The 52165-nt window shown below is 52.6% G+C and overlaps 3 protein-coding genes and 1 long non-coding RNA gene across 9 annotated transcripts; 1 reads left to right on the top strand and 3 right to left on the bottom strand.

Moving 5' to 3' along the window:
• Positions 1-7844: 7844 nt before the first annotated feature.
• TAGLN2 (transgelin 2) lies at positions 7845-15607 on the bottom strand. 2 transcript variants are annotated; one of them, XM_033195622.1, is made up of 5 exons: positions 15458-15607; positions 10052-10260; positions 9383-9557; positions 8996-9098; positions 7845-8663 (listed from the first exon to the last, which is right to left on the bottom strand). In XM_033195622.1, the coding sequence occupies exons 2-5, from the start codon at positions 10229-10231 to the stop codon at positions 8522-8524; spliced, it is 600 nt and encodes a 199-aa protein (XP_033051513.1). In that variant the 5' UTR covers positions 10232-10260; positions 15458-15607; the 3' UTR covers positions 7845-8521. The 2 variants fall into 2 exon arrangements, with proteins under 2 accessions (XP_033051513.1, XP_033051514.1); XM_033195623.1 differs by lacking the exon at positions 15458-15607 and adding an exon at positions 13175-13755.
• A 1451-nt stretch (positions 15608-17058) lies between these two features.
• IGSF9 (immunoglobulin superfamily member 9) lies at positions 17059-36135 on the bottom strand. Of its 5 annotated transcripts, none has more exons than XM_033195617.1 (22): positions 36000-36135; positions 33414-33645; positions 32980-33168; positions 27711-27863; positions 26778-26932; positions 26423-26540; positions 24713-24854; positions 24460-24605; positions 24223-24365; positions 22527-22667; positions 22088-22165; positions 21837-21953; positions 21478-21628; positions 21163-21286; positions 20720-20895; positions 20218-20468; positions 19927-20011; positions 19652-19828; positions 19345-19387; positions 18152-19012; positions 17763-17890; positions 17059-17528 (listed from the first exon to the last, which is right to left on the bottom strand). In XM_033195617.1, the coding sequence occupies exons 2-22, from the start codon at positions 33469-33471 to the stop codon at positions 17347-17349; spliced, it is 3618 nt and encodes a 1205-aa protein (XP_033051508.1). In that variant the 5' UTR covers positions 33472-33645; positions 36000-36135; the 3' UTR covers positions 17059-17346. The 5 variants fall into 5 exon arrangements, with proteins under 5 accessions (XP_033051508.1, XP_033051510.1, XP_033051509.1 ...); XM_033195619.1 differs by having other exon boundaries at positions 24223-24317; XM_033195618.1 differs by lacking the exon at positions 36000-36135 and adding an exon at positions 35550-35618.
• LOC117074312 lies at positions 19006-27761 on the top strand. Its single transcript, XR_004433546.1, has 3 exons — positions 19006-19564; positions 25214-25460; positions 27651-27761. It is a non-coding gene; the product is annotated as an uncharacterized LOC117074312 (long non-coding RNA).
• A 6146-nt stretch (positions 36136-42281) lies between the features above and the next one.
• On the bottom strand, positions 42282-45082 carry SLAMF9 (SLAM family member 9). The gene is made up of 4 exons (XM_033195292.1): positions 44874-45082; positions 44095-44436; positions 43055-43327; positions 42282-42656 (listed from the first exon to the last, which is right to left on the bottom strand). The coding sequence occupies exons 1-4, from the start codon at positions 44917-44919 to the stop codon at positions 42451-42453; spliced, it is 867 nt and encodes a 288-aa protein (XP_033051183.1). The 5' UTR covers positions 44920-45082; the 3' UTR covers positions 42282-42450.
• Positions 45083-52165: the final 7083 nt, after the last annotated feature.

The following is a 52165-nucleotide window of genomic DNA, read 5'->3' as shown; positions in this document are numbered from 1 at the left end:
AGCTTGCTGCTAGAGGCCCTAAGTCTAGAGAGCAGAAGGAGGAAGGAGGAGAAAAGGGGACACAGGCCAGGCCACAGTATTACTGGTGCCCCTACTCCCAGGGAGGGGGAATTAGGCCATGAATGAGGAGCAGAAATGCCAGAGTAATGACAGACAGAGCCCCAGGCTCTGACCAACCCCCTTCCCCACATTCCCACAGTGCGGATATCTCCCAGACCAAAGAGAAAGACATTAGCAAATCTGCAGCCTCCCTGCCTTCTTGAAAACCACATCTCCACCCTCTTGCCCGCCCCAGGTCCTTGGGCCAGCCTTGTCCTGGTATCCTAGACACGCCTCTGCACGCCTGGCACAAGCTTCCCCTCCTACGTGACCAGCACAGGCCCTGGACTGGGTGGCGGATGCTGAGATAAGGCCAAGGAGGGGAAAACCGCCAAAGCCAGGAAGTTACACAGCCTGGTTCCCCTGGCAACCTAGCCACAGTCACCAAACAGTGCAGGGTGGGGGGTAGGGCCAACTCTTGTTCAGGGCCTCAAGGCCAGGACCAACTTTCTTGCTGGAGAAAATTCTCACCCGAATCTCCTAGGTCACTGCTGCCTAAGGATTATGGGGGAAGCCTGTTTAAATGCAAATTCAAGATACCACCTCCACTACCTCTGCCACAGATTCTCAGTCCATAGGTCTCATAGGTCTAAGTGGAATCTGCATTTCTTTTTTTTTTTCTTTTTCCATTCATTTAACACATTTATTTGTGGAAAGCCTACTCTACCAGGCAGCATGTGGAGGCCCAGCAGGGTATTAAGATAGTCACAGTCTTGCCCATGCAGAGACCACATCCCTCAGTGACCACTGGGCCTGTGTCTCTATGAGCAGACCACGTCACGGAATCTGCATTTCTAACCAACATGCCAGGAGAGTCCAATGCTGGCAGTCTGAGGACGTCACTTAGAGAACAGAACAAGTTTTAAGAAGTTGAGATTCCTTGCAGCAGGGTTAGGAGAAAATACAGGATAGGAGCTGGGGTATCCCACCACCCTGTGTCCACTATAGTCTACAGCCAAACTCATCTCCAGGGGTACACTTGACTTTGGGTATTTTCAACAAGTGAGTGACCAGGAGTCCAGAGACCCAGATTCTAGTGCATACAGAACCAATTCAATACAATGAACTTGGACGGAGCTCCTTCTGGGCCTGACACTATCTGTTCTGAGGCCTGTGAGCCACACAAAGATACATAAGACATGCTTTCTACTCCCGAGAACACTGGGACCCTGGGCAAATCACTTACAGTCTCCAGGCTTAGTTCTTCTGTTCTCTCTAAAGAGTGTAAAACTGCTAAAGCCCTACCAAGAGGAGACAAGCCTCTCGGAATTAACAGATATGCTAATACCTTGAAAGTGCAACTCTCGGTATTGTCCTGACCATTGTGGTAGCTTTTATTGCTGGAGATAAAAGTTGGCTGTCTGAGGAGGGTCCAGAAAGATCAGGGAGACTTGGGGACAGAAACCTCAAGTTGTAGGATCCAGGGGCTGGATCTCAGGTACTCTCCATTAGTTCTCATCTAAAGCTGCCAGATCCTCGCTTGCCTCAGAGGAGTGGCGGCTGCAGAACTGAACTTCCTGCACCTCTTCCCAAACCTGACCTCTTCCTTCCTCCACCGTGGCCCTGGGCCTCCACTCACAGAGAAACAGCAGCTCAAGCCTGTTGTAGGCTGAACAGGCTTGTATTTCTGCTAGCTAGGTTCAACAAGTTACTTTTATTCTCTTAGCTTCAGTTTCCTCACCTATAAAATGGGAGAGAGGCCAGGGGCGGTGGCCCGTGCCTGTAATACCAGCACTTTGGGACGCTGAGGCAGGTGGATCACCTGAGGTCAGGAGTTCGAGACCAGCCTGGCCAACATGGTGAAACCCCTTCTCTACTAAAAATACAAAAATTAGCCAGGCATGGTGGCAGGCACCTGTACTCCCAGCTACTTGGGAGGCTGAGGCAGGGAGAATTGCTTGAACCCGGGAGGCAGAGGTTGCAGTGAGCCGAGATCGCACCACTGAACTCCAGCCTGGGCGACGGAGCAAGACTCCGTCTCAAGGAAAAGGGAAAAAGAAAAAGTTCAGGTCCTGCCAACAGTGATGTGAAACAGTTGACAGTTGATAGTCCCAGTGTCTGAGGAGGTGTTTATATGACCCCTTCAGACCTACCCCCAGTTCCAGTGATGTTGATCTGTCCTTACCTGATCCCTGGTTCTCACCCTGACTCAGGCCTTTTTGCCCTTCCCCACCCCAGGCAGGAAAGAAATAGCCCCTCATCCCACACTGAAACTTGACTTGTGACCACAAAGCCAGGGACTGCTCCTTTTTCCAGAGCACTCCCAGCAACTGGCTCTCCCACTCCCCTGGGTTGATCAGGGGAGATGAGCCCTGAGGTATGCGGCCTCAGCACCCCATGACATCACTACCAGTCACCATCCAGGAATTCATCCAGAGCATTGAGGGGTAGGCAGTAGTCCTCCCACAAAGCCCTATTTGCATTTCTCCAAAGGCACATGTCACAGGTTTTCTGAATTACTGTGGCTTCTGGCCAGTGCGGTGGCTCACACCTGTAATCCCAGCACTTTGAGAGGCCGAGGTGGGTGGATCACTTGAGGTCAGGAGTCTGAGACCAGCCTGGCCAACACGGTGAAACCCCGTCTCTACTAAAAATACAAAAATTAGCTGGGCGTGGTGGCTCACGCCTGTAATCCCAGCCACTGGGGAGGCTGAAGCAGAAGAATTGCTTGAGCCCGGGAGATGGAGGTTGCAGTGAGCCGAGATCACACCACTGTACTCCAGCCTGGCCAACAGAGCAAGACTCTGTCTCAAAAAATAAATAAATAAATATTATGGCTTCTATCTGTGTTGTATCTCCCCTACAGAACTATGCACTCTTTGAGCAAAGAGATCACATATTAATAATCCACATCCTCCATAAAGTCTGACATAAAGCAGGACCTCAATAATTGTTAAATGAATGAATATATGAATGAAAAAAATGAGTGTGTATATGACCATTCCCAGGCAGAACTGCCCATTTTCCTCTGCAAGAAGATGCGATTTGTCCTATTATTGAAGACATTCCTCCTGACCCTTAAGATATTCCAAAGGCTAGTAACCTTCAGAGTCAAGAGAATCATTTTTCCTTGTCTAATCTAAATTTCTCTAGATGCACCTTTGGTGCGTTTTCTTCTAATCTACCTCCCTGGCCACTGGGACTAAAACCCATTTCTTTGCAAGAAGACAGTTATTAATTCACCCTTTTAGCCTTTTCTTCAACAAATTTAATCCCAGGCCCTTTATTGTTCCCTCCCTGGGGTCCTATCATCCAGCTCTTTGCTCGTTCCACTGCTCCTTGGGCCTTCTGCCAAACTCTCAAAGGCCTCCTTCAGCTGTTGAGGCAGGAATGGGACATACTGTTCTCCACAGAGCCATGTACAAACACACAGATGCCTACACACGCAGGACAAACACCTCTCTGCACCCATGATCCCCAATTCTTGGTAAACACATACTCACAGGCAGCCTCCACACAGTCACAGATTCATCTCCTCCCACCTGCACCGCACCCCACCCCCCGGTTCCCAGCCCTAGCCCTGCCAATTCCCACACACCTGAATGCACACTCACAGGCATATGAGTAGGCTGCAGAGAGCTACGCTTGTTACCCACAGGTGAGCCAAACTGGGTGGAGCATCTGAAACCTTCTTCCTTCTCCCCCTGTTCCTCCTCTTCTCTGCCTCCCTTTCCCAACTCTCCTTTCCATTGGCCATCATGGGCCAAGCCGGCTTTTCCTCCACCTCCACAGTGATTTTCCACTTCCAGTCTGAAGGCAAGGAGCAAATGAACCGAAGCTGGCTCCTGCCTCTTCTCCTGTCCTCCTCCCATTCGTTCTTTTCCCCCCAAATCCTCAAATCACCTTCCATTCGTCCAGAGCATGCAATCCACTCTCCAACCTCCTCTCCTCTGTCCGTAGGAAATGCAGCTTCTTGGGTGTTTATTTTTTGGAAATGAATAATCCGGAAGCATTGGAAGTGGACAGATGAGCTGGGCTGTATCTCAGATCTGATGACAGGCTGGGTTGCTAGGCCCTTGGGCTGGCTGGGCACTGTGTTGCCAAGCCAGGGGGCTGAGGAGCATGAGGGTGGTGTCATGCTCACTCATTCATTCAACAAATATTTATCCAGCACCTACAACATGCCAACCACTATTCTACATGAGCAAAACCAACAAAAGCCTGCCTTTGTGTAGTGTACATTCTATAGGTGGGGACAGAAAATAAGTAAAATATATTGGGTGTCAGGTGGTGATAAAAGAAAGCAGGAATGGAGCATGGAGTCCAGGCTGAGAGTGAAGTGTGCAGTTTTAAATGAGGTGATCGGGGAAGATTATGTCTGAACAAAAACCTGACGGAGATAAAGGAGCAAGTGAGGGTGGGACCTGGAAGGAGATTGTTCCAGGCGGCAGGAGCAGCCCTGCAAGTGCAGAGTGTTAGGAGACACCTCTATAGAGAGTTGAACAATGAGAACACATGGACACAGGGAGGGGAACAACACACACCAGGGCCTGTGGTCAGGGAAGGGCTGCGGTGAGGGGAGGGAGAGCATCAGGACAAATAGTTAATGTATGCGGGGCTTAAAACCTAGGTAATGGGTTGATAGGTGCAGCAAACCACCATGGCACACATATACCTAAGTAACAAACCTGCATGTTCAGCACATGTATCCCAGAACTTAAAAAAAAAAAGACAGAAAGAAAGAAAGAGTTGAACAATGAGAACACATGGACACAGGGAGGGAAAGATCATATACCGGGGCCTGTTGAGGGGGTTGGAGACTGGGGGAGGGATAGCGTTAGGAGAAATACCTAATGTAAATGACGAGTTGGTGGGTGCAGCAAACCAACATGGCACATGTATACATATGTAACAAACCTGCACGTTATGCACAGGTACCCTAGAATTTAAAGTATAATAATAATAATAATAATAAAAGAAAGAAAAATGTAAGAAAAATAAAAAAGAGAGAGAGACACCACTGTAGAGAGCCACACAGAATACGTTGTTAGGAGATGGCAAGAAAAGGCAGAATCATACACAAGCTGGTGCCTAGTCTGGGCTCAGGGGCCCAAAGTGGGGTCAGAGATGAGAGAAGCCAAGTTAGGGATGAAATTGTAACCTCAGGTGAGACAAAATGCTAAAAAGCAGACAGACAAACAAGCTGGAAAATGTTGAGATGCCAGTGGAGGCCAGCTCCACAAGGAAGCAACTGACTCTGCAGTTAGATGGATTAAGGGGACACTAAGATTCCTCACAAGGCTTGGGTGGTGGTGGGTACAGCCAGAAGAAAAGTGAGCCCAATGACTGAGCACCTCTCAAATACAGCTGGTGTCACCCTTGAAAATAAGCTGTTCCAGGTAGTGGGGATAGGGCTACTCAAAGCATCTTTGCCTGTGATCAACAGGACAGTGGTGAAGGGCGTGAAACTGCTGGGCATCAGCTCCCTCTCAGCCCAGGGTCCATACACAAATGTTCTACCTTTTATCCCCCACACTTCCATTTCCTGGCACTATGTGCTAGCTTTCCCCATGCAAGTTGCTTTCCAGCGCTCATTTAAGCCTCACGGCAACTTCATGAGGGAGGAATTATCATCTTCAGCTTACAGATGAGGAGCACCGCCCTGCCACCCACCACCACCTCTGTCCCCTAGTCCCTTGACAGCTTCGCTTCTTGCTGAGCCTAGACGTGCACAGGCTCAGCCAGATTCAGAGCCGGGTTGATTGGATGCAAATCCCTGCTTCTCCCTTAATTGCTTTGTGTTCCTTGGCCCTTCTGAGACCAGTATCCTCATCTAAGGACAAAATGGGGAACACATTACAGTAATATCCACCTCCTGGGCATTTGTGAGAATCTTCTGGGAGAAGGCAGTAGTTCTCAGTGCTGGCACTGTGACAAACAAAAGGCATTTCTCAGAGTTGCGAGGCGTGTGGCCAATAATTTATAGCTATAAATAGTTAAACCAGGGAAGGTGGCAAATGGCTTGTTGTTTTAGTATAAATAGCGAATTCAATGTTTTCTCTGCAATGACATCACTCTCCCTCACTAACATTCCACAAAGCCTTCCTGAATGGGAGATAAAGGATCTAATCTCCTGGGAATTTTGCCCATAGGCTGCAGCCTATCTTATCTGTGCCATAGCCTGTGGGAATGCAGCAAGCAAGCAAATAGTCTCTCCCGAGGTATGAGAAAGGCTGGCAAGGCCTCTCTAGGTGGCAAGGGTAAGCGTGGTGTGGGGATAAGGCTGATAGCTATGGCTATGAAGCATTGGCATGGGGCCTGTCCCCTAGTGGGTGCTTCTTGGGAGAGGGAGCCTCAGAGAAGCAGGGTAACAAAAGGGGAGAGAACAAAAGCTCTGGTTACAAACCTGTTTCCCTCAGGTACAGGGCTGTGGCTTTCTCCTCCTAGGGAGACAGAGATACCCTCAAGTAGAAAAGGGGAGAGGGGCAAGGAAGGCCAGGCCCCTGGGTGAGGCTGATGGGGCTGGAACCTAATGTCAGACTGGCCCAGGGTCCCTCAAATTCCCCCTGGGGAGACACAGGATCTGATTGGGAAGCCTTGGGGTAAAGGTAACACCTAGTGGTTAGAAACTATGGGTGGGGCTCCCAGCACTTTGGGAGGCTGTGGTGTTGGCAAGAAAAGGCAGAGCCATGAGGTCAGGCAGATGGCTTGAGGTCAGGGGTTCAAGACCAGCCTGGCCAACATGGTGAAACCCCATCTCTATGAAAAATACAAAAAATAGCCAGGCACGGTGGCTCACACCTGTAATCCCAGCAGTTTGGGAGGCCGAGGCAGGCGGATCACCTGAGGTCGCGAGTTCAAGACCAGCCTGACCAACATGGAGAAACCCCGTCTCTACTAAAAACACAAAAAAATTAGCCAGGCGTGGTGGCACATGCCTATAACCCCAGTTACTCAGGAGGCTGAGGCAGGAGAATCACTTGAACCCAGGAGTCGGAGGTTGCAGTGAGCTGAGATTGCGCCATTGCACTCCAGCCTGGGTGACAAAGCCAGACTCTGTCTCAAAAAAAAAAAAAAAAGGAACGAAAAGAAAAGAAAAAAAGAAACTATGGAACACTCATGCCTCAGTCAAGGATAGGTGCTGGAGACAACCTGACCCAAAATTGATTATCATGGCCCAAGGCCACCCACCTAGAAAGGAAGTTCTGCTGCTAGTCTCTCCCAGGCACTTAGTTCACAGGTGCTTAGGATCAATCAACAAGGCTTCTTCCCTCCAGCCACCACCACCAACTCACTCCTGCTCATTCCCCAGCTTTCCACCTTTCCTCACCACTGCAACCCCCATCCTCAGCCCCTACACGGGTCTGGCCAACTCCAACACAGACCACCTCGCCCCAAGCCTGCCTGAGGGGCCTCTCACCTGGAGATAGCTTCACTTGCCAGGACTCATGGCTGTGCCAGCAGCCAGCCCCACCCTCCTAGTGACTGAGAAGCTGTTCCGGCTGTAGAGGCAGACCCAGCCAAAGGCAGCAGGCAGGATTACCCAATTCCATTGACTAGAAAGGGCCTTACCTCCTTGTGGACACTGCCTACGCAGTCTGCATTCAGCAGTGAGGTCCTGTCCCCTCTCAATTCCAACCTCCCCTCCCCTAAACCAAGTGAGAATGAGGATGGGGAGGAAACTGAAGACAGAGGTTAGCACTGCAACCTCTCATTTCTGCCCTCCTTCCTGCATCACTCACTGCATTTTGTCCAGTATTCCTCCCTTCCCCACAGTGGCACAGTGGCCCCAGACACAGCCAGAGTCCATTCAAAAATGACAAATTCTTTATTTAAATCAACAAACTCATCTTCCTCAAGCCCCAGACCATGGTAGGCAGCCCTCCCTCTCCGTCCCCTCACCCCACCCCTTAGCCACAGTGAAGGGAATGGAAAATGAGAAGCCACGAGGGCCCCTGCCAGGGAAGGCCGCCCCAGATGTGTGGTGAGCACAGTCAGTGCAGCTGTGGCTGGGGCAGCAGCTGCCACAGGCTCCTCCCTATAAATTAAGTTCCTGCAGCCACAGCTGTGGGAGAAGCATATTTGTAGAAGCAAGGCCAGTCCAGCATCAGATGGCAGAGGCAGCATCACTGACTCCCAGCCATGGAATGAATGGAGGGTACAGAGTTCAGAGACAGAATAGGCCAGGGGGAAAGAGGAGAGGCCTGGCAGTCAGGGACTAAGGGCCCTAAATTTTGGTCCCAGGGGAAAAGAGGAGGCCAGTTGGTCCAGTTTTGATGGGTACGGGAAGGGAATGTATTAGTAAGCACAGGGGAGAGGCTGCCAACAGGCACCTCAGAGGTGACAGGACAGGCTGAACCCCCCACCCTGACAGAAGGGAGCTTGAGAGCTCTGGGGCTCTCTGGGAATGTCACTGCTAAAATATATATCTACATATATATTAACCATTCGTGGGAGGGCAGGGGCAAGGCCTGGGGTGGGATCAGAGGATCTGACGTGGCATCCCGTAGCCAGTCATGCCTGCCTGAGATGCCCCGCGGTTGGTGCCCATCTGTAACCCGATCACATTCTTGCCCTCTTGCAGCTGGTTGTCCGAAAAGTTCCGAGGATTCTCCTTGGATTTCCTGGGTGGTAAGGGAGTGGTGGTTAGAGGAGATCACAGGCTGCCCTAGTAAATCCCTTCCCTGGACAGAACACAGGCTTTGCTGTTGGCTCAAGGGCTGGTGCCAGCTCTGCCCTCAAGAGGTGTAAGCTCTCTGAAGCCACTTCCTCATGTTTCCAAAGGGACAGTCACTTGCCATCCCAGAGGGTGTTGTGAGGATTAAGTGAGATGAGGAATTTTCTGAAAGTGCTTTGTAAAGGGCCAGCTGCTACTGAGATTAGTTATTTCCCAGGGACAGGACTGGGCAGAAACGACGCACCTGCTGGACCCTGCGGCTGTCCCAGCAATACTTACTTAGGGAACCAATTGGGATCCCCAGAGAAGAGTCCATCATCCTGCGCTACTGCCAGCCCACCCAGATTCATCAGCGTCCGCTGCACACAGGCCATGTTCTTTCCTGGGAAGGAGAATGGGAATATGTCAGCCTCCACAGTGTTCTAGATGCCAGCATTCCACCTCTATTGCTAAGTCAGCAGGCCTGGCTTCCTAATTACTTTTACTCTTCATTTCCATACCCTTCTCCATTCCAGCCCCCAATATGACCAAGTGTTCCATGGAACACAAAGACACCCCTCTTTCTCTTCAGGGAGCCAGAAAACAGTCCCTTCTCCCCGGTCAAGAGGGCCCAGCCCAATCTCTGGCCTCCTGGATGACAGGACCCAGCCCCTGGCCCTATCCCACCTTCCCAGAGGTCCACAGTTTGGAAGATGTCGGTGGTGTTAATGCCATAGCGCTCAGCTGCTTGCAGGAACTGAGAGATCTGCTCCATCTGCTTGAAGGCCATGGTGGAGGCCTGGATCTTCTTTACTGGGGCCTGCCCCTCCGGGTACAGTGCATTAATGAGCTCACACAGCACCTGGATGAGGACAACAGAGGTGGAAAGGTGAGAATACGCCTACCTACGGCAGCTTAGTGTGCACCACCCTCAGAACCAGAGACCATGAACCAGAGAGTCTCGTGTCTTGCCTGAAGACAGCTTGGACTCTTTCACTAGAGTAAGCCTCACAGTCCTTCTTGCCAGCCTCCTGCCTCCGAGCCCAGAGTGAAAAGCCAGTGTTTAGTCTTTCCTTGCTAATACACCCTCCCACAGTTCTTTCCTTAGAGATATTCTTCCTCAGTGTCACCTCAGCCTTCCACTGCCTGGGAGACACATTCACCCTTACCCTCCACTCCACGGGAAGGGAGGAAAGTACAGGCCCTCTCACATCCTTGACAAAGATCTTCAGGCTGAGGAAGAGGCTGGGATATGTGTGCCCTCAGTCTTCCCCTCTTCAGGTTAAACAATCCCCAGTCCACTGGACCCAGTCCTGCTCTCCCTGCACTTCCAAGCCAGTGGGGCCCAGCTCTCACCGTGCCATCCTTGAGCCAGTTCTGGAAGTTCTCGCGTCCAGGCTGGGGCCGGCCCACATCCTTTCGGCACTGGGTGGTGATCCACTGGATCAGGATCTGCTCCAGATCTGCATCATACTGTTTCTCAATCTTCTGCTGCACCTCCCGGCTCAGGCCATATGCAGGTCCCCTGTTAGCCATTCCAGTGCGTGGTGGTGGCTGCGGGGGAGCTAGGGAGAGGACACACCCGGGCCTTTGGTCAATACCTTGCAGCCTGGAGAGTGGGGAATTCAGGAATTCTGCCTGCAGGGATACATACCATTTCCCCCAGGGTGAGCCCCAAGGATGAGGACCAGAACTGTTAACAAATGCAACCCTGCTCTTTATAGCCCTGGGAAAGAGAATGATTTGGGGAGAAGGGGAGGAATGTGGAACAGCTTGGGAAACTGGTTGGATCTACCCTCCCTCAACCTCTGGGTTTTCTTTGCCTTTTTTTTTTTTTTAAACTCATCGAGGTTGGTGCAAACCACTGGATTTTAACTGAGCACCTGCTATTTCTGCTAGGGATTGTGAAAGAGATAGAAGTCCTTGGTCCTCAAGTGCCCACAGTGCCATCAGGGAGACACAGTGAGTACATATGAACAGGTAAAGATTGTACACAAATACTGAAGTGCACAGTTCAGATCACATGTTGTAGCAGCTGAAAGAAGCAGATGGGCAGAAGCAGCCTAGGAAGGCTTTCTGGAAGAGATAGGCCTGAATAGGTCCTTAGGGATTTCAGCAAGCAAAATGAATTTCCTACGAGAAACCAGGCAATAAAAACAAATTCTACTTTCCCTTCTAGGAGCTATGATAGGCAGAATCATAGCCCCCCAAAAGTTGTCCATGACGTAATTCCCAGAACCTGTGGATATGTTACCTTGTATGACAAAAAGGGACTTTGTGGATGTGATTAAGATCTCGAGATGGAGAGATTATCCTGGATCATCCAAATGAGCCCAGTGTAATCACAAGGGTCCTTACTAACTGAAAGTGAGAGACAGGTGAGTCAGAGTGGGAGAAGTAACAACAACAACAAAAATGGAAGCAGAAGTTGGAGTCACACAGGGCCATGAACCAAGCAATGCAGGTGGCCTCCAGAAGCCAGAAAAGGGAAGGAAATGGATTCGCCCCAAGACCCCCAGAAGGAACACAGCCCTGCCAACACCTGCATTTTAGCCAGTGAGACCCCTGTTGAAGTCTGTAGAACTGTAAGATGCTGTATTTGTGTTCCTTTAAATCACTAAGCTTGTAGCAATTTGTTACAGCAGAAATAGGAAACTAATACAGGAGCTCTGGGTGATATTTTTGGGGAAACCTGGGAAGAGAAGGCAAGATGGGGAAATACACAGGAGGGTTTCTTTAACTTCATTGGAGGACCTTGATTAGCAAGAACTGGGTGCTTTCCCGATCAATGGCCTGAGTTGGCCAACCTCACTGTGGCAGTGTGTTCCCAACCAACACTCACCACCTGGGTCTGACACTCTGAGGCCGAGCAAGACTGGGGCATGCTACGGATGCCAAGGGGAGCCAAGAACCGAGAACGGTCCCCATTTTCTGTCCCACCCCTACCCTGGTTTGGCTTTTCTCTCTTCTCGGAAACAGAGCTAGCTGTCAGGCTGCTCATTAAAGGGGACCCCCAGGGCAGGCATCTGCATTCAAGGGGAGGAAAGAGAGCCACCCCTTCTTTTTTTTTTTTTTTTTGAGACGGAGTCTCGCTCTGTCGCCCGGACTGGAGTGCAGTGGCCGGATCTCAGCTCACTGCAAGCTCCGCCTCCCGGGTTCCCGCCATTCTCCTGCCTCAGCCTCCCGAGTAGCTGGGACTACAGGCGCCGCCACCTCGCCCGGCTAGTTTTTTGTATTTTATTTTTAGTAGAGACGGGGTTTCACAGTGTTAGCCAGGATGGTCTCGATCTCCTGACCTCGTGATCCGCCCGTCTCGGCCTCCCAAAGTGCTGGGATTACAGGCTTGAGCCACCGCGCCCGGCCGAGAGCCACCCCTTCTAACCACATCTGGCTCCAGGCCAGGTTGGCCTTCAGGGATGAAGTCACTCTGGCTCCCCCTCTCCCACACATCCAGGTTAAACAATCCCACCACTCCCGCTCAGTGGGCCTCAGGACTCTGCGAAATACAAGTGGACCAGCCTGCCTCAAACCCTCAACCCCTCTCAGCTGCAGAGGCTGTGTCTCAGGCCAGTCCCTCCTGTCCCGACTCCAACATGGCTGCTTATCGAGCTGCCCATTTCCGGCAGATCCTCCCCTAAATCAGTTATTTTTAAACCTCATTAAGAGCAACCCGCCCCCTCCACTTCCCCCAGCCCGAAAGCTGGGCCAGATAAATGTCAGTCTGGGCCTCGACCCACAGCACCAGGCACACACACCATCAGCTGGGGGAAGGCAGGAGGGGTGGAGTGGCTGAGTTCTGAGGAGAAAGCAAGACAAGCATTCCCACCCTCCCCAGCGGCCACTCCGCCACAGAAACCTCTAACCTCTGATGCACAGGGGATTGGCTGGAAGACAGGTAGGAGGAGGAAGGGGCTAAGAGCTACTACCACCAGCAAGCCCCCTTTCCGCAGCCCAGTTCCCGACCTCTCTACTGGAACCTCTCTCCCCGAGGCTCGGGGATCACCATGGCACAGGTAAACAAAGGGCAGGAGAATGATTAACCTAGACACTGGGGTTAAGAGCAGAGAGAATGGCCTGAAGCCAGACCCTTCCAGTGCCCCCCAATCCCCAAGGCAGGACAAACTTGGCCTCCCAGACCCACCACTGGGTGGAAAGCGGATGCTGAGGGACCCCCTCCACCGCCCAACTCTGGGGCCTGGACACAGCTGACAGGGTAGCGGCCTCCAGCTGCAGTGTATCTGCTCCACTCTGGGGCCATTGCCCTCAAGCTCTGAGGTGCCAGAGCCATAGGGCGGAGTCCTGAGAAGGGGCAGTTCCAACCAGGCCAGGCCTGGCCAGCAGCTGTTTCTCCTCCCCACCCCCACAGGCAGGCAGGAGCTGATGGGCTGCGGCTGCTGGAGCTGGGAAGGCCCACCCTAGGGACACCCAGGGGACCTGCCCCTGCCCTCCCATAAAGAAAACAGTAAGCAAGTTGCCTACCAGGGTGAGAAGAGATGCCCAGCTGGAAGACAGGTGTGGGGGACCCCCAGAGCTGGGGACCCCAAGGGAAGGTGATAGCTGAACAACCTGGGGGATAGCCTGGCAGCGAGCAACCTAAACCCTAGCGCTACTCCAGCTGTGAGAACAACCCTCACCCTCACCCTCACCCTGGAGTTACATACAACAGGCGGGAAACGGGGAGGGGCCACGCAAGGCACTCGGCCCCACCCAGACCCTAGGCTGGAAGCTTACCTCACCAAAGCCAAAGCCAAAGCCAAAGAAAAGGCGGACATGGGTGGGGGCGGGGAGGACTTCAGCGTTCTTGGCTAGAGTGTTTAATTGGAAGACAAAGGGACTCTCCATCCACCGTGCAGATGGGACACAGGAGAACTTCCCAACTCAGATTTGGGGCAGGGACTGTTCTCAAAGAGCAGCACAAGAAGGGCACCAGCCGACAGAGCGAGGTACCACAAGCAGCAGCAAGGATGGGGGGGCGGCCCACAATTAAGGGAACCACCGTAGGGCAGCCCCTCACCACCCAGAGTCAGGAGCAGAAGAGAAAGCTGAGGCTACACAAACAGGAAGCTCCAAGGCTTGCGTGGGAGGAGGGGATGAGGTGGGGGCCGTTGCCATGGCTTCCGTATACCAAACAGTGTTGGAGGCTGGGTGGGGGCTCCCGGCAGAAACACCCTCTCGACACAGACATTGAGGTGAGGAGGCTGTGAGCACGGGAGCAGAAGTGGGATCGTCCCAGCAGTGCTCGGGTGTAACCAGGTGCAAGGGATTCCTCCAGGAGGCAGCTATAGTGGGGATGAACAGCATGTGGGGGGAAGATAGGAAATTACCCCTGTTGGGGTGAAGAAGCGGACTCAGGAAGTAGTCGTTCAGGAGAAGAAATCCCCTGGGAAGGGAAAGTGTTCTGAGCTAGAGAACCCACAGCTGAAAATTCTGGAAGGAGAAGGGATGGAATGAAGAAAGGATTGGGGCCAATCCCGGGGTGGGGGGCAGGGGCAGAGGCCTTGGGGTGAGGGAGGGAGTTGCGGTTGGACAAAACCTATTTGTTGGATCTGGAATGGTAGGGTCCTACTGGACCCACCCTGCCTTGGCCTCCTCTGCAGTTTTAGGTCTGCCCCTTGCAGTAGGGAGGAGAAACTGGGAGGGGGCTGGAGATAGAGAGCCATCGCTGTCTGGTGCTTTGGAGTCAAAGAGAACACTGGGGGACCCCCGTCCCAGCCCCAGGTCTTCTACATCGGATCCCACACTCCATCCCCACTCTCACCCCGTTTCTCTCTGCCCCACAGATACCAACTGCTCACAGAACTCCCAAGACACCGGCTCCAGGTAGCCCCAGGAGGCCCAGGGCGCGGGGGTAGCGGGGGGAGACGGCAGTCCACTTCCGGTCCTGCAGGTCCGGCCTCCCAGCCGCCACCCCCACAACCACACCCTGGGCCGTTACAGCACATGAGTCACCCACCGCCCTCCCGCCGTTGGGGTGACGCAGTGGTCTGGGCAGCCCGCCCGCCCGCCTGCGGCCACCACCGGGTTTCCCAGCAGCAGGGGGCACCCGGTGGGGGCAGCGGCGCTCGGGCTGAGGTAAAAGCAGCCACCACCACCCCCACAACCTCACACAGACAGGGCACCCCAGGGCGCAGTCAGGGCTGCAGCACCCAGACCCCCGAGGTCGGGGGACCGTCACAGAGATGACTGGAGGTTCACAGAAGGTCACTGTGCGACCCATGCGGAGTCCTCTAGCCCCAGCTCGTGACCTCGAGTCCCCAGAATAGCAAGCTAGCTGGAACAGGAATGAAAAGGGCGGCCTCGGGGACTCAGAGGGCACGCAGTGCCCACACGTGCTCCTGGAACCAGGAAGTGAAGGGTCGCGCGGGAAAGCCCAGGAGCACGAGCTGGCCCAGGGCCGGCGCCACGACCCGGGGTCACTCGGGGCCAGCCAGCTAATGTCCGACGCCCTTTTTTCCCCTCGCCCCAATGAGGACTCGGCGATGGAGCCCGCGGGTGGAGCTCAGTCCCTGAGTCCCTGCTCCGGACGGACGGATGCCCTGTCTATGCATGGGCTAACCTCGCCTGACCTCATCGTCCAACAATGTCGGGTCAGGGCTTGGGGACAGGACCTGACAGCACGGGACGGGGTAAAGTAGTCACCGGAACCTTGCCTGGTGCCAGCCCTTGATCCCCGAGCTCGCTGGAGCAAGTCAAAAGCGCTGGCTTCTTGGTTTCTACAGACCACGCACATCCCCCCGACCCCCGTCCCTGCGACCTGCTCACCTTTCAAGCGGGCTGGAGAGCGCACTCACTCAAGGCAAGGGCTGCAGCTGCAAGTGGTGCGCCCTGCCCAGCCGGGGGTTTTCTGGAGGGTCCCGCCTCAGACGGGGCGGACCCGGGGCGGGGCAAGGGCCAAGAAGGTTTAAAGGCGCCGCAGCGCAGAAGGCGGGAGGACTGCTTGGGACAGAGGGACAGTTGACCAGAGCAAGGGTTAAAGGTTCGGGGAGTCTGGACCTACGAAGGCAGCTGCAGTGGTCTCCACCCGTGAGAACCTCAGCCTCCACCGGGAGCCCGTAGGCTTGTGCCGCAATAGGAAACTTTCTGCCTAGAAAGTTAGCTGAAGACTGTGGGCGTGTTTATGTGGGAAGAAGCCTCCTAGTTTAGAGGCTGGCAAGGTAAATGGAGGCACAGGAAGGCCTTTCCCCGACCCCAGCTGACTAGTGTGTGACAGGACTGGGACTTGCAGGCCGGGACAGCACCCCCACGTGATCTTGCTCATCTCTTACCTCAAGCCTGGGCAGGGACTAACAGTGAGGTCACTCTCTGCCCAGGGCCCTAGGGGCGTGTTCGGTGTTGGGACCCAGGGTTCAGACCTGACTTCTCCCTGCCTTTCATCTCCTTTTCTATGACCTGGTATCTCTTCCTAAATCCTGGAGGGATCACAGCGGGAGACCTCAGCGGGAGGAGGCTGGCCAGGGTTCTTTTGTCTCTGAGGGTGGAGGACAGCACAGTTCAGGGATGGAGAGAAAGCCCCCCACCCTTTCAGGCTTCAGTTGAACAGTATCACCCTGGGTGGAGTTCTTCACACGTTAGAGCCCTCCCTTGAACCTGAGATTCCAGGATGTCAATATCCAGTCCCATCCAACCTTTCTATTCTCTGTACCCTCCCCAAGTCCTACACAGCCCTATATTCCAGTCCCACTGATTGTCAAGCGTTCTCACTCTTCTGTGCCTTTACAAAGGCTATTCCTCTGCCTAGGATAGTTTCCCTTCCTTGACTGGCTCCCCACCTTTACCCGCTGTGTGACCGTTGTGCACATTACTAAAGCATTCTATGCTTGAGTTCCCTGGTCTATAAAACAGAGCTAATAGTACTACCTAATTCATAGAATTGTAGAGAACTAAACAGTCCACCTAGAGGGCTTAGAGCAGTGCCTGGCACATAGTGAATACTATTATTATTATTACCACCATCTGTGAGGGTCCTGAGGACTCCCTTCCAATATGTGGCATTTGTCCCAGCACACGATATTAGCGTTAACTAAATGTTTGTGGCCTTGAATGCACCATCTTCCTTTGTGCTACCACAATAACCAACACATAGCTTTATCACAGAACTTATCACATTATATGGCAACTATTTCTTTACTTGTCTGCCTCACTGACTAGAAAGAACTCCTCAAGGGCATAGGCATGTCTTCAAGAACCTTATTTTCTCAGTATCTACTTCAATGGCTGGCCTTTAGTAGCTGGCCTCAGTAAGCACTCAATAAATGCCTGAATGAATGCTGAATGCACCTCCATTCATTTAATAAGATTCTCCTCTTCTTTAAGGGTCCAGGGATTCTCCTGGCACTTTCTCAAAGACTGATAACACACAGAAACATCTTTCAAACTTTGTTTATTCACCTGTAAAAAACTTCACACACACACGGGCGGGGGGGGGGGGGGGGGGGGGCGCAGACCTAAGATCCCTGTTCCAATTCCCAGACTCACCTAGGGGGTCAGCACATACATTCCATACCAAGGTGACCCAAGCCCACTATCAGGGTCTGTACCTGGGCACCAAAGGGGCAGGCAGGGGCAGTGCCCTAGGTTGAAGCTAGGTCTGTCTGGTTGGGGGCCTCCTTTGCAGGTCCATATGCCTTTTCCCAGCCTCACATTAGGGGTGTTCACAGCAGAGTGGCCTGTTCGGGGTGAGGGACTGGCTGTCGATAGGCTGGTAGCCGAGCCCTAGTAGCATCTCGGCGGCGGCGGAAGGCCAGGAATTCCTCCCGAAGGGCAGCACAGCGGGCCTCAGGGCCAGTAACATGGGCAGTGTTCAGCAGGCAGCCCTCCTCTGGAGTCTTCGCACCTGCAAGAGGTGGGCAGGACAATGAGAAGAAGCCCTGAGGTTCAATGAGTGAAGAGTTCAGGTGTGAAGCTTGTTAGGCCCTTCCAGTACAGATGGCCCAAGGAGGCAAGGTACAGTCTAGGGCAGAGAAGCCTGGGAGACAGGGCCTGACTGGGAATAGATGGGTCCTAAGGTGGCAGGGGGGATGTAGGACAGCATGGCCGAGATGCCTGCCTTTCCCCAGGGCTCACACACCTAGCTCTGGCTCAGCTTCAGGTCTGAGCCGGGAGCTGGCCAAGCCCAGGTGCAATGCCTCCAGCAATTCCACGTCCCCAGGGAATTCTGAGTCCCACTCATAGTTCTCGTCCACAGATGTATTCCTCCTGTAAAAAAAGACAAACATATGGTGTGGGTGGAGGAATAGAAGCTGTTCAGAAAAGTCTGAATTCAGGGACCACAAACTCACATTAGGCCATGGGTTTCCCCTGAAAAATCCCTGGTCCTCAGCAAAAGTTTCTAAAAGGAGACAAGGTTTCCTGTTCCCAGGGTGGGAGTGGAGCAGAGAAGGCGCAGGGTATTGGGAGAGGGGTGAGGTCTGTGGCAGGACTGAGGCAGAGGCAGGGATGGGCAGGGACTGCTCTCACCTCTTGCTGACTGTCACCACATGCTCCCTTCGGGGCCATCTCTCAGGGCCACTGGCCCAGCTGCTGGTGTCTCCTGGAGCAGGGCTGAGGTAGCTGCCTCCAGCAGAGGGGGCTGTGGAGGGGGGCCGCAGGAACGAAGCGCTGCCTCGCCCGCTGCTCTGGCTGGTGAGGCTGCCTCGAGGGGCAGCAGGGAGAAGGCCTGGCAGCAGCCGCTCCCTCAGTGTCCAGTCAGCCAGGGCTGTGTAAGGGGGTTCTGCAGTGGCCCCAGCCCCTACCACAGCCCCAGGAAGTGATTCCCTGGGGGACACAGGAGGGGTGTCTGGAGGACGAAGGAAAGATGAGGTGGGGCAGTGCTGGGTATCCATGTAATCTGGGGGTGCAGCAGGGCTGGGCTCCTCAAGAGGGGGCCAGTCCCCATCCACATTCATCTCTCGGAAGAAGGGCAGACTCAGGTACTGGAGTAGGGGTCCGGGACCTGGCAAGGGACTGGGTGGAGCTGCTGGAGGGGGCGCCACAGGGCTGATGTCTTCAATGCAGAGGGGCTGGGGTGCCCCACTGGGGCTGCTGCTGCTACAGTCAAAGGACCGGGCGAGACACTGGGCTGGAGTCCGAGGTTCTGCCTGCTCCGGGCCTGACCTTTCCTGGGGGGCCGCCACAGTGGGCCCCATCACAAAGCGCCCATCTGGGCCCCGGCAAATGGGCTCCAGGGGTAAGGGTCCCCGGCTAGGCGGAGGATCTGGGTGGAGGCTGGGAGTTCCGGCAAGATCCCCCCAGAGCAGACTCTGGCGCAGGCTGGGAACTGGGGAACCCTGGAGCTTCAGCTTCGCCACGCTGTCAGGACTGCCTGAGCCCAGAGCAGAGCTGGGGAAGGACAGGAGATCAGGGTCTGTGGTAGGGGCAGGTCCCCCTCCCAGGAGCCAGCATCAGGCCTTGAGAGGTTTGGTGAACAACAGAGCAGAGCTAGGGAGAACAAGCGAGGAAAGGACCAACAGGTGGAAGGGGTGGAGGGAAGGCACAGGCCATACTGGACTGGCCTCAGGCTGGGGCCACTGCACATCCCTTCTTACCCTCTCCCACTTTTGTTCCTCTCCCACCCCTAACATCCCCCCAGTAAAGAGGCAAAAAAGGAAGCAGAGGATACTGGCATGTACAATGGAAAAGCAGAAGAAAGCCAAGGAGGTGGAGGCACTTACGGTGCAGCTGACGTCCTGGTCGGAGAGAACATAAGAGGTGGATCTGGAAGGGCACGAGAATAATAGGTGACACAGGCAAAAAACCAGGCCCTCCAGGCGCAGACTCTCTCACCCAACACCAGACGCCCAACCCCATCCGGGTGGGAAAAGCGTAGGCAGGACCAGATGCAGGACTAAGAGAATACACCTGGATCACACAGGCGCGAGGATTTTCCCCCAGGTAGGAGGGACTTAAGGAGGGGCGGGGCCTTTCGGTGCGCTAGGCCCAAGTGCGCAGGACGAGGGCTGGGGGGGGGGGGGCGCTTACCTTGGCGGAGGCGCTTGCGGCGGCGGCGGGTAGCCCTGCGCCGGTTCATGAGGCAGGCGGCCAGGATGCTCACGAGGACGGCCACGCCTAGAAAGCAGACCCCGCCCACCACGCCGGCCAGCACAGGCTGGGGCAGGAGACCCGGCAGCTGCGTGCGCGAAGGGTAGACCTCCAGACCTAGGCAGGGGGCCACGAGGGAGTGTCAGTGGACTCGGAGCCCCACCGTCCCACCCCCCCGCAAGCCCTGGTGCTCCTCCCTCACGCCAGATGCTCACCGGAAGTGGAGACGTTGGCCATGTTGCTGGGGTCGCTGACGTAGCTGCCTGCGAAGGCCACGAGGCGGAACTCATAGAGAACATCCTGCGATGGGGATGGAGTGCCAGGTCAGGGCCCAGCACCGCCCATCCCAGCGGTGCGCGGAAAGACTGTGCAGGTGGGACGGAAGGGTGAGGTAGGATGCGGAGATGAAGAGCTCAAATCAAGATGAGAAGATAGGGTATGGGGAATGGAGAAGGACACAGGAGAGCCCCTAGGAGGCTGCTCCCTGTGTCGCCTCTCGCACACACCTTGATGAGGCCTGGCACCAGCAGCTCTGTTTCTGTGCCTGCCACAGCCGGGTCCAGCACCTCCCAGCCCTGGGAGCCTTGCCGTCCTTCCAAGACGTAGCCATCCAGTCTCTTAGGGGCCAGCTCTGGGGGATCCCAATGTAGGAGTACCCCCCGGGGTGTCCTCACTGCCACCAGACCCCGTGGAGGGGACAGGGGAGGGGATATCTCTGTTGGGGGAAGCCTAGGTGCAGCTGGCGTGGTAGGAAGCCCTGCATGGGACAGAAAGGCAGGTCAGAGCAAGGATTCCCAGCGCCCCTCCCCTGGCCTTCCACGACCCCAGTGCCCAACTCTTCTCCCAGAGCCCCTGAAGACAAGCTCAAATCATCTTCCACAAACCCCTCTGGACCCCAAGCTGGCCAGCACCTCTGCCCCTTCCCATCCAGAACCTCCCATATCCTAACTTTCCTAGCGGCCCTTCCCCATCCTTGTCTCTGCTGTTCTGGGACTACAAGCCTCTCACCTTCAGGAGCAGACAAGACAATTTCGCTGAAGGGACCACTGCCCAGCTTGTTCTGAGCCAGCACGCTGAACTGGTACTGGGTGTGGGGCTGCAGCCCTGGCACTAGGAGGTGAGCAGCCCCCACAGGCACTGCCAAGGACACCCAGTCATGGTGCATTCGGTCAGGACGCTTGGCCCTGGGAGACATGAGGACATGGGGGGTACCTCGTTAGCTAGGTAGACCAGAAGATCTGGGGTCCAGAGATCTAACCAACTCCTCTCTGCTCAACCATCCAAGGTCTCAGGACCTTGGCCCTGAACTCAGAATCTGGAAACAGGGAAGCAGAGCCAGGACTGGTGAGGGATAGAGGGACAGAAGAAAGGGCAGAAGGCCAGATAGGTTCAAGGAGGAGAGGAAAGGAGGCAAGATTGGCGCAGAGAAATGGCAGGAGCAGGTCACTCACAGTGGCGTGTACCAGACACTGAATCTCTGCAGATAGCCACCATCAAAGCCAGGCTCCCAGGAGACATTGGCACCCTTAGGCAAAGGCACCACGGACACATTGGTGACAACATGAGGGCTAGTGCCTGGGCAGGGGGGAATGGAGGAATAGTGGTCAGGGCCTGAGGGAGTGTAGAGAGTAGCAGGGGCCCCAAGGCCAGTGCCCTTCACCCATCATCATCCCAGGGGTCCCACACCCATGATCCCCTTTCTGGGCCTCCAAAAACGATTTCCATGTAATTTCTCCCAGCCCCTGGCCATCTCTCCAGCCACTAACCCAGCACGTAGACGTTGGTGGAGGCAGCCACGCGGGCCACAGCATTGCTGGCACTGCATTCCCAGCGCCCGTGGGCCTCCTTGGTCAATGGTCGCAGGATGAGACTGCTGTTGCTGTCCACCTGGGCCTGGCCTTGCAGCCCCCGGCCCACCTACAGAACCACTGGTGAGCCCTGAGGACACACGCAGCCACCCCTCACCAAGGGCGCCCCTCATCTCTCCAGGCAGCTCCAGTTCCTCCCCACCCTGCCTCTGACAGCCCTCTCCTTCCCACACCCTCCCTCCCACAAAATGGCTGGGGCACAAGAGGCAGGGGTGAAGTGGGCACAGGTACAGGCAGAGCGGGCTCAGGAGCCTTACCTTGGCCCAAGAGACAACAGGAGGAGGGTCTCCTTGGGCGGAGCAGGGGATGAGCAGCTCCCGCCCTACTTCTTGGAAATATTCTTCCTTGGGCTGCTCTATAAAAGCTGGGGGAGCCTGCAAGCCAGGTCTGGCATTGGGAGGGGCCCACTCTTACATCACCGTCTAAGGTTGGCTACTCCCCCTCTCTGTGTTCCTGTCATGCCATGTCTCACCTCACTCTCTCTCATTCCCCCTAGCTAAACACTCACCAAGCCTGTCTCCACCTCATTCTCTCTCCATCTCTCAATTCTTCTGTGGCTCTGTGTCTGTTCCCCAGTGGGTAGGGGCTGGAGGGAAATGGTGGCGTAGTAAGGGCTGGCAGGCTTAGGCAGGACTCTCAGAGATGTACAAACCTCTACAGAACATTCTTCCTCCCAGAGCCCCAGAGAGGGAGGCAGCATGGTCAAGGTTAGTGAGAGTTGGGGCGAACAGGATATCTTACTTCTGGATGCCACCTGCCAAGCATCACCTCTGCAGAAACCTCTGGGATGGCATCAGTCAGCTGCTGCCATGGCCACCATGGGAAACAGACTTGGAAACCCCTCCCCATGTGTCTGCCCCACCCCACCCCCATCAGCCTGGCCTTAGCGCCATCTCCAGCCATCTGACTCACTGTCACCACAGGCCCCCACCCACCCCCGGCCTAACCTTGAGCAGCACGCGGGTCACAGGGGAGGGGCCGGCGGTACCAAGACTGTTGTAGGGGGTGCAGGAGTATTCTCCCAGGGCATCCTCGTTCCCCAGGGCGATGATCAATGAGCCTTCTGTGCCCTGGGACCAGCCAGGGAACTGGAAGGAAGAGGAGATGACAGCTCAGCATCCTCTCAATCTCAATCTCTTCTGAGAGAGGAGCTCAGCAGAGACAAGCCCAGGATGGCAGTACAAGAGAGGGGGCAGGACGAGAAACCCACAGCTATGCAGAGGACTCCAGCAGCTCCATGTCTAGGCCTGACCCCTCTCCGATTTCCAGTGCTTCCTTTCTCTCCTGCCTACAGAGGGACCCCTCCCAATAGTGTGAGGCTGTGACTGCACAACTCCAGGGGGTGCCACTCACAGAAAATACACTGTGAATGGCCACCCCTGGAATTGGGCTGCATGGGGCTTCCTTCACCTGGCTCCCTTCCCAGCACTCCACAACTAAGTTCAGCGTCTTCCACCCCAAACCAGCTCCTATTTCTCTATTAAAGGGCCCACCGTCCTCCTTGCTGAAGTCTGCCTTCGCATGTTCCCTCACTCCCCCTAGCGAAATACTAAGCCAGTCATCCTGAGAGGTCCCTTTTGCTGGGGCATGAGCCCATTCATCTTCATGTCCTCCTCTCTAAATTAGACTCCACAACTCTCACCTGGGCCATTTCAGCAGCTTCAGAACCCCTCTTCCTATGTCCAGTATCTCCTGCTACATTCCACTGGATAAGCTCAATCCCTGATCACAGCTCTGATGCTATCACACCAATGCTCAACAAACTGCAGCGGCTCCAACTGCCTGTAGACTTTTCTCTTAAACAGTCAACAAAGATATACTGAGTACTATTGTTGCAGAAGCCCCAGGTACACTACGATGAAAAGATGGCAATACTGGGCCTCAAAAAATTTATAGTCTCTGCAGACAAAAGATCCCGATTGCCTTGGAATGAGGCAATGGTAACCTGGCATTCACAGTTCTTCCTTTTGATGCTAACCTGTCTTTCCAGCTTTCTCTGCACCATTCATGTCCCTACAGGCACTCCAGTTTCCACCCAATTGGGTGATCCATGATTCCATAACGCATGATTCCATAAATGCACTATACTACTTCCTGCCTCTTGATCCTGGTTTCTGCAAGGGAATGACCGTCTCCTCTTTGAGGCCCATCACCAGAGTCCCAGAATCTGTTGCTGGTCTATCCTCAACCACCCTAAAAGAAAAGTTCCATCCATGGCCTTCCAGACAGTGTTGCTGTCCTCTGCCCAGGCAGTGCCCACTTGAAGGATGGATGCCTCCTTGCCCCTGCCCCCAACCCAGTATCCCACACAGCACCTGGTGAGAAGTGTGTGTTCCCCCAGGACACACAATTCCCCAATCATCACATGAAAGAACCTTCGGTTCTGCTTCTTGACTCTTTGCCATCATTTTCCCCAGAGATCATCTCTCTTCTTTCCCCAGAGAAGACACAAAACCACCACCTTAAACCATGGAAATTTTTCCTCAGTGGTTTTAAGTAGTCTTCTATGCAACATGTCTCATAACACAAATTAAATTCACAAAAGATGTGTGTCCCCAGTCACAGAATTGAATTAAACTGAGCTAACTCCACCCTGCTGTCCTGGGCAGAATAACACCAAGCTGTACTGCCCCAAGCCTGTACCTTGTCCAGCTGCAGGGCCTTTCCATCCTTGGTCCAGCTGACAAAGAGCAGTGGGGGGTTGGCACGAACCGGGCAGCGGATCACCCCCGGCATGCCTATGGGCAGGGGCGTCTCAGGAGGCATAGCTGTCACCTGGGCTGGGTCTGGGGGAAAGTAGTGGCAAGTTGGGGGAGAGGGGCTTGGCCTGGCCCAGGGGAAGGGAGCAGGCTGTGGGAGAAGCTGGGGTCGGGGGCTTACAGAGCACAGTGAGGTAGGCAGAGGCTGAGGGTGGATGCAGGAGGCCATTGCTGGGCACACAGGTGTAGCAGCCGGCATCATCAGGCTGGGTGGCCTGCAGCCGCAGGCTCCCGTCCACCAGAATCCGCACCCGGGACCGCAGGTGGCTGCAATGTGGCATGTGTGAGGAGGGGTCCAGGCCTTGCCCAGCCAAGCGGCTCTTCAGAGACTGTGAATTCCCCACCTCCACCCTCCTAATGAGGGTGACCCCCACCTAATGTGGAAGACATTGGTGTTGTCCTGGAACCAGCTGTAGGTGAGATTAGCAGGGTATGCCTCAGCGTGGCAGGCCAAGGAAACATCCTGGGAAGCATTGACTGTGCAGTTCTTGGGGGGCACCACGATGACTGGGGGTCCTGTGGGGTGCACAAGGGGAGGAAGGTGGCCTCAGCCCACAGTCTTCCCAGAACCCTGAGGTCACCTCTACAATCCTTCCCAGCTCTGCCCTCTGGAATCCTAGGGTTCATTGTTACAGGGCTTTGGGGAATGGAAACAGAAGCTTCCACCTGTATGTAACAAGAATTCATCCTCTCCCTGAGACCCATTCCTCTTTCCAAATTCTCTCTGTTCCATCAAGAGCAACCCCATTCATGCGGTTCCACTGCCTAGGAATGGTGTGTGTGTTTGGGGGAGTCAGTTTAACTCTGCTCATTTACCATTTGTATCCCTGCTTGTCACCTCTTGAATTACTTCTCTGTCTCTGACCCTAACCCAGGTGCCCAATACCTCACCTCAAGATGCTGCAGCAGCCCCTGACTCGAGGCTCCCCTGCGGCTGCCACTCTACTTGCCATTCATATAGAAACAGCCCCTTGAGCCACAGAACACTTCTGCTCAGGAATGTGCAACAGCACCTGGCTCCTACTACACTAAGCTCAAACCCAGCCATGTGGACCCCTGCGATCCAAACCCTCCCTACCTGGCCAGCCATCTTTCCATGTCAGCCCTCATGAACTCTTTCAGGTCAGTGTGGGCAGCTGACTGTCCCCCATCTCCATGCCTTTGCTCCCTGCATCCCCGGTCTGGAATGTCCCTCCCAAGGGCCTGGCCACGCCACATACCTCCTGCAAAAGCACCTCTGCTACTACAGTTCCACTACTTCTTCCCCTCTCTGGGCCGGTACCGCATGAGCAGTCAGTAAGAAGAGGTCATGATGCGAGCTGACACAACAGAGCACTGACTGCATGCGGGACACTGAGTGCTAAGCACTTTACCTGCACGACCTCATTTAATCCTGACCAAAAGCTTGGCGGTGGGAATTGTCTCCATTTTATGGATGAAGAAATGAAGGCTCAGAGGCAGACAGATTGTGAGGTGATTGCCCAAGGACAGCAGGAGAGGCAACGTTCCCATTAGGCTTCCTTATGCCACAGACGACACTTTAACCATTACCAGGCACTGCCTTTTTTACAGTACCTCGGACAGCAACACTTCCCTGTTTCCCCAATTAGTCCCACTTCCCCACAAAGATAATAGGCTCTATGAAGGCACAGTCCAGGCCTTCTACTTCTCAGTTTCCCTTCTAAAGGAAGGATCTTGGCCAGGAATTCCATGTGCCTGTGACTGGGCTCAGCTGGACCTAAGTAAATTCTTGTAACAGACCTGAGAGGTAGACATGAGTCTCTTTATAAAGATGAAGAAACTGGGACTCAAGGAGTTAGCCGGTTCACAGCCTAACACAAGCACCCATGTCCTTTCCACTATAACACACTACTGGGCACTAAGATCGCTTTGTCTGCTTACCAAGCCTTTTAAAATTAAGGTGCTGGTTTCAGAGCGACAGCCTGCATTGGGAGCCCCCTCAGCTTCCACGGGCCCTGCCCTCAGGCACAGATATTCCTATCTTGCTGTGAACCAATTCAACCATAGGTCACAGCCCCCTTGCATAGGTAATCCTGAAGCCCAGCCCTCCCGCCAGAGAGCACCTAGCACTAGCAGCTGGGTGGCGTGGGTGGCGCTGCCCTCAGTGCTGGAGGCTTGGCAGGTGTAGACCCCAGAGCTGCCTCGCTCTACCCGGCGGATCCGCAGTGTCCCGTTCTGCACCTAGGGAAGGAGTGGGTGAGGAAGAGTCCTTTCCCCTGCCAGCCTCAGATCCTGCACTTCTGAGGCTGGCCAGCAGAGGGAGGCAGCACCCCAGGCTCGGGGCAAACAATGCCAACCCCCTCTTCTGGCCCATCTTCCAGCCTGGCCTTTGCCTCCTCTGTCCTCTGGCCCCACTGCCAGGCCCCCACCTTCCCTTCACACTCTATATGGCTCACTCTATCCATCCCCAGGACTCACTTGCACCTGGCCCTGGCCCTGGCCAAGGTCCTTTCCTCGGAGCTTCCACGTCACACGAGGCAGGGGGCTCCCACGGGCCACACAACGCAGGGTCACAGGCTCCAGTTCCTGCACTTCCAACACAGCAGGAGGTGTCTCCTGGAATTGAGGGGGCGCTGCAAGGGAGACAGGCATCAGGGGCCCCAGAGGGGCTGTCAGCGCAAAGAGCAGTGTCCGAGGGCCAGGGAGACGACTCAGGGCTCCAGCCTGCTGCCCACCCACCAGCCCCGCCTCATAGGAATGCTCAGCCCGGGGCCACCCTGTCTGCTGCACCCGGGCCAAGTGAGGATTCTATCAACCCACCCCCACACACTGGCCTGGGACTGAACCCAGGCTGGATGTCCAGAGCCGGTGGGGAGAGCCAAGTCCCCTCAGGAGGAGCACTGTTCTGGGAGTGAGGAGGGCTGGGTCCTAGACTCTGCTCTGCCACTAATCAGTGGCATGACCCAGCCTCACCTATGCAGTGGGAATGATTATGACCTCCTTCCTACTTAGGAGTGAGACAGAAATAATAAGGGCCTGGGTGAAAAGGTATTTTGAAAACACAAAGTGCTATATGTATGTGAGCTGTGTTTCACTCAGGGCCCAAGAGCCCCCTCTCTCCCACCCACTTCCCTGGCCAGGGAAGCAGGAGGGAAGAGAAAGAGGGAGTTCCTGACACAGAGCCTAGAAGACTGATTGGATTTATATTTGAAGAACTGAAAAGGGCAGGAGTATGGGGGAGGGGTGAGATGCAACTACTAAGTGAGCAAACAAGGACTCTCAGGAAGGGTGGGGCATCGGAGTCGTTTGTGGGATAGAAATAGAACTCCCTCTTCCCTTTTCTCCCACCAGCCAGAGTCCCCATCCTCCTCCTCCCTGTCCTTCTCCACCACCTGCCCCACAGCCTCATACAATTGACTGTCAGATGCACCCAGGAGCCGTTAGCAAAATCGTCTTCAGGGATGTGCTGGTCCAGGAAGAACACGCGGCACTCGTACCAGCCCTGGTCTTCCACCCGGAGACCCTCGATCTGGAGAGAGGCCCCCTTCTGCAGCCGGACTCGTCCTGGGGGAGGAGCCCTGAATCAAGGGTGCTGAAGGAACCCCATGGAAGCTCCAGTCCCCTGGTCACACTGATAATTCTTAGAGATAAGAACAGGCTCAGTCTCTCCCAATTACTCTGACGGTGTGAGGTCCACAGAGATGCAGATGGGGTTGGGGTCATTCAGGACAGCTCCCTCCATTCAGCCCCTCTGACCGCTCTTGCTGTTCAACAGCTGGGACCCTGTCTACACAAAGAGAAACCAAGGGGACAGCAGGTGGACAAAACCTTCCCCCCGAACTGCACTCGGCGTCCAGGACTGTTGGGGAAGGAGGTGAAGAGCCAGCACGTAGTCTCCTCTGGACTCTTACAGGATCTGGGCTTTTTTTGTAGGGGAAGGTGTGAGCTCCTGGGAGTACTCCTGATAGAGGATTGTTTCCCTGAAAACCTCAGCAGTGTTTGAGGCCCTAGCAGGGGAACCCAGACCCCGCCTGCCAAAGCCCCTAATCCCTCAGGGCTATTATCAGCAGCCTAAGCGCCTTAGGGTGGCCAGAGTCCAGCCCAGCAAGCAGCAAAGTCAGCAGCCTCCTGACCCCATCCTTTCCATGCTCCGGGGCACTCAGGCCCCAGCTGGCTGACCACATACAGTTCCACAAAGCCACACAACCACAGCACAACCAGACACCTCAATCCCGCTCTTAGTCAGCATCCACACCACACTGCCAGGCTCAGACCAAGGGTGCCTACCCAAGCCCTCAGCACTCTCCCTGGATGCAATTGTGCACCCCAAACGGCTTCATGGGTCCCTGGCAGTGTAGCCTCGTGATACAGGCACACACTTAGGAGCCAGATAGACCTAGGCATGAGTCCAGCTCGACTGTGTACTCTTTTGGGCAAGTTACTTAACCTCTCTTAATTTCAGTTTCCTCATCTGTAAAAAGAAGAGAAACAAAATTGAGATGGGGTGGAGGAGAGAAATAATGTAGGGAAGGCATGTAGCATGGTGCCTGGCATCACCGGATGCTCAAATAAGTTGTTGAACAAATAAATGAGGTCTAGATTTGAAATCAGAAAGCTGCACTCAAGTCCTGGCCCTGTCCCTAAACTGATCACACATCATCTTCCTTTTCTCTCCCTGCATCAGTGAACAGCACCACCACACACCAAGTTACCTTATCAGGAACCTGGCATCTCCTAGATTCCTCAATTACCTCCCATATCTACTTGCTCATTAGGTTTTTCAAATCCTACCTCCTAAACATTTCCCCTTCTCTGCTGTCCTCACCTTTACACGTGTGGCATGTCTCACCTGGGTTTCTCCAACAGCCTACTTGCAGGTCTCCCTGCCTCCAGCCTCCTCCCCTCTACATCACATTGCTCATCCCCACCTTGACCTCCGCTATGAACAAATGGAACTTTCTTTTTTTTTTTTTTTAGAGACAGGGTCTCACTCTGTTGCCCAGGCTGGAGGGCAGTGGTTTGATGATAGCTCACTGCAGCCTCGAACTCCTGGGCTCAAGTGATCCTTCTGCTTCATCCTCTCAAGTAGCTTGTTTACAGGCAAGTGTCACCATGCCTGGCTAATTGTTTAACTTTTGAAGAGAGGGGTCTTGCTATGTTGCCCAGGCTAGTTTCAAACTCTTGGCCTCAAGGGATCCTCCTGCCTCAGCCTCCCAAAGTGCTGGGATTAAGCTGTGAGTCACTGTGCCTGGCTGCATTTTCTGAATCTTATGTTGTATGCAAATGTTGCTCCAAGTCCCTTTGCATAGTGTCCACCTCAGCTCTTCCTAATACTAGAAATTCTGAAGCTGTGAATGTGCTCAGCCCCTCCAATTTGCTTCCATTCTACCTCTAGAGTGATCTGTTTCAGAAAGAAGAGAAAAGAAGGATCAAGTTGAGGCAGGCTTTGTGATCTTAGGCAAGAGTCTTTTTGTACTTAGAATGAGTTCCAGGGTGTGGATTCTCTAGGATGGGTGGACCTGCTTAAAGGGCTAGGTGATGAAATCCCCACCCGGGAGATAAGACTAGGCCTAGTGGGTAAATATTTAACATAATCATACCCTTCTACCTACTGTCAGGCTTCCTCAAGAAGGCTAATCTGCCTGGCTGCTGAACCCTGCAGACCCCAGACTGCAACCTCTTCTATGTCCCACATGACACTTTTCATTATTGTGATCTTCTACCTCCACAAAGAAGGAAGAAGAGGGAAGGAAGATTGAGTGTGGAATACGGGCCATGTAATATTAGGCGTTGTCACCATATTTAATCCTCCCAAGAATTCTATTGTAGCTTAAGGAATTAATGTTAAGTTTCTTTCCAAAATCACATGGCTGGTAGGTGACAAAGCCAGGCTTCTTTCTCCAGATGCAGCATGCTTTCCATGGATACGGGTGTTAGGACCAAGTGCTGTTCAGGGCACTGGGCGTAATTGGTGTATTCTCACTTGGAAGATGCTGGTAGCCAATGGGTAACAGTGCAAATGTTACTGAGAATATCCAAAGAAGCATACTGCGTGTCCTAGCTTTTCTGACAGTTGGACTGCTAGATCTGTAGTGTTACAGAAGAACAGGAAGATTGCCAGCAGGGCAGCCCTGAGTCCTCCTGAGTCCTGGGCCCACCTCCTGGAGGCCTCCCTCCACCTGCAGGGCTAAAGCCTGTTTACTTCAGATCTTCCCGTATGCAGGGGTGTATGAAGAAAACAGGAGACACAGTCTCTGCTCTCTTAAGCTCTCGGAAGGCAGGGAACCCACAGTCATCTAAATGGGCAAGTTCATGTCCACACATCCACAAAGAAGTTCAAAAAATGGTGCTAACTGCGCCCAGACATTGCACTATGAAGCAAGAAGAGTAACGAAGGCTTCTGGGAAGCTGTGACTGGGCAGAGAGTTAACAATAAAAGGTGGTGAGGGGAGGTGACTAGAGCAAGCAGGGGAGTTCTAAGTGGAGAATGAGGTCACTGATTTTTATCAAACAACTCAGGGCAGAGAAAAAAATGCACGGCCCTTCTGCTATGTGGGGCATCTTGAAAATCCCAAGAAATACAGCACAAAAGTGCATCCTGCCATTTTGATGAGTTGGTCTAAGATCCACCTTAGGAAAGCTGGTGTCAACTAAGCCTAACCTTCCTTCTGGAGGCCTGGTCATGGGTTCACACCACATAGGCACTGTGTGGGCACAGGCTGGGACACTTTACACACGGCAGCTAATTGAATCCTACTCTTTCGTCCTAGCTTGTTTTATATTGCTTTCACTCCATGGCACTCGTTGATAAATCCAGTCCCCTCTGCTAGATGCTTCTAGAGTCCTCAAAGACGGGAAGCCTTCCCTTCTGTGTGGTCCCTAATCCTCCAACAGACTCTGTCAGGGTTCCACACACATTCTAGACCACCAGCCCCACAACAGTCCCTGGCCCATCTCCCCTTCACTGCCCAGAGGGTTTATGACAGAAAAGCATTGTCCTTAGCAACCTCTACCTCCTGTTGCTTAGCAACTGCAGTTCCGAGTCCCCTACACAAAGGCTGAGAGGCCCCTTCCACACTGTGAGGCAGTAAAAGGGTTAATGGGCTCAGGGGTCTCCCTCAGGTCCCAACTCCCTCGGCCAGAGGGCCCGACTAAGAGATCCAGACTGAGGTAGGAGTGTGAACAAAGGATAGGAGTAGAGAGTAAGTACCAGAGGCTACTGCTCACAGCACCTGCAACTCAAGCAACAGCACAGACAGAAGGAAGACCCACAGGTAGACAAAGTTGCTAACCATCCAGTGGCTTCAGGCCTGATGGACCTCAAGGCAGGACACAAGCTGGAGAGAAAGAAGAGCTTCAAGTCTCCCTGGTGGAGTCCCAGGAAAAGCCCCTCTCTCTTCCGCCTCCCCTTGCCTTGCCCTCAGTCAGGCAACATTTTGAATCTGTCCAGCCTCAGCCCGGCAGCCCAAGACCCCTCCCAGGCCCGGGCAGGCAGAGGCAGGGAGGGAGGGCTGGTGGGTACAGCCGTTTTTTCTCCACTGGTGCTAATTGGGGCCCGCTTTCATCCATTCCCACAGGGCTTGTGTAGACACATACACTCCTACCAGGCTGTTTGCCAATAACTGCCCCCAGTTTGAAAATAAACTTCCCTTCTGCATCACCTGCCTGCACCTCCTCCCCTCTCCGCTCAGCCCGCCCTGTGGCAAGGCTCAGCCAATCCCAGGGTTTCCCTCAAGATTCAAACTAAAGAGGGAAAAGGTGGGGGTCTCCCCATCAAAATCCTCCCAGGTGGCCTTTCCTGAGTCTCCCTTCTCTGAAGAGGAGGCAACAAGACTCTCTCTTACCCCTAGCCCAGACCCGTCCTTAGAGCCTCCTGCACACTGCCCTCTGAGACCTGGCACTAAACCGCTTAGATTAAGGCTCCATCCAGGATTAGGAGGAAGCAGAGCCATTGTAGCCATTCTAGGGAGCCAGCTGGGGTGCAGCAGAAGGCACCCAGGGAGGCTACACACGATTTTAAGTCCCAACAGGTGCCACCTAAAGCAGCAACCCAGGCCAGCCCCATTCACTGACCTTTGGGGAACCTGGGCCCTCCCCAGCCACCCTCTCTGTACACCTGTGGTTCTCTACTCAGAAGCAGGCTGAGTGCCCCTGGAAAAGCAGAGAGGTCACAGCCGCACCCACCCTGCTGCCCCATCAGCCCATTCCCTAGAAGACTTGAACCCCTGAGCTATCATTTAAGGTGATGGGGAAGGGGGAGAGGGCAGAGGAGTGAGCAGGTAGTAGAGCCAGGACCAAGGTAGGGCCAAATGGGGAGACTACAGATCAGGATGAAGTCTGAGAGGTTTCATGATGAGATCTAGAAAAAGCAGTTACAAAATTAGAATGGATACTTGGAATAGGGCTGCAGGATATCCTTTGGAACAGACCACGTGGAGTCCTAAATAGCACAGCTATAATAGTGAGTGTGTGTGTGTGTGTGTGTGTAAATGAATGAATCTTTCAATGAATTAACACTGCTTGGGAGCACAAACATGCTTGTTAAGCAGAGTGAAGGCAGCAGAGCTGGAGATGAGATCAGGGCAGGGACAGAGCAGTTCACAGGAGGCCTTGCCCAACTCTACCCAGTCCACCTTTCTTGCTGATACCTGCCTACCTTCCACCTGAGGAGAACTCTTACCCACGTAATCAGGGTCAATTCGGGGAGAGTAGAGGCCGAACTGGATGAAGATGGGAAGCAGGAATCCAAAGCGCAGCCACTCGATGACATGCAGGGGGGGCCGGCCGGCTGGGGGCAGCAGGTCACAGCCCAGCACCACACTCTCCCCAGCCCGGCCCACCACCGATACCACCTCAGGCTTCCCTCGACCTGCATGATGGGTGGCATGAGGGCACAACAGGGGGCCAGGGTCAGTGCTGGAAGGGGAGGTGCCATCAGTATCTCTGTAGGCACCTTAGGACTTTGGGTGACTGGAGAAACCCCCAGTTCAGCTTCTCCAGAACCAGCCCTATTCCTCCCCTGCCCTCACATGCTCAAAGAGGAACCCTTGAGGAACACCCCCATACCCACCCCAAGGCTAACAGGGTGTTCTTGAGCCCAGGAGTCCAGCTTACCGTCAGCCCCCTGGCTGATAACCAGGCTGAGGACGGCCAGGCCGAGGCACCACACCATAGCCCAGCTGGCCTGCTCGTCCAGCCCCTCCTATCCACAGGGGCCCAGATGGAGGGGCCAAGGGATGTCCTTCTGATCAGCTCAGGGAGCAGGTTTCAGCTCTCACTCATCTGTACAGTGAGGGCTTGGCTCATGTAACACCCGAGGAAGCTGCTCTCCGGAGAACCACCAGATCTAAATGCAAAGTGCAAGGCAACATGCAGAGTTGGCCAATACTGGAGCCCAGAAGAAACCCCACCATTAGAGAAAGGCACTGGGAAGAGAAAGGAGGGAGGAGCGTAATTAAGTTGGGGGTAGCGGGAAGGGGGGAATCTTGAAGCCCTGAGGAGTAAGAGCAGGGGTAGGAGTACTGGGAGAATGGTGAGTGCTGAATGCAGAGACCAGAAAGGTGAGGAAATAGGGGAGGCTGGGAGAGCTGGGAAGGTCTTAGGAAATGTGGAAGGATTCTGGGGACGCCTGCATTCTGAGAGTCTTGAAAAACTAAGCCAGAAGAGAACTGGGGTTCCTTATATACTTGGAAAAAGATTTTTGAAGGAAGTATGGTAGATCAAGACTCTCAGGCCGGGCGGGGTGGCTCAAGCCTGTAATCCCAGCACTTTGGGAAGCCGAGACGGGCGGATCACGAGGTCAAGAGATCGAGACCATCCTGGCTAACACGGTGAAACCCCGTCTCTACTAAAAAATACAAAAAAACTAGCCGGACAAGGTGGCGGGCGCCTGTAGTCCCAGCTACTCGGGAGGCTGAGGCAGGAGAATGGCATAAACCCGGGAGGCGGAGCTTGCAGTGAGCTGAGATCCGGCCACTGCACTCCCACCACTCCAAGAGATCTCCAAGGGAGATCCAAGAACTCCCCCACATTGCCTCCAGAACTCCTGCAGTTCTCCGGGAACCCCCACCCACCCGCCAAAAATTCCAGAGCGAGACTCCGTCTCAAAAAAAAAAAAAAAGACTCTCATGGCCCAGCCTTCTCTTGCTTCTTTCCTTACTCTTGATGCTTACAAGGTATAGCAGCAAGATGGAACCAGTGCTGTCGCCTTCACCTCACTGTGACAAATAAGGGCCCTGAGGATCTCTGTTCAGAAGAGGCAGAGAGCCAGTCAAGGGCAAATCCAGGGCCCTTAACCCTCAGAAAGTAGTCCCCCGGACACCCCTATACAATCCCTTGTCCCATTTCCCAGGCTTCTATGAAAAACTCTGGAAGCTGGGGACCCAAGGCCTTTCTCCATTCAGTCTCCCTACACTGCTTTGGCAATGAGTGAGGCACTTGGGAGAGGAGGAGCTGCCTCCCCCACCTGCCGGTATGGGGGGCCCAGGCAGCATCCTCCAGGTCTGGACAGGTCCCGGGGCTGGCAGCTAGCACAACTTCCTCATGATACTGCCAAGCAGCCCTCCCACTGCCAGGCACCACCACCGAAGGGCCTCACCCAAATCCCTCCCACTCACTCCCCTCCAATATCTTCGGGGTGCCAGGGTTTGTCAGGCTCTCTCTTCCCCAACCCCAGGCATGGTCCAAAAAAAGCCTGTGAGTCCCTGAAGTGTACAAAATGAGCCCTGGGGCTTGGAGGGTAGGAGCTCCTGACAGCCCCACAGATCCTAGGGCATTCTCAGAGAGCCAGAGGGTCCATGCCAGGGCCCGGCGCAGCCAAGTGGACTCTGCTCTGAGGCCTCCAACCCACTCTTGGCCACAAAGTTCAGGATAGACTATAAAACATCCTCCACAGAGTCTGATCCTTGCCTCTACATAATGATCCTGTACCGTCTAACTTCTGGCAATTCACTAGCAACAAAGCCCCCTGTTTCCCACTGCCTCCAGGCAGCTCTCCCATACTTCCCTGAAAAACCTTTTTCCAAGTATATAGGAACCCCCTAGTTCTCTCCTGGCTGTTTTCCAAGACCCCGAGTAACTAGGTAGCCCTAGAATTCCTCCGAGTCTCCTAATATCTTTCCAATTTCCCGGGCCTCCACTATTTCCTCACCCTTCTGGTCTCCCTACACACCACTCCCTCATCCTCCCATTATTCCCTTTCCAGTTATCGCTACTATGCACAGTCCCCCCCACAATTCCAGCTTCTCGCACCTGATCTCCAATTGCAGCAGGCCCCCTGCGCTACAAGGAACTCCCTTCTGGTCTCCCCGCCCCCCAGCCACTTCTCCCCATCCTCTCCTGCCGAGAATTCTCCTCCCTGGGATTCTCCTACCTCAGCTCACAATACAATTCTGATACCCCACCCCCAACAATTCCTTTCTCCCTCGCATTCTACGGTCCCCTGGAACTCCTCCTTTCTCTTAGAACCCACCAAGAACTCCCCCACATTGCCTCCAGAACTCCTGCAGTTCTCCGGGAACCCCCACCCACCCGCCAAGAATTCCACTTCACTCCCCAGAACTCCCCTAGTTCTGCTCCCTCAACGAATTCCACTTCTCTCTAGAACTCCCCGCTTTCTCCTGTCCCCCATAACTCCGCACTACTCTCCATGCCCCCGCCAGCACCCCCACTTCTATACCCCCAGTACGCCCCCTCCCTCACCTGCTCCGCACCGCTCTGCTCCACTCTCGCCGCTACACAATAGGGGGCGGACCCGCCTCCCCGCCTCGGATGCCCCGAGCGCCTCCCGTCGCCCTGGAGACCGCCAATCCCCCTCCCGCGGCGGCCAATTGGAGCCGCCAGAGGCGCGGTGAGGCGGGCGGGACCCCTGAGCGGCCTGGGAGTTGTAGTTTCAGGAGGGAAGGGTCCGGCAGCACGTGGGCTCAGGTCGCCCCCTTGTGGACCTCTGCACAGCCAAGCGTGGAAAGGCCGGTGGGTCGCTTCCCGCCGCCAGCAACAGGGGCCGCCGGGTCCGGCCAGCGCTCCAGGGCTGCGGGAGCTGGCCCCTTGCCAGGCTATTGGTACGCCATCCTTCTTTCGGAACCTACGGGCGACCCTCTCCGCTCCCCGAACGGGCGCGCCACAGAGGCGGCAGCGAAGGTTGAAATCTGAGCCTGGGGGCAGGAGCACCAGGCGGGGAGCATGACTCCCCGCCCACCTCCCAGGGGATCCACCCAGGTTCCGGGCTCATCCGATCTCCTCCCCCATCCCCATTTCCACCTCCACCCATTGCTTCTCTATCAGGACTGGAAATACCTGTCTGCATTGGCGAGCTCCCAAATCTTGCCCAGGCGCCTCCCACCGTGTGCAGCTGGGGAAGTCTGTGCTCTGAGCGTGGGGTTGCCAAGTCAGCTCCCGCGGCAGCTCCGGCACCAACGACCCAGAGAAACAGGCCCAGAGGGGAGAAACTACAGATATCCTGGCACGGGAAATTGAAAGGGAGGAATGAAATAAAAGATCACTTACTGGACCACTGCAGGGTGCCAGATCCTGGACTAGATGCTTTATAACTCCTGTGTAACCTTCACAGAAACCCTGCGAAGTAAGTAGAGCTCCCGTTGACTAATGAGAAAACTGAGGCTCAGGGAGCTGAAGTAACTTGGCCCAGGCTTTCCCATCTAAGATATGGCAGAGCTGGATTGAGACCCAACCCAAACTTCATCAAACCCACTCCCTAGGAGATATCACCCTCAGACACAAAGGTATCTTGCATATCTTGCCCCTCAGAGATTCCATCTCCTCAGCTTGGTGATGCTGTAGGGATGCAGGGTTGGCTTAAGCAATCATTGCCTGTCCAGGTCCTTGCCATTCAGTTGTCTCCCTTGGAAGCCTTCCTTGAAAGTAACATGCTGATCTCATCCCAATCTGAAGTACTGAGACTCAAACTGGGTGCACCATGCATCAGACTCACAGAATCATTGCTGTAACATCATGAGAGACCCTCCAGGATGGGCCTAAGCACTGCTTGGCCCCAGAATCCCTGGCACATCATTTCTCCATGTAGTCATCCAGGCCCCTATCTGATTACATCCTAGTCCAGGAAGCTCAGCACTACTGTGGTACCCATTCTATCCTTAGTAAGTTCTTCCAGGTGTAAAGGTTTTAGTGCTTTTGGGTGACTGAGATGGAAGAGGCAGGAGCAGTGGGCCAGTCTCTTCCACCATTCCTCCCGCAAATACTCCCAAAGTAGCAGCTTTTCAACAATGCTTTTCAATGTAATACACTGATCTATTGATAAAACTATAATGGAACCATGTTAATGAATGCAGCATAGAAGCAAGGCTAGAAGAAATGGTCAAAGAGCAAAGTGGTTTTGTTTGTTTGTTTGTTTTTGAGGCAGAGTCTCGCTCTGCCTCAAAAACTCGCACCTCAGGAGTACAGCGGTGCGATCTCGGCTCACTGCAACCTCCACCTCCCGGGTTCAAGCGATTCTCCTGCTTCAGCCTCCCAAGTAGATGTGATTACAGGCACCTGCCACCATGCCTGGCTAATTTCTGTATTTTTAGTAGAGATGGAGTTTCACCATCTTGGCCAGGCCGATATTGAACTCCTGACCTCGTGATCCACCCGCCTCGGCCCTCCCAGAGTGCTGGGATTACAGGTGTGAGCCACCGCGCCCAGCCGAGTCAAGTGTTTTTTAGTCTTTGGATCCTTACCAATCACTGGGAAGGATCTCCCTCCCCAGTGTTAGAATTGGCCACACCTCTGATCTGAACTGCTGTCTCCAGTGATTTCTTGAGGGTAAACTAATCTCCTTTGGACATTAAAATAACTTTTTGTTAAATGACATTTAAAATGGTTTTCAATTTTTAAAAGTTTATGATATGGTCTTTTCTTTCCTGGAAACTTATTTTGTGAGTTTTATTGTTATTGCCATCTTTTTTCTGATTTATATATATATATATATAGGAGATTTTTTGGTAAGAAAAGGAACCTAGTCCTACAACTTGCTCCCTCACTGTGCCAGGAGTACAAACTGATTTTAAAAATAGTCCCTAAGGTTCAAAACAAAAGATTTTCCTCTAGGTTGTCCTTGATTCATAGTCATTACTCTCTGGGAAAGCGTATTCAACCAACAAGGATTCCACCTAACCTAAGTATCAGGCAGCCCCCAAATTTTCTTTCTTTTTTTTTTTTTTTTGAGATGGAGTCTCACTCTGTTGCCCAGGCTGGAGTGCAGTGGCACATCTCGGCTCACTGCAAGCTCTGCCTCCCAGATTCACACCATTCTCCTGCCTCAGCCTCCTGAGTAGCTGGGACTACAGGCGCCCGCCACCTCGCCCGGCATTTTTTTGTATTTTTAGTAGAGACGGGGTTTCACCATGTTAGCCAAGATGGTCTCGATCTCCTGACCTCATAATCCACCTGCCTCAGTCTCCCAAAGTGCTGGGATCACAGGCGTGAGCCACCTCGCCTGGCCAGCCCCCATGTTTTCAAATTGCTGACAAGGACATCAGAAAATACTATCTCTCTCCCTCTCCTCCTCCTCCTCCTCTTCCTCTTCCTCCTTCTTCTCCTTCTCCTTCTTTCTTCTTTCTTCTTTCCTCTTTCCTCTTTCCTCCTCCTCCTCCTCCTCCGCCGCCGCCAACACCACTGTGGCCGCGGCTGCTGCTGCTGCTGCTACTGCTTCTTCTTCCTCCTCCTCCTCCTCCTCCTCTTACTCTTCTCCTTCTCCTTCTTCCTTCTTCTTCTTCCTCTCTCTCTCTCTCTCTCTCTCTCAGAGCTGGGGTATTCTCCTCCTCTTGCTTTTGAACATCAAAACTCCAGGCTCTCCAGACTTGGGACTGTGAGTTTATACCACTGGCCTCCCTGGCTGTGAGGTTTTTGGACTTGGACTGAGTCACACTTTTGCCATCCCAGGGCCTTCAGTGTGCATGTCGTAGGACTTGGCCTCCACCATCATGTAAGCCAATTCCTCTAATAAATCCCATCTCATATTTCTATATCTGTATCTATCTATCCTATTACTTCTGTCTTCCTGGTGTATACCTGATATTTCAGCAGGCCTTGGGAAGAAAGGACCTGAGCTGCTCCACAGCCCTGCGCAAAGGGTATGGTGTGACCTCAGAGATGTCTGCTTGGCACCGTTAAGCACAGGTGTTCTCAATCAGCAAGTTTCTCATGGTCTATAGATAGGCAGAGAATTACTTGATATCAAATGGACCCTGAAAGGTGGAACACGTGGACTTTTAGTAGTAACCATATTTGATGTGTTAACATTGCTTGTACCAATTAAGCACCACATAACTATCCCATATTCTAGAATGGAAAGGGTGTCTTGAGTAATCAATAATATGGATGTTGTTAATCAGGTATATATTAAATTATATCTGAGTTAAAAAAGAAAAGAAAACGTTGTCAATTCCAGGGACTCTGTTGACCATATGCCTGTAAGCAGCAGTCTTATTACCAGATCAGTAAAGAAGTGTGGTTTCTCATGTACTGTCATTTAACTTTTTGTGTGCCTGTCTTCTGCCCCAGTGAAACACTAAGCCCCACAAGGGTGTGGATATTGTCCTGTTTGTCTTTGAATACCCCCTTCAGAAAGGCCCTGCTTACCTTTCCAGCCTGGTTTCTCACCTATCCCTTTATCGCAGTGTGCATGGCTTTGCAGGCCTTAGAACTACTGGGCTCTTTCACATATCAGTGTTTTAACACTTAGCTTCCGTCTGACTAGAATGCCCTTTTTGCCTTTCCCCAGACTTACTGCTGATCACAGGTCAAATTTCTGTTGATCTGTTCCCTCCAGGACACCTTCCCTGACTCTTCCCACCATGCCCTCACCTTCACCCCAGCCCTTTTCCCACCTTGTTATTATACACACTCCACAAAACATTCCTTGAAGCCAGAGGTGTCTCTTCTGTCTCCCCAGTGCTTGCCAAGTTCCTGGCATATTGCAGAGGTAGAGGCCTGTGCCTCTCTGAGTTTATATTCAACTTTCTTTAAGATCGCATCCTTCCTCTTCCAGAAGCTCGGCCTCTTTTGAGGCCTCAACCCTTCTCTGCTCAGAGATTGGCTGTGAGAAGAAGGAACTTTGCCAACTTCCAGGGAAATCCCTGGGCCTGTCATACGTTCATTCCTTTATTTATTCATCCTTTTGTTTACTTTCTATTAATTCAATCCTGCAATAACATGAGAAATGAGCTGCCCCTTTGTGTGCAAGATGGACTCAAGGTGGCCTTTCCAGTCAGTCCCCGGCCCTGCAGCAGTGCCTCCTAGGGAAGATATAAAAGGAATCAAAGGGATTGGGGGCTGCTGGCCTTTTTTGGAAGCAAGACTGCTCAGGGCCTAAGGGATGCCCAGAGAACCAGCCTCAAGCAGGGACTGCCTTCCAGAGGGACAAGGGCTTAGGCCCTCAGAAAGTAGAGGGGACCAGTTTACCAGCACTAAGAGCTCTTGGGGCTGGTTTCCCAACCTTACTACCTCCTTCCCAAGCCCCAAGGGGCTCCATCTCCTGCACAAATACCTAGGGAGACCCCTACTCTTGGCTTCCGGCCCTGCCCCATGCCGCTCTCAAGGCCCTCCTCCTGGGTGGTCTTGTGCCAGCCCATGTGTCCTACTTTCCTAAAAGGAAGGTATCCTTGGTCTCATTGGTTGCCCAGTTGAATGTATTCCACTGACCCCTGCACAGACTTCTTGTTCCTTTTTTGGAAGACACTTTGGAGATCAGCATCCTCCCCCTCAAAAACAAAGAGGAAGAGACCCACAGCAATGTCAGGCATGCCTCCTGCCATGCAGTCCTCTCCCCACCCTTCAGATGCCTCTTCTGAAACTCCCCAGGGCCCCCTACCCACCCTGTCTCTGTGGCACCAAGGCACTTGCCTAACTCTGTCTCTGTGGGAGCTCCAAGCTGCCTCTCTGCCTGCTTCTCTCTTCCAGTGTGCACTTCTTGGAGAAAGGGGCTGTGGCTCAATGGAAGTTTGCTGAACACAGGGTCACAGGCCAGAGGCAAGTGGCAGATCAAAGCTCAGTGCTCCAAAATGTCACCTAGGCTCCCCGCCATACATCACAGCCTTCACCACTTCCTGCAATTCACCCACTGAGTATACCTGTCCTGTCAATTGCGTGTTTTCTAATTCTCTCCCCAGTCCCCGCTCCCCCCAACCCCCTGCCCCATGGCAGCTGCGTAAGTAACATCCACAAGATCTGATTTGGAGGGAATAATGGAGACTTGGGCAGGGACACATTAGGCCTGGGAGGCTGATCACTGGTCTATGGAAACAGCAAGAACATAAACTTAAGGGCCTTTGCCAGAGAGTGGGGGAGGGGGGTGGGCATTAACCCAGGACAAGACTCCAAAGAGAAGGCCTAAGACATGGAGATCTATAGGCAGGGACACAGGCAGGACAGTAATACTAATCACAAGCAGAAGTCAAGGTTCCACAATCTCACTAATAATCCAGCATCCCTATGGGGTAGGCGCCAGAGGCCCAGAGCAACTGGCATCAGGGAAATGATGGAGAGGTTGCGGCCTCAACTTAGACCCTGGGTAGGTCTGAACAAGGTCCTTCCCACCTCCCTGTTTAGGACAGCTTCTAGACCAGTCTGGGATAGATGGAGTTGTTAAGCAAATGTGTCTGCCAGGATGAGAGTGGGGTAAGGGAGCAGAAGAATCTTAACAGGAATAAAGCCACTTTTATGCAGGATTCAAAATACCTGAAATTCTCAAGTCACAGGTTCAGTTAGGTTCAAAGAAATCTCTCACTTTTCTTATTTAATGCATAAATGGCAAGCATGTTGGTGGAAAATGGGATAGGTGGTGAGTGACAGCATACTAAAACTGCCCTGTGAGGGGCCTTTTAGACCCACTTCTCTCCCCAAAGCAGGGCCTGAAAAAGCACATGGACTTTGGGGAAGGCACTGGGAGTTGGGGGAAGACAGCAGAGTGGGTTTTGCCAGAGCCACCCAGTGAGAACAGAAGGACCAAACACAGCTCCTGCAGAGTTGTGGTCACTTAATTTGACTTTATTGCCAGCCAGTCTTCCCTCAGAAGTATGGCTCTCTGGATACCCACCCCTGAGCACCTCCTTCCCCTGGAAAGAAGAGAGCTGAGGAAGGATTCTCTGGGTGCTGGGAAGAAACCAAGCTCAGGACTGGGGTTCCCAAGGAGCAGTCAGGCAGGGCTGGAGGCAGGCTTTGCCTTCTTCTTCAGTTTCATTCTGTTTCTCATGAGTTTCTTCATCCTTGGCATTTTGCGTCTTTTCTGGACTCGGATGACCCAGAGCACCGCGGCCAGAATTACCAAGAGCAAGAGGACGAGCAATCCCTTGGCCAGGAGGCAGAAGGCTGTTGAAGGCTTCTCAGAAGCATAGTTGGGATCTGGGATGGAAGAAGGGAGGAAAGGGGCCCATCAGAGGTAGGGCTGGGGTTAACGTTAGGGGGCAGACTCCTACCCAAATTTCATGAAGGGGTCTCAAGTTCACAGTCAGTTGATGTCTCCTTGCAAGTGTCTCTGGAAATATATTCTATGCACAGAAGCTCAGGAACTGAGATCTAGGAATCATTCTGAAGCCAAGCAAGAGAAAAGAAAAGACCTTTGGAAGTTGGGGGCACTAGAAAAAGGGAGAGTCTCCTCTGCAATCCAGCTGTCAAGCCTCCATGGGAGGGGGTTAGCTTCTGGGTTCACTGGGCTCTCTTGGGAAGAGCTTGGGGAGGGAGATGGTACCTCTAGGCACTGTCTTTCATGAGCTCGGTGGGTGTCTCAGGGGTTCTGGTACCTGCACAGAAGGATCCAGCAGGGATGGGGCGAGAACTGACATTGCTGATGGGGTTGCTAGCTCTGCAGGTGTAGGAGAGGGCACTGTCCCCTGGCCTCCAGGATGTGCTGAGGACAGGGCCTTCATGGGATGTATAAGCGCTATTCCCCGAGGAGAGCCAGCTGTAGGTCACGTCCATGCCTCCCTTCTCCACAGAGCACACCAGGGACATATTGCAGGCACCTTCCCCAGAGATCTCAAAGTTCACAGTGATTTGGGGCTCTGACAGCCGTCCTAGATGAAGGGGAAACACAAAGACCCTCTAAACAATCAGGGGTTGGGTCTGTTTTCCTAAGCTCCTCAAAGCTGGGGTACTAATGCGACCCCTTGACAGCCCCTTCACCTAAACAACAAATAGGCAACAGCAAACAAACCCAACCACTGTAAAAACCTGTGGTTCCAAGGTCCCCAAGGCAACTGTCAAGGTAGACAGAGCTGCCTTTGGCATCTTCCACCTCCCCTTTATGTCTTCTCTCTCTTACTTTGTACTCTATCTTCCTCCAAACCCCATTCTGTCTCCTTGATCACATAAAATATTATCACCCCTCTCAGGGGCATTTACATTTTAATCAGTGTCTCTTCAAGCTTCAAGGTAGATGCAATGTGACAGGCACTAAGAAGACATTTGGGTTCAAGCAGAGAGAAGATACTCATTAGTAGCCCTCATCACACAGGGAAATAAAAGGCTCAAGAATGTAGGTGGTGTTCATCCCCAGGATACAATTTCATTGGAAGAGAAAAGTCCCCTACAGGGTCTGTACATGAAGCCCCTGATCCCTGCCACTGCATCGGACAGCCTCCTTGCTCCAGGTCACTCCACCTGTTGCTGCGGTTCAGATACAACCGGTGGATTGGGCACACTCAAACCCAGTATCTAGATTAGGGACAGTCTGCCTCCAGTTCTAGCCTCAAACTATAACCCCGAGTCCTGAGACTCCATGGTGTAAGAAGCTCAGAAGAGCCCTCAAAAACCAGCTTTATGGTTCCCAGCCTAAACTCACGGTAGACACGTAGATTGTACTGCTGCATGATAGAGGTCTGGGATGTTCTCAGGTTGACTTGAGCTTGGTAAAGCCCTGAATCCTCCCAGCTCAGATTGCTGATATGCAGGGAATAGCTGGGGTCCAGGAAGCTCACTCGGCCCTGGTAGTGTGGATTGGTCACCATGATGGGAGCTGGATGTCCCTCTTTCCCTGGCACCACAGTGGCAAGACTTTTGTGGGAGGACCAGATGATATTCTCAATCTCTTCCTTGGGCGGTATTTCCAGGGGGAGGCTGATGGACTCGTGAAGGACCGCAACCACTTCCTCGGGATCCACACCATCTCCAGAGTCTCCTTTGGCTGCATATACAGGAAGAAAAGAGAAGCAAACGGCCCAGCTGGTGTCTCTGGGCTGCTGAACCTGGCAGTGGAGCTGTAGCGTAATCTCAGCTGGGCAGCTTCTATGACTCTCACACGAAATCCTGTTCTCCAGCTGCTGCTTCTGGCTCTAGATTCCCCTTGTCCCTGAGTTAAGCACCTAACAGGAGTTTGCTTCCATCTGTCCCTTCACCCTCCAAGTTTTACCTTCTCCTTTGCCATCTTGGGATTGCTCTTTCTTCCATATCCCCAAGTGTCTCTCGGTCCTGCCCTCAAGCCACACACCCTATTCCTTATAACTAAGGAAGAGCTGATATATTCATTCCCTAAGGAAGGGTCTTGCTGGCCCAGACCCAGAGGGGCAGGAGAACAGAGGTGGAAGGGGACATTCCTGGGCAGGAGCTGGCAGCCTCACTCACCCTCCTGGAGCAGCAAGAGAAGGAGCAGCCAAGTAAAGGCACACATGTCAGCAGCCCCCAGCCCCAGAGGTGTGACTCAGTCGGTCAGTCCCCAGGACTGTGCAGAAGACTGCATTAGGAGGCTCCTAGAGACAGAGAGCCTGACTGATGGTCCTGAGAAAAGGGAAATGATTTTCCCCTGACTACAGCCCTCTGACTTCCTCTGTCCTCACTAAGCCCCTCCCTACCTATCGCGGCTCTCTTAGTTCTCTCTCAGATCCTGATTATCAAGACAGTTTACTCACTGACTCATGATGCCATCCACCAAATTCAGCCCAAATCCCACTTCCTAAATGAAGTCTTTCAAGACTTCCTACCCACCACGGGTCCCCACACACACTGCATGCCCTGAACTCACTGCATGCCCCGAACTCTTAGAACATTCCCTATCCTGTTATTTGGCTCCCAGAATACTCTGCCCTAGCTCTCTCTGGGTAGTTCCTACGTTGCTGTGATCATTTGGTCTTATAAACATCTATATCTCCCCAGACAGACTTCATCTTTCATTTCCTCTGTATGTCCCACTATTGCTGGCCCCATATTAGATATGTGTCTACACTCAATTGATAGCTTTACAATGGATGACTGATGAAGCCTTTTTATTTAAAGCTAGTTATGTTCCCGCCTGAGAGGCTATTAGCAGTGGAAAAACATTTGATTCGATCCTCTTTAAGAAAGCAGTTTGGCTGGGCACAGTGGCTCACATTTGTAATCCTAGCACTTTGGGAGGCCGAGGCAGGCAGATCGCCTGAGGTCAGGAGTTTGAGACCAGCCTGGCCAACATGATGAAACCCCATCTCTACTAAAAATACAAAAATTAGCTGGGCATCGTGGTGTGCGCCTGTATTCCAGCTACTCAGGAGGCTGAGGCAAAAGAATCACTTGAACAGGAGGCAGAGGTTGCAGTGAGCTGAGATTGTGCCACTGCACTCCAGCCTGGGCGACAGAGCAAGACTGTCTTAAAAAAAAAAAAAAAAAGGAAAAGAAAAAAACAAGTAGTTTGGACAGAGTTGATCTATGTTGTTTATATTATGAAAATACTTTAAATTATTTTGTGAGAATACGATGTTGATCAAACCTACATGAAATCAGATTCAGGAAGAGACTGCAGAGGATCAGGTTACTAAACAGCTTCCTGACAGTCAAAGCTGTTCTGAATGCAATGGGTTGCCTTAGAAAGCAGCTTCTGTCCTAGTATTCAAGCTAAGAGGACAATCACTTGCTTGGATTACCTGCAACATCTCTGGCATCTCAGGCTGGATAATCTTTAAGTTTCTTCTAATAATCAATTTTATGAGTCCGTGCTGTGATGAGGAAGTAAGAGTGGTGTCTCAAGACCAAGGGATCAATAGAGGAAGATGTATTCAGTTTTGGTCTTGTGCCAACATTTCACAATTTTAGGTTAGCAAAGTCAGAAATCTGTTAAATGTCTATTGAGTAGCTTCTATGGTCCACACACTGTCTTAAGTGCTGGGAAATTAACAGTGACCAACAATTTTAGATTGTGACTTAGTGGAGCTCATATGCTAACAATTGACATTGAACAAGTAACTACAAGTTTGATGAGTCTTATCAAATGAACAATTGAAGGAGTCTATAACAAGGAGATTTGGCAAAGCTGGAGTCAGGAGGGTTGGGGAAAAGCTATCGAGGAGAGATATTTAAGATGAGACCTCAGTTCTTCAAAGATTGGTAGAATCTGCTTAGTGAAGAAGATAATGAAGTGAGTAGTTCATAAAGTTCAATTTATGAGTATAAAACCTGAGGGATTATAATTTTTTCTTAAAGGTGAATCAGATTTCAGTCTGAGTATAAAACTTTTTATGTAATAAATGTGTTTAACATATAAAATTAGATCCAGCAATCCCACTATTGGGTTTATATCCAAAGGAAATGAAATCAGTATGTTAATGAGGTATCTGAACTCCACACTTATTGCAGCACTGTTCACTACAGCCAACATATGGAATCAACCTAAGTGTCTATCAATGGATGAATGTGTAAAGAAACTGTAGATATATACACAATGGAATACTATCCATCCTTAAACAAAGAAGGAGGCTGGGCAAGGGGGCTCATGCCTATAATCCTAGTGCTTTGGGAGGCGAGGGCAGGAAGATCCCTTGAGGCCAGGAATTTTAGACCAGCCTAGGCAACACAGAAAGATCCCATGTCTACAAAAAAATTTTTTTAACATTATCAGGGCATGGTGATGCATGCCTGCAGTCCTTGCTATTTGTGAGGCTGAGGTGGGAGGATTGTTGAGCCCGGGAGTTTGAGGGTGCAGTGAGTTATGATCATGCCACTGTACTCCAGCAGAAACCACCCAGAATAGAGATGCATCCATTCCCAGCCAGGGATAAGAGAGAGGGAACTAGCGAAACTTGACCAGCAAAACTGCCCTTAACAGAAAATAGTGCATCCTAGCCATCCTCCAGGCCCACAGAATGCAAAGCCACTCAGCTAGGTAAGAGTTTTGGCACCTCCCCATCCTCCTGGAGTGAGGAAACCTGAGTAGGGGGTGGTGAGTTGAGAGGGAGCAAAACAAAACCCAAACAAACAAAACAACAACAAAAAGAAGGAAATGCTACCATTTACAACAACATGGATGAAACTGGAGGACATTATGTTTAGTGAAATAAGCCAGACACAGAAAGACAAATACCACATAAGTTCACTTACATGTGGAATCTATAAAAAAGTTGAACTACAAGTAGAGGGTAGAATGGTGGTTACCATTAGAAGCTGTGGCAGGGGCGGGGATTGGAGAAATGTTGGTCAAAAGATTTCAACAGTCAGTCAGATAGAAGGAATAAGTTCAAGAGATCTATTATACCATATGGTGACTATAGTTAATAGCAACGTATTGTATTCTTAAAAACTGCTAAGACAGGCCAGGTGTGGTGGCTCACACCTGTAATCCCAGCACTTTGGGAGGCCAAGGCAGGCAGATCACGAGGTCAAGAGATTGAGACCATCCTGGCCAACATGGTGAAACCCTGTTCCTACTAAAAATACCAAAATTAGCTGGGTGTGGTGGCACACACCTATAGTCCCAACTACTGGGGAGGCTGAGGCAGGATAATTGCTTGAACCCGGGAGGCGGAGAGTGCAGTGAGCCGAGATCGCACCACTGCACTCCAGCCTGGTGACAGAACGAGACTCCGTCTAAAAAAAAATTGCTAAGACAGTAGATTTTCAGTGTTCTCACCACAAAAAAAGATAGTGGTGTAAGACAACACTTACGTTAATTAGCTCAATTTAGCCATTTCACAATGCATTCATATTTTAAAACAACATGTTTTACACCATAAATAGGTATAATTTTGTGAATTAAAAAATAGAAATAAAAATAAAAGCAAGGAAAGAAAAGAAAACAGGGTCATGAGTATAATGCTCAAAGCTTAAAGGACAAGCATATCAGTTGGATTCTCTGCGAAGCAGAAGCTGGAGTTTGGAGCAAAAGAGGTTTTTGTTTGTTTGTTTTGTTTGTTTGTTTTTTGAGACGGAGTCTCGCTGTGTCGCCCAGGCTGGAGTGCAGTGGCGCAATCTCAGCTCACTGCAAGCTCTGCCTCCCAGGTTCATGCCATTCTCCTGCCTCAGCCTCCCAAGTAGCTGGGACTACAGGCGCCCGCCACCACGCCCGGCTAATTATTTGCATTGTTAGTAGAGACGGGGCTTCACCATGTTAGCCAGGATGGTCTGGATCTCCTGACCTCATGATCCACCCACCTCAGCCTCCCAAAGTGCTGGAATTATAGGCGTGACCCACCGCGCCCAATGGAGCAAAATAATTTTAATGTGGGGAAAGGCCTGGAAAAGATAAATGGAGAAGGAAGCAGCGTGGAGCCAGAAGGGCTTCAGACGTTGATGCATGTCTCACAGTCTCAGCTGACTTAGCAGGGAGCTCTGGCACCGACTGCCCGTTAGAGAAGGCTGGTGGTGGGCAGGCATGTCCAGGCACTGGGACTCTAGCTGTGCAAGAATGTCCTGGTGCCAGGACCCTTGCTGTACACAGCCAAGGGGTGGGGCTGCCAGGAAGAGCATAGATCCCAGAGGTGCTGCAGATAGAGCCTGTCGGTTAACTGCACTTCTTGCAGCCAAAACTGTGTTTACTCTTGAAGGAGGAGCTGAGGCTGCTACAGTGAGTATGCTGATAGCCAGAAGGTAACTGTTCAGATTTATTAAACCTGTCATCATAAGTAGGCATAAACAGTCCATGATGCTTACTGAGGAGAGGAAAATAATTTCCACCCCACTGAACTCTCCAAGTCCAGTGCGGAGAAAGTCACTTCTGAGAGCATGATTGTCAAGTCTAATTTTCATTTCTTTACTTTTTTTTTTTTTTTAAGTGACAGGGTCCTACTCTGTCACCCAGGCTGGAGTGCAGTGGTGCAATCATGGCTCACTGCAGCCTCAACCTCCTGGGCTCAAGTGATCTTCCCATCTCAGCCTCCCAGCTAGCTGGAACTAAGGTAACCACCATACCCAGCTAAGATTTTTAATTTTTTTTTTTTTTTTTTTTTTTTTTGTAGAGATGGGATGTGGCTATGTTGCCGGGCTGGTCTTAAACTCCTGGCCTCAAGGGATGGATCCTCCCGCCTCAGCTACCCAAAGAGCTGCGATTACAGGTGTGAGCCACAGTGCCTGGCCAAGTGTAATTTTCATTCTTGCTCATGGATTGTGATCAAATCTCTCATTGCTCTTTTAATCTTATTCGGTGGGGTAGTCTTCTCTGCCTCAGATGAGAACTCTGGCTGAGGTCTCAGTCCAGAAATGAGTACTGGTCTCGGTTTAGACATGAGTACTTCAGACCGGGCGCGGTGGCTCAAGCCTGTAATCCCAGCACTTTGGGAGGCCGAGACGGGCGGATCACGAGGTCAGGAGATCCAGACCATCTGGCTAACACGGTGAAACCCCGTCTCTACTAAAAAATACAAAAAACTAGCCGGGTGAGGTGGCGGGCGCCTGTAGTCCCAGCTACTCGGAGGCTGAGGCAGGAGAATGGCGTGAACCCGGGAGGCGGAGCTGGCAGTGAGCTGAGATCCGGCCACTGCACTCCAGCCCGGCGACAGAGCGAGACTCCGTCTCAAAAAAAAAAAAAAAAAAAAGAAATGAGTACTTCCTGTCCCATGTAATATGCAAAATTCCAAACTTACTTTATTATCAAATAATCTCCCTTGTCCTGGCTTAGGTCTTCCAGGCTAGAGGCCGGCAGGTGGGGAGGGAGCAGTCTCTGCTCTCTACTATGCTCAGCTTGCCTCTCCCAGTCTGTTCTCCTCACCAGTGCTCCCCCTCAACTGTCCTCCCCCGACTCAAGTTTCCCCACTCCAAGAGGATGGGGAGGGTGGGGAGGTGTTAAAACTCTTCTTACCTTGCTGAGTGGCTTTGCACTCTGTGGGCCTCACAGATGGCTAAGATGAACTATTTTCTGTTAAGGGCAGTTTTGCTGGTTAACTTTTGCTGGTTCCCTCTCTCTTACCCTTGACCGGGGTGAATGCTTCTCTATTCTGGGTGGTCCTTTGCAACTCCTTCCTCAGCCCCTGGACATCTGGCCACACATCTCATCTCCTCCTCCCCAGAGGCCTGTCCAAATGCCCCTATCGTATAGCACCCAGGACAATCAAGCAGGCTGTGTCTCATGGGTGGCCCTCAGCTACCCATCACAAACATTCCTTGGCCCGACAGATCCTAGGATCTACAACATGGCACCATACTCCTGGCTCCCTCGTGGGAGCGCAGTACCAGTTTTAACTCTTCCAGACCTGTCATAGGTGCTTGTGGCCTCTGACTCTCACCTGCAGGGCCGCATTCCAAAGCTCCCTAAGCCCTCCCCTTGAAGTCTCCTTTACTTGGCTTGTGATCAGAGGTAACATCACTATACCTTGGGGAAGAGGTGTGGACTCACAATAAAGTTCTTTCCAAAGAAGTCTCTTTCTCTATCTCCCTTTCTCAGCCCTCCATCCATACATGAGGGGGTTCCCAAGGCAGTGACACCAGTTCTCGACTCCCATTGTATATTCTTCAAGGGCAGATCTCCCTCACATTGCCTTTGATCTCCTGATACCCATCACACTGTCAGCATAACTAAGGCAGGAAGAGATCCATTCTAACATCTTGCTTGTAGCAGACACTTAGGGTTCCCTGTAGCACAACCTGTTTACCCACCTGACTTCTACACTGCTGTGTGGACAGTTTCATGATGGAGTGCCCCATGAAGTTTGCATCTGGGCAGTCTGTTTTTCTGCTTCCAGGCTTTCTCTGATTATCTTTTTTTTTTTTTTTTTTTTGATACGGAGTCTCAATCTGTTGCCAAGGCTTCAGTGCAGTGGCACCATCTCTGTTCACTGCAACCTCCACCTCCCAGGTTCAAGCGATTCTTCCGCCTCAGCCTCCTGAGTAGCTGGGATTACAGGCACATGCGACTACGCCTGGCCAATTTTTATATTTTTGTAGAGATGGAGTTTCACCATGTTGTCCAGGCTGATCTTGAACTCCTGGCCTCGTGATCCACTTACCTCAGCCTCCCAAAGTGCTGGGATTACAGACATGAGTCACCGCCCCCGGCTGCTTCCAGGCTTTCCATATGACAGTGGAAGGCCACTCAACCCAGAAACTGGGAAGTATGCAGGTTTGGTGGGTCCAGCTAAGGGAGTGCCATGTTGGTGGGTAAATGTGGATAAATGTTCCAGCCTCCCTGCCCTATTCCATGAGCAATTCTGAGGCGTGTTCTCCCTGGTTCCTCAGAGGGATTGGGTCCCAGTTGTCCACAACAGTAATCAACTATTAACACACTTTTTTTTTTTTTTTGGCTTTCCTCCCTTCCTTGTCGCATTTTCCTCATTCTTTCTTCTGGGATTATCTCCCAGAAAGACTTCCTCCACCCAAGTTTTTATGTAAGGGTGTGCTTTGGAGAGAGACCAAACTATGACATTATTATATATAATAAAGTAGTTGCACCAGCAATGTTTAGACTCTCTCTTCTTCCTGGATCTTTGGGAGCAATTAAGCCCACGAGAAATCAGACACCCACCCCAATTCTGATGTAACAGCCTTGGGAAAGAGGTTGCAGTGAAAAGCTCCTCCTGCTGTGGTGGAGAGAATGGAGAAAAGATAATAAAAGGCCAAACCTTTGCTCAAACTTTCTCCTCAGCTTCTCTTTGGATCTGGAAAGCTGGGGACCCACAGGGCAGAGCCATGGTACTGGAGGAGCCATTAACAAGTAAGTTCCAAATAAATCACCTCCCGCCTGA

The sequence above is a fragment of the Trachypithecus francoisi genome, unplaced genomic scaffold (genome assembly GCF_009764315.1).
Source record: "Trachypithecus francoisi isolate TF-2019V2 unplaced genomic scaffold, Tfra_2.0 Lachesis_group5, whole genome shotgun sequence".
Lineage (NCBI taxonomy): Eukaryota > Metazoa > Chordata > Mammalia > Primates > Cercopithecidae > Trachypithecus > Trachypithecus francoisi.
Note: the sequence above shows the minus strand (reverse complement) of the source record. Positions and strands in the feature narration are given on the sequence as shown.

Coding starts and splice junctions, on each gene's coding strand:
- TAGLN2 (XM_033195622.1), bottom strand. CDS start 10,231: ATGGCTAACAGGGGACCTGCATATGGCCTGAGCCGGGAGGTGCAGCAG. Junction 9,099..9,382: donor AACTGTGGACCTCTGGGAAG/GTGGGATAGGGC, acceptor TCTCCTTCCCAG/GAAAGAACATGGCCTGTGTG. Junction 8,664..8,995: donor GATCCCAATTGGTTCCCTAA/GTAAGTATTGCT, acceptor CTTACCACCCAG/GAAATCCAAGGAGAATCCTC.
- IGSF9 (XM_033195617.1), bottom strand. CDS start 33,471: ATGGTGTGGTGCCTCGGCCTGGCCGTCCTCAGCCTGGTTATCAGCCAG. Junction 27,864..32,979: donor AATTGACCCTGATTACGTGG/GTAAGAGTTCTC, acceptor CTCCTCCCCCAG/GACGAGTCCGGCTGCAGAAG. Junction 21,287..21,477: donor CACCAACGTCTACGTGCTGG/GTTAGTGGCTGG, acceptor CCCCCTGCCCAG/GCACTAGCCCTCATGTTGTC.
- SLAMF9 (XM_033195292.1), bottom strand. CDS start 44,919: ATGTGTGCCTTTACTTGGCTGCTCCTTCTCTTGCTGCTCCAGGAGG. Junction 44,437..44,873: donor TCTCTTGCTGCTCCAGGAGG/GTGAGTGAGGCT, acceptor CTGTATATGCAG/CCAAAGGAGACTCTGGAGAT. Junction 43,328..44,094: donor GTACAATCTACGTGTCTACC/GTGAGTTTAGGC, acceptor CCCTTCATCTAG/GACGGCTGTCAGAGCCCCAA.